The following is a 71,882-nucleotide window of genomic DNA, read 5'->3' as shown; positions in this document are numbered from 1 at the left end:
AAACAATGGTTTATAGAGTTTTGAAACTCTGACATAGACAGTCCATGACAAAGGGTTTCAATTTTTAGAGATTAATAGATTTTGTGTATCTCTTTTCCCATTAGCAATAAAAGCTGCCATTCATTACTAACTTGTAACACATATTCATTGAATCAAATCTCAGCAACAGCAAATGTCCAGTCACTTAAAGGATTCCCAAGTAAATCACAAAGGTGATCAGGAAGTATCACACCCTTGAATAGGTTCCTAGAAATTCATAAGTCATGAGCCCTTTTGATACACAAGAAACATAAACACAAGCAAGGTAGCATTTTTACAGCCTCCTAACAATGTGCAAAATCAATTGAGTTCAAGCCCTGCATGTGTTCACATTTTTGTCACATTTGCGCAACCACCAATACAGGGTGAAGTGTTTGTTAGGGCCAGAGTAATAAGCCAGGCAAATAAGGCAACATGCGCCCACATGCGCGTGCACCCACACACACACACACGACTCACTGTTGCAAGAGGCATGCCATTTTAGATTGCAAAGAAAACATCACGGTCAGCGGCTAATGTTGCCTGCTTCAAAAGAAGCCATTGTAAGTTGGATCGCGGTGACTACTGGAGGTGAGATATGGCGGGCGTAATCTGGCTCCTTACATTTGCAGCTGGCTTCCTTACAAAGCTTCCATGCTTGGGTCTAATCAGCAGATTATCTCCGTGTCTAGACAGTGAGTTAGGCCTGGCAAGAGGTTGGCTTTGCTCATGCAGATAGAGGGGGCTGGCAAAGTCTATCAAAGGTCTTTGAGTACAGAGCCCTTCCCACACATGAACTGGCTTTTTGAATTCCAATGGATGTGTTGGCTCTATCCAATGAAAAACCTCCCACACATTATTTACCTAAAAACGTTGCTTGTTGAGATCATTTTTGGCAAGAGCCATGGAGTATGATTAATCATTATTCCCTGGTCTTCATATTGGTGGTCATTTTTGTTTGCATGTGGTATTCTATCATTCCCTGGGGGACGCTTTCACATGCTAATGGTTTACCCTTTTCTGCACACAAATCTATCTAAAACTATCTCATGGCTTCAGCATCTTGTTCGTAGGTAGCATGTCTGGAATAGTAAGGCATAAAAGAAAGCTACTTGTCTGGTTGATAAAACAAAACAAAACAAAAAAAATGAAGAGAAACATGGCCATGAACTGACTCCTCCATTGTAAAGAAGGAAAGTGCTATAAAACCATCACGATAATATTGGTTGAATGTTATCTGTGCGCTAAGTCCTGTGCTAATTGCTTCACAGACATTATCTTCCTGAAACTAGTGAGTCAGGGCTATTGGGATTATTCAAGTGGGAGCTGGAGTCTGAACTCAGGGTTTGGCTTCAGCCTCTGAGTTCTTAACCACTAGTCTATACAACAGAGCATTTCAGGGCTCAGCATAATTATTATATGTGGGTTTTTTTTTTCTTTTCACATCAGGATCTTGGAGTTCTTTCAAAGTATAAATAAATGGGGAATTTTTTTTTTGTGAAACAGAAACTTTTTGCTAGAAAAAAAAATTTTTTTTTTTGCTTTTTCTATTTAATCTTTCTCCAAGCAGAAGATTATAACTGAGGGGAAAATGGTGAACCCGTTCAAGCAGAAATAGCTGATTATGCGTAAGAAGATACGAAACACCCTTGTGACTTTGTTCCAACACAAACTGGGAGCGGGGCTGTCGGAGAAACCAGTTCTCAGCCACCAGTTGGGCCCCTCGACTTGGAATCGATGACTTCTGTCGAGGTATTTTTCATTGGTGGTTTCTACAAGGTGCCAACGGCTTTTTCTCAATGTGAAGTTTCTCAACCAGAGACTCTGCATATCTGTTTCCCACGTGCTCCTGAAGGCCTCAGAGCTGTGAAAAAGAAAATCATTTGTTTCTGGAAGTGCAGAATTGGGGACAGCCCTGTGACTTCCCCATTTTGTTCAGTTGCAAAGGGACAATGCGGGTTGAAGCTCCCAGACTTCTGTTTTTCCCTCTGTACCCCTGGCCATTTTATGTTCCCATCACACCGCGTGGTGACAAATTTGTCGTCTCTTGCTGATGGGCTCGAGAGGAAGGAGTGATCACAGTGTGTGGTTGTTACTGGTTGGGCTTCAGGTCGGGTTGGTTCCAGTGGTTCTTCAAGAAATTACTTTTATAGAAAGAAAAAGACACATATTTAGAACTAATAAGAGCGTCTTTCAGATAAAGTGGAGTGGGTGTGTCAGGAAAGGCAGACGGCTGGTAGGACATCCACCTGGCGAACAATGAGACTTTCTAAGGGTATTTCTTGAATAGACTGGAGCCCAGTGGAGTCCTGGCTGAATGCCTCTATTTCAACCATCGGTCTCTTCTCTTCTTCCTCCTGTTCCCTATTACCTCCTGCCTCGCCATGACATCGCCTCCTCCTACGGGCTCAAAAAATGGCGTCTTCCCTTTGGACAGGCAAAGTCATCACCAACGGACCGATGGAAAGAATATATTTGTGACTGAATTTCTTGCATTTGGAACTCTTCAGCCATGAGCAGTTGATTTTTTTCTCCATCACGCAAAGTTCGTCAGATCACCGATACTGGCCAGAATCTGGGTGATGCATATGCACATTACAGATTTATTTAAAAAGCCTGCTCTAGAAGGATTTCTCACATCCTTATATTATGGTTCTTATCATTGCAAAGCAACACACATGATACCCTATATACTGAAATTAGAAAGCACCCATTTTATATTCAAAAGCTCTTACCAGAATTCCATGAAACACATTCACCCCAGGTTACTCCATATACCCCGATACTACATCTACACTTAAAATTTCTTTTTGGGTTTCTAGGGGCGCCTGGGTGGCTCGGTCGGTTGAGTGTCTGACCTTGGCTCAGGTTGCGATCTCACAGTTCGTGAGTTCGAGCCCCACGTCAGGCTCTGTGCTGACAGCTTCACATTCTGTCTCTCTCTCTCTGTCCCTCCCCAGCTTGTGCTCTCCCTTTCTCTTTCTCAAAAATAAGTAAACACTAAAAAATTTTTTTAAAAATTCTTTTTTTTTTTTAAACAGATTTGCTCTCACAATCCATTAACTCAATGCGGGTTAAGTTATGAGCCAAAGAGGAACCCTAGCCCTCTTTCAAAGTAAACAGTATTCAGAAAGACTCCCACAGTGGCTCATCGTTCCCCCCCTCAAAACCAAAGCTAAACCCCCAAAGGGCATGTGCTCCAATGCCAGGGCACCATGTGAAATCTTAGAAACAAATTATACGTTAACAATTTGCAACCACAAATTCCCAGATGACCAGTAACTGTAAGAGTTACTTACAAAGAAAAGAAAAAAGAAGAAACAAGAAACGAAAAAGAAAGGAGACATTCTTCCGGCGAAGGCTTTATTTTCTCATGTGGAAACTGGCTTCTTTATCACGTTTCTCTTCCAAGATGTGGATCAACTTAACGGCTGGCTACTTGCCACGTGCTTCATTCGCTTTGAAATGCCTCTGATCAACTTGTTTTTTGACCACTGCGTTCTCCTCCTTCTAACCTACCTGCTTAGCCACAGTTACCATGTGCATGTGGGGTAAGCGGCTGCACTTTTCAAGGTCTTTGCCAAAATTATGTAAGTAGATGCACTTGTCTTTCTTTATTAAGCTAATTTTTTTTTTTTTGCTTTCAGCTCTGATGTGCCATTGACCGCGGTTTATCCTCATTTCTACTAATCTCACTTCCACTTGTAACGGGTATTCGCCACGTGCATGATTCACCTAGAATGTGTTATATTTCCCATTTATAGTGTATCCTGTTATAGCAAAATCACGGCAGATTTTTTTTTTTCTGGGTTGTGGTCTCTGTAAGAACAGTTCAAATGAAAATTTCTAAAAATGCCAACTCTCCTTCCCCAGGCCCCTCCCCCCGTTTTGGATGTCGCTGGATTGAAGATCCAAAGGGTTTTGATATCATCAAAGGTTACTTCTGACTCCAGCACCAGGATGAAGAAGTTCGAGTCTTTTGAACTCACGTCAGTTGTATTTTCAAATGCTGGTCATATAATTGTTTGCAAATGTGTGGAACATACTTTAGAAACACCCAGAAGGCACGAGGCGGAGATGATCAAAGGAGACTAGGATTAATACTTGAGTATCACATATGGAGATGAATTTTCAAAAATACATTCAGTCTGCATTTCTATTTTCAAAGAAAAGCCTCCACTTCCTGTGGGTACGGGGGTTTATCTTTGTCCCTGAGCATCCGGACCTTGAGAAATGACCCAAGTGCTGAGGCACAGAACTCAGCAACCAGCTTTGACTTTGGACGGGTACCCCTATAGTCCCTCACAGAGTGTGATTTGAGGCAGACAGGGACATTCTCCCACCCAAAGCAACCAAAATAATCACAACAAGAAAATAAATAGTAAGAATAAGAAGAATGAATAATAATAATTCTGATGTTCGAGAGCCAGGTATTTGGTCTAAATCCAACCTCCTTACCTTTTACTTCTGAAAATGCAAATGGCCAGTGGTGGGCTTGCCAGATTCCGCAAATAAGAATCCAGAACGTCCAGTGAAAGGGTGGTTTTGGATTAACAACGGGTACAGGGGATTCTGTATCTTCGGTGCCCCTAAAAATAAGGGAGCACAAGGTTGGGTCTACCTGGGAGGAGAGTTGGGCAGCCGTCTGCAGACATAGAGCTCCAGGTAGGAGGTGGCACCTGAGGATGGGTCGCCACGAGGAAGGAGAAAGGCATCCTGGGAAACTCTGCCCTGTCCATCGCTCGGTCCTGAGCCAGCCTTGTTGCCGGGACCATCCCGACAGATCAGTGCTACCTGCTCCCTTCGCTGAAGATATGGGGGCCACAGAATGAACTCCTGAGATGTCTGCTGGGAGCTCCCAAGAACAAGTGCATATTGACAAGTTTATCCTTGCATGCCTGAAGTCCTTTGGTCCCCTAACCGCCCGTCCCCTAACTTGCACTTTAGGCCAGGTTATCCTTTCCTCTGTCATCCAGTCTTGCCCCGTGAGCTTCATGCTCTGGGTGATTTAGCAAAATAAAGTTTAAGGGGAAAAGCAAAACGTCTTCCATTCCTGCCAAGTCCTCTCTCTCTCTGTCTCATTTCATTTGGCTTCTCTTTGCCCTTCTGTGTCCTCTTCTGTTCTCTCACGAAGCTAATGCAATACTCATGACATGTGGGTCCTAGCTGGCTTTGAGTGGAGAGTTGGGCAATCAATGCAGGAGAATTTAATATGAAATTGAATTGCCTATGTAGAGAATCCCTGATTTACATGGATCCCAAAACTCCAGTGTACTTGGCTGGCACACAGTAATGTTTAATTTTGATATCTATCTATCTAGGTATGTATGTATGTATGTATCTATCTATCTACCCGTCTATTATCTAGCTATTACCTATCCATCCATGTATCCATCTGTTATCTATCATCCATTCATCTATCTAATCTATTATCTATGTATCTAGGTATCTATCTATCTATCATCTATCTATGTATCATCCATCCATCCAATGTATGTATCTATCTATGTATCTACCTGTGTATCTATCTATCCATCTATCTCTCCATCTATTATCTATCACCTATCAATCCATCTATCAATCCATCTACTATTTATCTATCTATCTATCTATCATCTGTCCAATCCATATACCTATCTATCCATCTATCTCTTCATCTATTATCTATCACCCATCCAGCCAGCCATCTATTATCTATCATCTATCTATCTATCTATCTATCTATCTATCTCCTGTCTATCCATCCATCCATCATCTACCTATTCATCCATATATTATCTATCTATCTATCTATCTATAGATATATGTATCTATTGCCCATCCATCCATCCATCTATCCATCTATCCATCCATTATCAATTATCTATCTATCTATCTATCTATCTATCATCTAGCCACCCAACCATCCACCCATCCATCCATCCATCCATCCATCCATCATCCTACCTACTTATCCATCTGTCTACCCACCTACCCCCATGGATTAACATGGTGAGGTTATCCCCTCACTTAGGTTCCAAGATCCTTATTACTTTCCCCTCACAAAACCACCACACCGTCCCAAACCACCTCCATAGTCTGACCTTAGATTATTACCCAATTTTATTTTTTCTTATAAGCCAGTCCAAGCCATCAATTGGGTTAAAGCAAGTGGGACCAATATTCCCACACCATGTCACATCTATTCTCGGTGACAAGTTTTCAGTTTTTATCCAGTCTTCTTTACTGCAGAAGTCATTACGTTTATTTTGTTCTCTTTTTTTTTTGAAGAGGTGGAGATTATGCTGCTCCAGAATGTGGGCGAGGTCATCACATCCTGGAAAAACAAAAGTAAACAAGCAGTGATGACATACCTATGGGACTCTTGTACTAAGAACAATAATCATTACGGTTGGCATTATTGTAATTTTCAATGCTATGGAAGAAGAGCCAATCTATCAGAAGCCAGTGGCTGTTGCTTCACTCACTTCTCAAGAATCTATCCTGGCTAGAGTCATGCAGCTGTCGTATGAATCTTTCCAGCTCATTCCAAAGGGACGGACCAATGGAGAGATATAGGCAGATGTATAAAGATGTATAAAGATCTTTCTCTGTCATCTCTCTAGCGCAGAGCCCTGAGATTATTTAAAATCCTCAGAAAGTCCGGTCCAGTTGCCAACACCGATGGCTAATTCACCACCGTGTCCTCAAATTGGCTTTCCCTCCTTCTCCGCATCACCCTCCCCCCACTTCCTGAAGTTTGTTCCTGGCTCTCTGTCCTCAAGTAAATGACTTGCACAGAAGCCTTGGCCTCCGGCTCTGCTCTCAGTGGTCCTCTGATGATTTTGTGCCTACAGACTAAACTCTGGGGGTAACAAACATCATCAAATGAATGCACTGACTTCTCTGAAAGGAAATCAGTTGTGTTTTTCTCACACTGACAAAATGAACCTCATTTTATTTTAAGACTATGAACTTTTTGGCAACCTGGGCTTTTAAAAAAAAAGTTTAATGTTTATTTTTAAAAGAGAGACAGAATGTGAGTGGGGAAGGGGCAGAGTGAGAGTGAGACACAGAATCCGAAGCAGGCTCCAGGCTCTGAGCTGTCAGCACACAGCCCGACGTGGGGCTCAAACCCACAAACTGTGACATCCTGACATGAGCCAAAGTCAGACACTTAACTGAATGAGCCACCCAGGCACCTGGCAATCTGGTTTTTAATGACTCCCACATGTATGTCATTGAAAGAAAAGTGTGCCTCAATGTATCCCCCTGAAGCATTTGAAATCTGAGAAAAAAAGGAACATATAAACTAGACAGAAAGGTACACCCCTCCACCCCCTATCCACGGGGTTAATATCTAGAATATGCAAAGGATGTCTATTAAAACAAAGAAGAAATCTAACAGAAGATGGGGCAATGTATGCAGATAAATGGTTCTTACTTTTTTTTTTATTTATTTGTTTTGGTGGGGGAGGGGCAGAGAGAGAATCCCAAGCTCCAACCCACAAACTGTGAGACCATGAGCTGAGCCAAAATCAACAGTTGGATGCGTAACCAACGGAGCCACCCAGGCACCCCCAAAAAATGGTTCTTAGAAGAGAAACTCAAACAATTTGAAGGGAAGGAATACGTTCCCTTTCATGGCACTGGAGAATGAAGGCAGCAGATGAAATTCAGGTTGCCAGGCAGGTGATATTATAATAAGGAGATGGGGGGGGGGGCACATGGGTGGCTCAGTCAGGAGTTCCACTTCGGCTCAGGTCATGATCTCATGGTGTATGGGTTTGAACCCTGCGTTAGGCTCTGTGCTGATGGCTCGGAGCCTGGGGCTTGCTTCAGGTTCTGTGTCTTTCTTTGCCCCTCCCCTGCTCGTGCAGTGTCTCTATGTCTCAAGAATAAACAAACATTAAAAAAAATTTAACAAAATAAGGAGATGGTCCTGGCTTATCCAGGTGGGCCCAATGCAACCGAAAGAGGTCACAGGTTTGACCCAACATTGGCGGAGAAGGAGCCATGAGCCAAGATGTGCAGGCAGCCCATGGGGTCACTCTACACTTCTTCTCGCACTTTCCAGGCACTCTTATTTCTTCCACATTCTCCTTATTTCTTGTATTTTCTTATTTCTTGGATGGTAACACAGCTGCGTGTCCCTGACACAGGAGACGGGCAAAACCTGTTCTGGTCTATCCCGTGGGTGACAGGAGTTATGGCGCAATCCCGGTTGGCTTAAAACAGCAATCCTCAAACTGGGCACCGAACCCGTTTCAGTTAGAAAGGTGTCCGTTGATTCCCATCAAACGTTCGCAGACAAACCTACATGCTATTTATCCGTGGCCTTGGCACATTGAGAGATGGTGTGTAAATAGTTTGCAGACTTCTGCCCATACGGAGGCAACATAAACTTTGCCTGCTCTTCTCCCCGTGATATTTCTTTGTGGAATTATTCCAGGGCCTTGTGCCAGTTGCAAAATGCTCACTTGGCAAATGCACCCTCTCTCTCTCACGTGGTTCTACAGAAAAGGCACAGAGTGGTTCTTACATATTCCTCAGCTGCTCCCGAGTCTTATAATGGTGTAGGACCCTGGGCGGAGACACTGGAGACCCGCGTTTAGCCCCAGTCTTTCGTTTCGATGGCCTGACCGTCGTGGTGGGGGGTCCCATGATTTTCTAAGTGGCTTCTGGAAAATGGAACAGCATGCATTGCTGAGGCCGGCATTGCACAGAAAACTAGTCCCTGTTCCCCTTCAGAGTGAACCAGCAAATACGACGTACCCACTAACTTTTCCTTCATTACGTTCCATTTCCATTACGAGTCTCTTGGACGACTTAGACTCTGCCAGGGCCCTTCATGCCTGAACGCACAGCCAGAAAACTGGCTTGGCTTTGAATAAAAGAATATTACATTATTTTGTTGTTGTTCCCGTAAAGCACGGTGTATATGCTTTATTTCAGACACGTGAATGGATGGTCTCTATCCGCCGATGGGGAGACCCAACCGTCTTCCCTACTGGGTCCCCCTGGATGCATACCCATGAGCCCCGAATGCTTCATTGTAAAAGGCTGTAGACGAGCAAAGCCTGTCATGAGGTGTCTCCACCACAACATGCACGTACACGTATTTATTCTAAAGAAAAATACACAGGAAGCACAGGGATGCCCAGCGATATCTGTTAACTCAGTTGTTCCTGAGTTAAGCCCCCGAGCTGTGATTTCTGTCACATGGGAGTTTTTAACAACCAGAGCTAGACAAAGGCTCAGGTCACTTGGCTTCTGGAGTCGCACACGCTTTCCCCGCATCAAGGTCACGCTGCCATTATACCAACAGCGTCCTCATCTGCAATTAATTTCGCCGCGTAGATGATATATACAGGTTATTGTTTCCGTATGTGGGGAGCACGTGTATCGTATCTGTGTTCCTTCAAAAAAGAAAAAAAAAAAAAGAAGGTCCCATTTTCCAGGTGTTGAATAGGTGGTTTGGCCCCAGGGTTGAGGTTTATGTAGGAACATGTTACTTGCTTTTTACTCGCTTCACGGTCCTGAAATGTTTAGTCTTCTCTGGAAACTTACACAACCTCACGTCTTGGCGCGTGTCATGTAAGGATCCAGGATCAATGTGGCTCAGTAAACAAAAGCAGCCCCTCCTTCCTGCTCCCTCGGGCCGTGTGGGGAGGTGGGAGGTGGCTCATCAGAACACGGGTCTCATCTGTTAAGACCCTCGTTCGTGTGCACTCAGCCCTTTCGTGTCAGGCTGATGGTCCCAGGGGCTCAGATTGTGCTGTTCGGTGCGTGTGTTTCTCTGGGCACCCGGGTGGCTCAGTCGGTTAAGCCTTTGGCTCAGGTCATGATCTCATGGTTCGTGGGTTCGAGCCCCGCGTCTGGCTGTGTGCTGACAGCTCAGAGCCTGGAGCCTGCTTTGGATTTTGTGTCTCCCTCTCTCTCTGACCCTCCCCCACTCATGCGCTCTCTCTCTCTCTCTCTCTCTCTCTGTCTCCAAAATAAATATTCAAAAAAAGAAAGCTTTTTTTTTAAATTTTATTTTAGAGACAGAGAGGCAGATGAAGAGAGAGAGAGAGAGAAAGAGAGAGAGAGAATCCCAAGGAGGCTGGAAAGACCCTGTCCCACGTGCCATGTTTGCTTTCCCACGGTCGCCAAAAGAGGTCACAGGTTTGACCCAACATTGGTGGCTCGGAAGACAGGACTAGGAGCCATGAGCCAAGATAGGCAGGCAGCCCCAGGGGGTCACTCTGTATAGTCGGAAGGGATGGACCGTCTCTGTGCCAGCCAACCACAGCCAGCCATCGAAGGATTGCAGGAGCCTGGCCGATCCCGCGTGAAGGCCCTTTTTCCAAGGAGGAAAAGAAAGAAGGGAGCCAGGCCAACGAAGAAAAACGCATCCAGCCACATCAGTTTACAGTAAATCAGGAGCCGACATGTTCAACCAGAAAACACGACATGGTTCTATTCCCTAAATTGCAATATTTCTATTATTAGTTAAAAAACATGGCATTTTAAGGTTGCTATAAGGTTGCTTATTACCTCTATTGTCATTGTAATGCAACATACTTAACCCTCGGATAGAGCGGACGGCTACTGGACAGGGGTGAATGGTGTCCCCTCAAAATGGAACACAGAATGTTCCTTATTTGGAAATAGGGTCACTGCAGATGTAATGAGTCAATATGAGTTCATCCGGGATCAGGGTGACCCTAAATCCAATGACAGGTGCCATTGTAACACACAGAAGAGGGACACACACGCAGAGGAGAAGCCACGTGAAGGCAGAGGCAGAGACGGGAGGGACGCAGCCAAGAGCCCAGGGATGCCTGGAGCCCCAGAAGCTGGAAGAGGCAGGAAGGAGCCTCCCCCAGAGCCTCTGGAGGGAGCACAGCCCTGCCTGGATTTCAGTGGCCCTGCTCTGCCTGGATCTCAGTGGCCCTGCCCCTCCAGAATCTCAGCAGCCCTCCCCTGCCTGGATCTCAGCAGCCCTGCCCCTCCCGGATCTCAGGGGCCCTTCCCTGCCTGGATCTCAGTGGTCCTGCCCTGCCTGGATCTCAGGAGCCCTGCCCTGCCTGGATCTCAGTGGTCCTTCCCTGCCTGGATCTCAGTGGCCCTGCCCTGCCTGGATCTCAGCGGCCCTGCCCCTCCCGGATCTCAGGGGCCCTTCCCTGCCTGGATCTCAGTGGTCCTGCCCTGCCTGGATCTCAGGAGCCCTGCCCTGCCTGGATCTCAGTGGTCCTTCCCTGCCTGGATCTCAGCGGCCCTGCCCTGCCTGGATCTCAGCGGCCCTGCCCCTCCCGGATCTCAGGGGCCCTTCCCTGCCTGGATCTCAGTGGTCCTGCCCTGCCTGGATCTCAGGAGCCCTGCCCTGCCTGGATCTCAGTGGTCCTTCCCTGCCTGGATCTCAGCGGCCCTGCCCTGCCTCGATCTCAGTGGCCATGCCCTGCCTTGATCTCAGTGGCCCTGCCCTGCCTGGATCTCAGCGGCCCTGCCCTGCCTGGATCTCAGCGGCCCTGCCCCTCCCGGTTCTCAGGGGCCCTTCCCTGCCTGGATCTCAGTGGTCCTGCCCTGCCTGGATCTCAGGAGCCCTGCCCTGCCTGGATCTCAGGGGCCCTGCCCTGCCTCGATCTCAGTGGCCCTGCCCTGGCTGGATCTCAGCAGCCCTGCCCTGCCTGGATCTCAGTGGCCATGCCCTGCCTTGATCTCAGTGGCCCTGCCCTGCCTGGATCTCAGCGGCCCTGCCCTGCCTGGATCTCAGCGGCCCTGCCCCTCCCGGATCTCAGGGGCCCTTCCCTGCCTGGATCTCAGTGGTCCTGCCCTGCCTGGATCTCAGGGGCCCTGCCCTGCCTGGATCTCAGGGGCCCTGCCCTGCCTCGATCTCAGTGGCCTGCCCTGGCTGGATCTCAGCAGCCCTGCCCTGCCTGGATCTCAGCGGCCCTGCCCTGCCTGGATCTCAGCGGCCCTGCCCCTCCCGGATCTCAGGGGCCCTTCCCTGCCTGGATCTCAGTGGTCCTGCCCTGCCTGGATCTCAGTGGCCCTGCCCTGCCTGGGTCTCAGTGGCCCTGCCCCTCTTGGATCTCAGTGGTCCCGCCCCTCCTGGATCTCAGGGGTCCTGTCCTTCCTGGATCTCAGTGGTCCTTCCCTGCCTGGATCTCAGCGGCCCTGCCCTGCCTGGATCTCAGGGGCCCTGCCTTGTCTGGATCTCAGGGGCCCTGCCCTGCCTGGATCTCAGTGGCCCTGCCCTGCCTGGATCTCAGGGGCCCTGCCCTGCCTCGATCTCAGCGGCCCTGCCCTCCTGGATCTCAGGGGTCCTTCCCTGCCTGGATCTCAGGGGCCCTGCCCTGCCTGGATCTCAGGGGTCCTTCCCTGCCTGGATCTCAGGGGCCCTGCCCTGCCTGGATCTCAGGGGTCCTTCCCTGCCTTGATCTCAGTGGCCCTGCCCCTCCTGGATCTCAGTGGCCCTGCCCTGCCTGGATCTCAGTGGCCCTGCCCCTCTTGGATCTCAGTGGTCCCGCCCCTCCTGGATCTCAGGGGTCCTGTCCTTCCTGGATCTCAGCGGCCCTGCCCTGCCTGGATCTCAGCGGCCCTGCCCTGCCTGGATCTCAGCGGCCCTGCCCTGCCTGGATCTCAGGGGCCCTGCCTTGTCTGGATCTCAGGAGCCCTGCCCTGCCTGGATCTCAGTGGTCCTTCCCTGCCTGGATCTCAGGGGCCCTGCCCTGCCTCGATCTCAGCGGCCCTGCCCTCCTGGATCTCAGGGGTCCTTCCCTGCCTGGATCTCAGGGGCCCTGCCCTGCCTGGATCTCAGGGGTCCTTCCCTGCCTGGATCTCAGGGGCCCTGCCCTGCCTAGATCTTAGGGGCCCTGCCCTGCCCTGCCTGGATCTCAGTGGCCTTGCCCTGTCCTGATCTCAGTGGCCCGGCCCTGCCTGGATCTCAGTGGTCCTGCCCTCCTGGATCTCAGCGGCCCTTCCCTGCCTGGATCTCAGGGGCCCTGCCCTGCCTGGATCTCAGGGGTCCTTCCCTGCCTGGATCTCAGGGGCCCTGCCCTGCCTAGATCTTAGGGGCCCTGCCCTGCCCTGCCTGGATCTCAGCGGCCCTGCCCTGCCTGGATCTTAGGGGCCCTGCCCTGCCCTGCCTGGATCTCAGTGGCCTTGCCCTGTCCTGATCTCAGTGGCCCGGCCCTGCCTGGATCTCAGTGGTCCTGCCCTCCTGGATCTCAGAGGCCCGGCCCTGCCTGGATCTAAGTGGTGCTGCCCTGCCTGGATCTCAGCGGCCCTGACCCTCTTGGATCTCAGTGGCCTGCCCTGCCTGGATCTCAGAGACCCTGCCCTGCTGGATCTCAGCGGCCCTGCCCTGCCTGGGTCTCAGCGGCCCTGCCCTGCCTGGATCTCAGTGGCCCTGCCCTGCTGGATCTCAGTGGCCCTGCCCTGCCTGGATCTCAGTGGTCCCGCCCTGCCTGGATCTCAGTGGCCCTGCCCCTCGTGGATCTCAGCAGCCCTGCCTGGGTCTCAGCGGCCCTGCCTTGCCTGGATCTCAGTGGCCCTGCCCTGCCTGGATCTCAGTGGCCCTGCCCTGCCTGGATCTCAGTGGTCCCGCCCTGCCTGGATCTCAGTGGCCCTGCCCCTCGTGGATCTCAGCAGCCCTGCCTGGATCTCAGGGGTCCTGCTCTGCCTGGATCTCAGGGGCCCTGCCCTTCCTGGATCTCAGTGGCCCTGCCCCTCCTGAATCTCAGTGGCCCTGCCCCTCCTGGATCTCAGCAGCCCTGCCTGGATCTCAGGGGTCCTGCTCTGCCTGGATCTCAGCGGCCCTGCCCTGCCTGGACCTCAGCGGCCCTGCCCTGCCTGGATCTCAGTGGCCCTGCCCCTCCTGGATCTCAGTGGCCCTGCCCCTCCTGGATCTCAGCAGCCCTGCCTGGATCTCAGACTTGTGGTGTTCAGAGCTGGGAGACGACCCATTCCTGTAGTTTTAAGACCCCTTGTTTTTGGTACTAATTTGTTAAGGCAGCCCCAGGAAACTCTTGCAGGAGGTATCCAAGTTTGAAGCCTCATTAGAAATGGTTACCACACGGCACAGTTTGTTTCAGTTAAATCTTTTCTTAGCCTTTTTTTCCCCTTTGTAAGAATTCAGTGTCTTGTGTGGGCGTGTCATTTTCTCCTCCAGAGATTTATATAATCATTTGAGTCATGTATTTCCCCCAGTTTATTCATAAATGACTTGTATTTACATCGTTTGACACCACATTCCAAGGCATGTGGATAATTTCTTTGGATTTCATTTGGGTGTTTTGTTTTGCTTGGGTTTTGCTTTGTTTTGTTTCGTTTCGTTTTGTTTCCGGATGTTTAAGACCAACACACACGTGCCCTTATACCAATGGGGGAAATCAGCACATTTCTATTCCCTGACGTGCAGGGTAGGGCCACTGTGCACAAGGATTCGGAATGGCCTAAACCGTGTCCAGAAGGCATCTTCTGTCCATCAGTGAGGTTACGCAACCTACTTCGCAAAAGGAATCCCAAGGCAAATGTCCTTAGGGGACCTGCTGAAGGGCTGGGTCTCAGCAGCCTTCAGCCTCAGAAGGAGCTTTTTAATGACATTCCTTCATTCTGGCGTCTGGGCCAGCTTCCCCCGGAAATACCCTAGAAGCTACTGGGTTTGCATTCCTAGAGACAGCTCGCATGGCCAAAATGGGTCGTCCAAAAAAAAAAAAATCTTTTTTAAAAAAGTCTTTACAACACTTTGTAGAACTTTGCATATTCACCGTTTGTAGGACCCCTTTCTCCAGTGAATATTTTCACGTTGAGGTCGAGACCTTGTGTGGTTTTTATTTTGCAAAGGGACAAAGGGCTTGGTGTTTACCAAAGTGCCATCCAGCATGGAAGCCTTGGAGGCCGTGCTCTGGAATGCGCGGACGCCCCCTCGCCTGCTCCCCCCCCCGCCCCCCCCCCCCCCCCCCCCCCCGTCTGCCTGTCGCTGGCCTGCGTGGTGGGGACCAAGCACAGACTGATAATTCCCTGACCTCATCCCCCCGTGGTGGTTTTCCACCCGGCAGCATTTGGGGACCCAGCGTGAAGGACCATGTGCCCGTGACCTTCCTTGTTCAAGGGGCTTCTGCTCACCTAACGGGCGGCCAGGGGTCAACACCCTTCCTGTTGCCCAGAATCCCTTCTAGACACGCGTCACAGGGAGCGGAGTCCCCACCACGGGCCCGACTGACTTCCCAGCTGCACACGATGCATTTTCTGCACGTTGCTGCCCTACTGGCTGAGCAAAATTTTCCCCAGCCTCGTGGGCAGAGACACTAACTCGACTGTGCTCGGGAGATCTGCCCTGAGCCTCTGATGTCTTTTCCCCTTTAAATTATGCTGCCGAGAAAATCTGGAAGCGTTTTCGTCCAGGCAATGGAGCAGGAGAGTTCCGAGCGCGCGGTGTGTGAACAAACAAAGGAAACAAGCCTCCTGGCTCCCAGCTACGCGAGGAGAAGTTTCCTGTGGAGGCTCTTTTCTCTGTCTCCTGGTCATGGGACGAGATTCAGGGTCAGTCCTTCCCGGGGTGATGGAGCCTGACAGCAGCCGGCCAGGGCAGTCACGTGACTCAGAAGTGAGGTTTAAAATCCCTGTCAAGCAAAGAGCCACGTCACTCTTTGCTCATGCACGGCCCCGCTTGGAATATCAAACTTTCCCATTCAAAAGCCACAGCCCGTCCGTCCCTGCAGCCAGAAACAGCCCCTGCAGGGATCCTGCCTTGATTAGGGGGAAGGGCTGGGGGAAGGGACACAAAAGACACAAGAACGCAGTAAAAATAAATGACGGTCGGTTCACCGGATCATCCGCGTTAAGGGCAGATACGTTACTGCCTCGCACAGCGTTGCAAGGGGGCATCACTGTCTGTATTTCACATGTGGAAAACCTGATGTTAGGAAGGCCGAATGGCATATTCCAGGCCACCCAGCCAGGAAACCAGGAGGAGGGAGTGGCTCCAGCCCCGCTGTGTGACTCAGTTACCGACCGCTGGGACGTCTGTACCCTTCTAACAAGACGGGTCCTAAGGTTCTCACAATAATTCAGATGACACACACTGATGGTGGGTCCCCCACAGCAGAGGACTGTAGGGAGCCTCTGAGCCATGAGCTTGTCTTATCCCCGTGTCCTTAAAAGAACAGTTAGGTCAAGGGCAGGAGTTGGAGGCTGGGGACTGAGCCGGCAAAGCCATTAGATCGAAGATCACGATGCTTGTGGCTCTGGCTTCCAGAACGAGGCCTCTCCGTGGCTCACAGATGGCTACCTTCTTGCTCAGACCTCCCGTGGTCGAGAGAGACATCGCGACGTCTGATCTCTACTCGCAAGGGCATGAGTCCCTTCCTCGTCGGGACCTCATGGAAACCTCATCACCTCCCAGAGGCCTCACCTCCTGATACAAACCCCATGGAGGGGACTGGCCTCTGCGTAGGGCATTCGAGGGGACACCACCCAGTCCACAGCATAGCTATTGTCAAAATTCTGGTTGAAATGGGGACAAGGAAAACACTAGCTGGCAAAATCACGAGGTACACCACGCATCCATCCGGACACATGTCGTTTGGTCAGTAGCACGAATCCCATGGACCCCCGGCAATATGGACGTCAATATCCCTCCTTTGCCCCAAGCGCATTCGAAGGAGCCAGCGTTCTCTTTCCTCCCCACCCTCCACGTGGTACAGCAGCGATCAAACACGTGACTGTAACTCAACCGACATGCGTTTCTACCTCTGGTGGATTCAAGGAACTCTGTGGGCACCGGTGGTGATTCCACAATGCCTAAAACACGGTCCCAACCCATGGACTCAACGCCCGACGAAGCAAACCAATGCTGCCAAAGTGAGTGTCCAAACAAAACGATTGAACACATCAAAGCACTGATTTCTTTCTTTCGTGGCACAGTCATTGAGAACCGTAATGCCATGTGCAAGGATTTGTTGTGTGAATTGCAGACTGACCTTTTCCATCTACACGTTCCTTGGCAGATTTGAACCTCGTTTGCTCAATCATTCAGTTCACCCATCACTGGGAAGAGAAGAAGGCACGATCTCTACCATTTCTTCAAAACAGCAGCTGCAAGGGGGTGGGGACAGTCTGGGAAGAGCTTGGCACGTCGAATGTCACCTACGGGCACCTTGGCAACCTTCCCAGCTTGGGTGACCCACTGGGCGTTGAGAAAACAAGGGACTGGTGCAGGAAGAGGCTGGCAGGAGGCCCAGAAGGCTGGAAATGCACGTCCCTCCCAAGGCAGCCGGAGAGGTGGGTATAAAGCCCCATCCACTGGGCCCAACCAATCTTAGGAGCCAGGATGCACCAGACTGGGCGACCGGGTGACTGTGAGGTCCCCCCAGACAGGCACACGGGCAGAATGATGTGAGTTTCCAGTTCAGCTCAGTAGACGATGGCAATGCCATTAACAAACATGAGAAGATGTTGTGGGGACAAGATTTTTATAAATTCATACGAGTCCCACCAAATAAGTCTGCACTTACTACTGAAAAGTAAAGCTATAGAGGAAGCGAATCAAGCCACTTAGGAACCAGCGTCTACTGATGACCTACCTTGTGGATGCCACCGTGGGCAAGGGACGCGGAGGAACCCTCGTGTGTTTCTTGGGAGAAACCGAGGCAGCCCGGACTCCAGGCATCAGAAGCAACGGAACGCCGGGCTCCTTTGCGGCCGCGTCCTACGACTCCCCGTCTCATGGCCGGCCTTGCAAAGGCTCTATCAGGACCTCTGGAATGTTCTTTTCCTGAATCTTGGCCTTTGGACACCTAGTTTTTTTCTCTCTTCACAGAAGCTCTGTCCTTTCTTCCGGGGGCTGGGGGCGTGGGGTGTCTCTGCGCGGAATGTCCTCACCTGATCCCTTCCTAACTTTCTCAGGCCCTCATTCCTTCTGGAAGCTGGGTGCCCTTCTCCTGCGACCCCATCTGGCTCCTGGACGCAGGGCGCTCTCCAGCCGTGCTGTCGCGCCCCCTCCCCAGGTGGCCCCCAGCTTCCCGCAGCCGGCACCGAGGCTCCCCGCGGCTCCCCGCCCCCGCCCTGCCCCCCGCAGGCCGCTCGTGGGGGCGGGAGGAGCGCGCTCCCACCTTCCGGGCAGGCCGAGTCTGGCGGTCGGGAGAGGCGGGCGTCCAGGAGCCACCGGAGAGGCGGGAGGGCGTGGCTGCGGGTCTCACGTTGCAGCCGGGCCTGCCGGAGGGGGCTCCCGCCCGCACACGGGTTCGGGGGAAGCCGCCAGAGCAAACTCCGGCCCGCGCGGAGGGGTGCAAAGCGCGCGCCTTGTCCCTTCCCCGGAAGGAAAGGCGGCCGTTTGGCAGCCCCGCTCGGCGCCCCGGCGCGCCCCCGGCCCCTAGTCCCCGGCCTGGCTCCGGGACCGGCGGGACTCGGTCCCAAAGCCGCTGCGCGCTGGGCCCCGGCCGCTCCCGCAGCCGCAGCGGGCGAGGCGCGATGAAGAGGCGCGAGGAGGGCTGAGCGCAGCGCGCGCGGCCAGGGTCCCTGGGCTCGGGCCCGCGCCCCGTCTCCCCGGGGTGGGGCAGGGCAGGGTGGGGGTGGGCCGAGGCGTGGACTCGGGGAAGCCTCTCGGCGACGCGAATAAAAGGGCGCCGGCTCGCCGCGCCGAGCTGGGAAGCCTCGCCGCCTCGCCCCCGGCCCGGGAAGGGCATGGCCCCGGCGGACCCCCGGCGGTGAGTCAGGGCGCCCCGCTCCCGTGTGTCGCGGCTTCCGGAGGACAGGTGAGGACCGAGGGCGGCCTGGGCGCCCGCGGGGAAGGGGGCGCGGGGTCTGCTGCGCGGGGGCAGTTGGGGGTCGGCCAAGGGTGGGGGCGAGGACGAGGGCGCACAGGCCACTGGGCCAGGGGCTTGCGGGGCCTTTTGGGAAGGACAGACAGGCTGAATCTGGCGGGAGGATCCCCGTCGCCTTAACCTCTCCGCTCCCTTCCCGGGCCACCTCGCGCCTACCCATCCCTGCTCTCCAGGGAGGCGCCCGTGGGACCCCCGAGGGAACCCGAGCCCTCCTGGCGTGGGAGGGGACTGCAGAGCCGCGGGGCCTCCCCGGAGGGCGCTAGAGTCCCCCCGCCTCCTGCTCCAACTCTGGAATGTGGGTGACCCTCGGCCTGCTGGCGGCTGAGCTGCACGGAAGCCAGACAAGTCTTCGCCCGGGAGGGACGGCGCCTGTTGCGCGGGTCCCCGCAAGGCCACCCGAGCCGCGTTCCGGGAAACCCCGTATTTTCCTTAGAGCGGCGCTGGAAGCTGGCCAGCTGGTACGGCGGGGGCCAGCCTCCCCTCCCCCCACTCCCCGGGGCGGCCCCGGCGGCCCCGGCGGCTCCGGCCCAGGGCGCCTCTCCGCGCGCGGCGCCAGGTCCGGGCTTCCCTGGGGCGCGCGCTCTCGGTCTCCGGGGACCACCCGGCCAGAGCCGAGGCTTTACAGAAGGCGTCGGCGCGCGGGGGCCCGGGTGGCCCGCGGGCACAGCGCGCTTTCCGGGCGCGGTCGGCGGGGGAGGCTGCAGGAGGCTGAGCCCCTCCTCTGGAAAGGCTGCAAGAGAGGACGCGCTCGGGCCGAAGAAGGTGTCTATCTCGAGGTTGTTTAAAGGACCAACAGCGCCGGATTCCTAGCCTGAGCGAGCGGATCAGAGCGTGTTGCCCGCGGTTATCACCTTCCCAGAGCACGCGCGTGTCTTTTGCGCACTTTACACGTGTATTATTATTTTTAAATAAAGTCGTTGCAAGAAGTGAGAAACACATAACATGATTAACGGATGCGCAAAGCATGGACAAAACAATAATAATAATAATAATAATAAATAACCACGCATATTCTAAACTGTTGCTTGAAATATCTGCGCATTTCCATGTTTGCGCGCATGGCCTCACTGATCGTGTTTCTTGACTGCACATGTTTTATGGGTCAATTCCTTTCCTCTCTATCTGATGTCGGATTTCACCAACTTCTTCCCCTATAGCGCATACACCCACATGTAGTGGAATACATTTTGCTTCAGTGAGCGCGCACCCTTTAAACACTGTAAGAGGACATATGGAACACCTCAAGGAATGTCATTCAAAGAAGGGTATACTCTTAATAACGACCTTGTTGAGAAGTTTATTTTCAGTCAAATATGTACAATATATAATGACTCGGAATGAACATTGGAGGCGGAGACTTTAATCAGTTACTTTATTATTATAGAAACATTATAGTAATATATATTATATTGTTATATATATAAAGTATATATTATAGTTTTTAATAAGTAACTTTATTATTATAGAAACATAATATATATATTGCTGTATATATAACTATATATTATAGTTACTTTAATCAGATACTTTATTATTATAGGAATATTATGGTATATATTACTATATATATAAAAGTATATATTATAGTTACTTTAATCAGTTACTTTATTATTATAGAAACATAATATATATATTACTATATATAACTATATATTATAGTTACTTTAATCAGATACTTTATTATTATAAGAATATTATAATATATATTATGTTACTATATACACAAAACTATATATTATAGTTACTTTAGTCAGTTACTTTATTATTATAGAAACACCAGTATATCTCTCCTCTGTCTATATGGATAAGCAAATATATACACGAATATCTGTACATTTGTATATATGAACACACATGTACGTATATTTTTGTGTGTCTGGTCTCCATCCATTCCATACCGTCGCTCGTCACAGCGTCAGATTTCCAAATGGGAGCGTCAAAGTCAGGAATTGAGATGACCTTCGAAATAATGGTTCCAGATCGCGGGGAAAGATCAGGAAAATAAGTTTCGAGTCTCTTGGCCCGAATATCTTGTGTCAGTGAAGGACACCATGCGGTGATGTCTTGGGAAGCCCCAAACCATCTTGCACAATTCGAAGAACGTTCGCTGCACATGCGCGCGCTACCTGACAATAAACGGCTCTCCTTCTGTGGTCCCACGACAGGTGTCCAGGGATAACGAATCAGGACAAGATGCCATCATCCCGGGCGCGGTGGCCAGCCCTGTCCGTGGTGCTGATTCTGCTCTGGGGTCATCCACCAGCCGCGCTCGCCTGCCCTCACCCGTGCGCCTGCTACGTCCCCAGCGAGGTCCACTGCACATTTCGGTCCCTGGCTTCTGTGCCCGCCGGCATCTCTAAACATGTGGAAAGAATCAATCTGGGGTTTGTACCACATTCTTACTGAACAATTTCAGCCTCTTTCGTTGCGTGTTTGTTTTTGTTTTTGTTTTTTCACACATGTACGTGCATTTACGAAACTGTCAATGCGTACGACTTTCTGTAAATGCAATCCTTTGGGGGCGATTATATGAATTTATCCGTCAACTGGAACGCTATCATATGATTTAATAACCAGGCATCCTGGATAACTTCAATGTATCGACAGATTTCCCTTGATAACAATTGCCTACCGTAGAGTAGATACAAATGTGTCTGATACACACATAAATATATAAACATTACTTCAATAGACTTCAGAAACTGCTAAAAATAACTTAAAAATCAGTTGGACTTCTCCGACATTCTGTAAGTTATCTGGATGATGCACTTGTGCTCTTGGGGGAATAAAAAGTCCTTGTAGTTTTTACCTATTTAAAATATGAATATTTTTATGAGAGGTTTTATGCAGCATTTCAGGTAGCTTTACATTCGTATACATTTATATTTATATAGATTTATGTGGAGACATATATTTTTGTATTTTAAAATATCGTTTCATGTGCATAAATGCTTTGTATACATAAATATTAGTTGCCTTAAATTGCAGGTACTCATGTGCAAATTAAATAATAAACAATTATTTGGACTTACTCAACAAAAAATGTAAGCTATTTTCTACCACCTACAAAACAACAAAAATAGCTTAGGCTTTGGTGACTAGCCACAGACGGGATGTTTTAAGTGAAACGCAATGGCCAATGAACAAATAATTGTAAATGCGCTTGGCATCTTATAGCAGAAGCTTAAAAAAAAATCTTGTATTTGTAAAGTCCTGTAGCAGGAAAAGAGAATGAAAAGTTAAGACAGTAAGATAGAAAGTTCCCTAATCGAAGGCAGTAGACCATTGAGTAATGTTCTCAGTAAGATCTTGAGAGACCTTATGATTTGACTATCTGAAAATCCAACCAGAATCATGATAACTCAGTAGGGGAAATAGTTTGACTTTGCCAGAAGAGGCGGTTAAGTTTTTTTTTTTAATTTTGTTTTAAAATTTATTCTTGAGAGAGAGAGCACGAGTCGGGGAGAAGGGCAGGGAGAGAAGGAGACACAGATTCCAAAGTAGGTTCCAGGCTCTGAGCCGTCAGCACAGAGCCCCCACGCGGGGCTTGATCCCATGAACCGTGAGATCATGACCTGAGCCCAAGTCAGATGCTTAACTGACTGAGCCACCCAGGCCCCGCCCCCCCACCCCCCGCACTTAGAAGAGGGGATTTCAATAGCTAAACCAGTCCCCCCCCCTTACAGCCTTACCATTTGGCAAGTGGGAGACAGAAAGGGAACAGCAGGTAGGATGAGCCGTGCTTTGTAGAAAGGAAAACCGTCTTTATCTGTGACTTCTCTCCTCTCTCGCGTGTCCTGATGTGCAGGATGGTCCTGTCTCCGCACCGTTGCTGTCTTTCTCAGCCTATGGTCCCACCGGCTGTGATTAGCCCCCCGGTTCCTCCAGCCCGACCCCCTGGCAGTGCACACAGTAGGACGTGGCGTCCCACAGGGCGTCGTGCAGCCCCCTAGAAAGCGTGACAGTGACCAGCAGGACGACAGGTTTCTGCTGTGCTCCTGCCTAGAAGGCATGCATGTGCCGCCTGCTGTATACTGGGGCTCTGGGCTGTGGGGTGGGAAAACAGGGCAGGGAAGATGCCGCAGGCCTCCTCCCACACGGCGAGCTACACGGTGGCTTTGTACAGACAACAGCACTGGGCTACGACCTGTCAGGCTGTGTTTATCTCAGTTACGATTTCCGCGGCTTTTGTCCCCTACTCGTCTTGACAGTGAAGTATTTTGTACATGTGAAACCTGGCTTCTCAACTGGAACATAGTTTCTGGTGGCTTCATTTAAAAAAATTTTTTTTTCAACGTTTATTTATTTTTGGGACAGAGAGAGACAGAGCATGAACGGGGCAGGGGCAGAGAGAGAGGGAGACACAGAATCGGAAACAGGCTCCAGGCTCCGAGCCATCAGCCCAGAGCCTGACGCGGGGCTCGAACTCACGGACCGCGAGATCGTGACCTGGCTGAAGTCGGACGCTTAACCGACTGCGCCACCCAGGCGTCTGGTGGCTTCATTTTAACCAACTTTATTTATTTAACTTTATTCTGAAAGAGAGAGAGAGAGAGAGAGAGACAGAATCCCAAGCAGGCTCCACACTGTCAGCACAGAATCTGACATGGGGCTCGAACTCATGAACCGTGAGATCACCACCTGAGCCCAGAATCAAGACCCAGATGCTTAATGGACTGAGCCACCCAGGTGCCCCATTTTAAGCTGACTTTGTATGGTAAACACTATAAATGACTGGGTCCCAAAAGCTTTGCCACTGGAGCAGTACATAGATACTGAGATCCTTCCTTCCCCTGTTGATGGCAATAATATTTTCGGGTGTTTTCTGTAATATTAAAGAAAAAAACAAAACAGCTAAAATATGGCTTCACTGCACGCAAGTGTATAAGTTCCGCCCAACTAACTTGGTCATAGGAATCTACATGCCACCTTTTCAAATCACTCTTTTTCAAAAATGTTTATGTATTTCTTTTGAGAGCGTGCACACATGATCAGGGAGGGGCAGAGAGAGAGAGAATTCCAAGCAGGCTCCATGGTGTCAGCGTGGAGCTCAGTAGCAGGGCTCGAACCCATGAAATAGGAGATCATGAACCTGAGCCAAAATCAAGAATGTGACACTTAACCGCCTGAGCCAGCCCGGTGCCCACTAAATCAGTCTTATATCCCAGCACTGTCTCGGGAAATCAGTCTGCAAGGAGATGATGTTAGTGTCATTGTGCGTTTTGTTGACGGGGGGAAGGAAGAACCAAGGGCGATGTCTAATACAGACGGGACTCAGGGTCTGATTTGTGTTTTCGCCATCTAGAAGGAGCAGCATGCTCTCAAGGAATGAGGGATTGTTGGCAAAACGCTACTGAACTCTCCCATTCCCGCACAGATGTTTTTTCAGGGTGTTGAGTCGGCATTGAAACAGAGATCTGCTGTTTCCTGTTTGGACACAGCCCCAGAAATTTTTCAAAAATTACTTTCCAAGTATATTTTAAATGTTTGTATTTATTTATTTATTTTAGACAGACAGAGAGATAGAGAGAGAGACAGAGCATGAGCAGGGGAAGGGCAGAGAGAGAGAGGGAGACCCAGAATCCAAAGCAGGCTCCAGGCTCTTGAGCAGTCAGCACAGAGCCCGACGTGGGGCTTGAACAACTACCATAGGTAGATAGATTATATATATATATATATAGATGGATAGATAGATAGATAGATGATACATGGATGGATGAATGGATAGATGGATAGGTATATAGATATATATGATAATAGATAGAAAATAGATACATGATACATGGATCAATAGATGGATGGATTGCCGGATCAGTAGATAGGTATATAGATAAATGATGCATGGATAGATGGATAGATAGATAATGAATGGATCTGTGGATTGATGGATTGGTAGATAGAAGATGAATGGATGGATGGATGGATGGATAGATGGATCAATAATCAATGGATAGGTGGATGATGGATGGACAGATGGATGGATGGACGGATGGATAAATAGATGATGGGTGGATAGATCAATGGATAGGTAGATGATGGATGGACAGATGGATGGATGGATAGATAGATGATGGGTGGATGGATCAATGGATAGGTAGATGATGGATGAACAGGTGAATGGGTTAATGGATGGATGAATAGATAGATAGATGATGGATGGATAGGTAGAAGATGGATGGATTGATGGATGGATGGATGAATAGGTAGGTAGATAGATAGATACATAGATACATAGATAGATAATGGGTGGATGGATAGATAGACCAACAGGCAGTGTCTCTTCCGCGTGGGCAGTTTCCAAATCTCAACACTCTTGATATTAAGGGCTGAGCCATTCTTTGTGGGCGGCCATCCTATGCATTGTGGGATGTTCATCAGCACCCGTGGTCTCTACCCACTGGATGCCACTAACACATCCCCACTCAGCTGTGATGCCCAAACGGTTCTCTGGACACTGTCCAATATCCATGCTGTCTAATCCAGAAGGGGGAGCCTTTCTATGAAATTGTCCGTTGACTCTGTGAGTTAAATGCAAACAGCAGCCATGATTACTTTTTACTATATTTTACCCGTGCATCACTTCAAAGCCCTATTGCGTTTTCCTAACGAGACAGGATACATTTCATTGCATCGAGTGTTTCCTTTGCCTAAGTTGGTCTTATAAAACAATGCAGTGTTTAAAGTCGTTCTTTGTAGACGTCCAAGTGATCAAGCTGAGTGGTTTTGCTGTTGGAGGTTATTTTTCCTGGAGTTTATAGCTGAAAAGTGATGCTTCCTCAGGCTGGCTCTTAGAGGAGTCATTAGCCAGATCTTGACTTTGAAATCGGGGTTTGGGCACATATGTGTTTATAAGAATGGGGCACCTGGGTGGCTCAGTCAGTTAAACGTCTGACTCTTGATTTCGACTCCGGTCATGATCTGACCGTGAGTCAGAACCGTGAGTTCAAGCCCCAAGTCGGGCCCTGTGTTGGCTGTGCGGAGCCTGCTTGGGGATTCTTTCTCTCTCGCTCGCTCTCTCTGCCCCCTGCCCCGCTTGCATGCTCTCTCTCTCTCCCAAATTAAATAATCATTAAAAACTTACTTTTAAAAAGGAAAGAAATTGGTGTTGTCTGTTGTATTTAGCTATGAGCATTTCACCTTCACTGTCTTACACATCTATTTCCTTTTATTTAGGTGCTATGGGGAAGTCATAAATAATGTCAGGCTACATGTGTTGTATTTCAGCAGAAGCAGTGGCACAAAGCAACTGCCCTCCAATACAGAATTCTTCACTCATTTTAGAATGCCTTCTCTAGGCATTGACTCTGGGGATTCCCTTGTGCCATCAGTAAGGTAGCAATGAGGAATTTTCTTTTTTAAAAAAAATTTGTCACGTTTATTTACTGTTGAGAGAGAGACAGGCAAAGCGCGAGCAGGGGAGGGACAGAGAGAGAGGAAGACACAGAATCTGAAGCAGACTCCAGGCTCTGAGCTCGAACCCACACGTTGCGAGATCATGACCTGAGCCGAAGTCGGATGCTCAACCGACTGAGTCACCCAGGCGTCCCGGAGATGAAGAATTTTCAAACTGGCCAAGAAAACATCTTTGCCAATGTTGACGTGACACGAAAACCAAAAGAGACCAAAATGTTTACAACTAATTTGGAGAATCCATCAGAAATGGCCACTGGTCCTGGTGAAACCAGTGCTGGTGTTAGTCTTCGTTCTTTAATTTGGTCCTTCCTAGCCTGGAGTACCTCCTCCTGTCATTACATGATGCAAAGCTCCTTCCCAAGCTGCCTGTTCCTTGGCATCGATGCTCATTCTTTGCATTCAATGACCCATGTGTCATCCATCATTATGGACACTTTCCATTGGACGTTTCCAACAAGGGGCCATTGGACCAGCTTCCTTTAGACTCTAAATCCTACTTGTGTCCCTGAAATCACCTCTAGCTGCATTAGCACATTCTTAGTCAAAATATCCAGCGAATATTCCTGAACCGAGTGAAGGCCAGTAAGAGTAGGTCATTTTCCTTTTGACCCTAGAAACGGACAAGGATACAAAGCAGGAAATGGCACCAGTACACCTCAGACTCAACATTGGGTAAATGGTTCCCGGGCAGACTGCTGAATCTTTCCCAGATGGGGCTTCAGTATTCACTGTTTCTTATTCCAACTCTTCTTCTTCTTCTTTTTTTTTTTTTTTTTAGATTTAATAGTATACAGGCTTTGTCAGAAACCTCATTTGCGGGACTGAGCAAGTTGGAGCTGCTTATGATTCATGGCAACGACATCCCCAGCATCCCCGACGGGGCTTTAAGAGACCTCAGCTCTCTCCAGGTAAACCCGGGCTTTTACGAGCATCAGGAATTGCAGCTTCTACGACCGTTAATGAGTAAGGGGAAACGACATACTGCTCCCCAACGATTAATAAAATTGCCGATTTTTTCTTTCCGTTAAAAACCAGCTTAATGTCATTACCTCTCTGCCCTTTGTTCTGGTTTCTGTCCCTGCTTGTGGCTTTGTCTATTATAAACAGGCTTTTCCACTCCGCCCCTGCCTTTGTAGGTTTTCAAGTTCAGCTACAATAAGCTGCGAGTGATCACGGCTCAGACCCTGCAGGGGCTGTGGAGCTTGACGAGGGTGCACATTGACCACAACAAGATCGAATTCATCCACCCACAAGCTTTCAATGGCCTAACCTCCCTAAGGCTGCTCCACTTAGAAGGAAACAAGTTGCAGCAGCTACACCCTGGCACGTTCTCCACGTTCACGTTTCTGGATTATTTCAGACTCTCCACCATCAGACACCTCTACCTAGCGGACAACATGATTACGACTCTCCCCACGGGGATGCTTCAGAACATGCCTCTGCTGGAGAATCTTTACCTGCATGGGAATCCGTGGTCGTGTGATTGCAAGATGAAGGGGTTTCTGGAATGGGACGCCAGATCCAAAGGTAAGAGGAGAGCACGTCGAACGTGGCTCCCACCTGCACGGTGCCCACCCTTCTGGAGAGGTTATGTCGTCCAGCGTTGTGCCATGGCTTGGTCTTGTGAAGAGAACATCACCGAATCAGCATGGCAGGAAGCTTCCCGTGTAAAGGGTTACAGCGTAGATGCTGAAGCACCTCGGTTCCATAATTCTCACGGCTGTCTCCTTCAGGGAATTGTGAGGCAATGATCATTCAGGTTTTTTTTTCAACGTTTATTTATTTTTGGGACAGAGAGAGACAGAGCATGAACAGGGGAGGGGCAGAGAGAGAGGGAGACACAGAATTGGAAACAGGCTCCAGGCTCCGAGCCATCAGCCCAGAGCCCGGCGCGGGGCTCGAACTCACGGACCGCGAGACTGTGACCTGGCTGAAGTCGGACGCTTAACCGACTGTGCCACCCAGGCGCCCCGATCATTCAGTTTTATATGGTTGACTATGGTTGTCCTAAACTGAATATCTGGAGTGTTCCATGCAGCCCTGGGTTACGGCGACCTGTGGGACTTTCTCTGCATCCCTGTTATATGAGGAGGTGTTCGAAGATGCTTGGAAAAGGGAAGGCTGGCAGTGGCTGTGACACGTCTCTCTTGAGAATGGGTGACAGGGATGTTCTGCACTGATCCAGAGAACAAAAAACAGGAGGGCTGTGCAGAAGTTGCAAGAAAGTAGATTTTTTTAAGTTTATTTATTTTGATGGGGGGGGAGGGGGAGGAAGAAAGAGAGGATGAGCGGGGGAGGGGCAGAGAGAGAAGGAGACACAGAACTGAAAGCAGGCTCCAGGCTCCGAGCCGTCAGCACAGACCCCGGCGCGAGGCTCAAACCCACGAACCGCGTGATCATGACCTGGGCCGAAGTCGGACGCTCAACAAATGGAGCCACCCAGGTGCCCCTTGCTTCTTAATACTCTTAACTAGAAAAGACACACGTCACCTCCATTCATATTTCATTGCTGGGAGATAGTCCCCAAACCCCACTGGGTATGGGGCGGGGTGTTGAAAATCAGTTTGGGTAGACCTTTACCAGCAAAACACTGGATCAGGGAAGTGAAAATATGATATTTTCCTGCACAGACGGCCATCTTGGCCATTCTGGAGATACATGTGTGTGTGTGTTATGTGTGCATGCACATACACGTATGTCTGGATATTTGGTGTGTGCATGTGTTTACATGTGTGTCTGTGTATCTTTTGTGTGTGCATATGTGTCTCTATGTGTCTGCATGCACTGTATCTATATATTTGTATCTGTGCGTGTTGGGTGATGGAGTGACACAATTATATCTGCATGTTGAGGTGTTTACTCTGAAAGTTACATGGAAAACTGCATTCAGAGAGGCAGAACCAGATCTCGTGAAACCAGTTAGGAGGTTTATCGTGCTCTGAGTCATACGATAGCCCTTTGACTGGTTTATTCCCAGCGGGGATGGAAAGAAGTGCGCAGATATCAAGACAGTTCGGTCTCATAAATGTCACCTGGGCGAGACTCTGGGACTTGGAAATAGGCACGTCAACTAGAAAACCGGTGTGGAGTTTGTACGATGTGTGTTGACTGGAGAAGCACGTATGGCAGCCGTCATTGGAAAATGGATGGTAACGAAAACCATACATGTAGGTGAGGCCACCTAGGCCAAGTCCTGGAACACTCATCATGAATGAGTCCATGGGCAGAGAAGGGTGAAGGCAGTGAAAGAGGCAGATACAGACAACATTCTGGAACACTTGGTATCCAGGAACACAAGAGTAGAATGTGAATCCAAAACATAAACATGGCCTGAAATGCAAAATTACCAGGGCCCCTGGATGACTCAGTTGGTTAAGTGTCTGACTCTTGATTTCAGCTCAAGTCATGATCTCGTGGCTTGCGATATTGAGCCCCGAGTCAGGCTCTGCACTGACAGCATGGAGCCTGCTTCGGATTCTCTCTCTCTCTCTCTCTCTCTGTGTGTGTCTCTCTGCCCTTCTCCCACTCACTCTCTCTCAAAATAAATTAACATTAAAAAAGAAGAAAAATTATGGCAACAAAAAAATCATGAAAGACAGATACGATGTGATTCATGGCAAAAGTGGGGTCTTTCACCTCGAACTCTTTTCATGGGTTGGTTGCATTTGTTTATGTAGATTCCCCTGGACCTTCAGAGAAGGTAAGTTGTATCGGGTGTGTGAACGGAGTCACTTTTTTAAACAAATAACTTGGAAATACTTTTGGAAAAAAAGCATTCATTACTCCTTGTCAGGGAGTTCGAACACCGTGGTTCCGTACCACATTCTGTGCTAAATGGATTTCAAGTCATTGGTGAAGTCACAGAAGTGGGTGAGTGTTGAATCATTATGCACATGCACTGAGGAGATAAAGGTACACCGAAAGCCTTCATCCTCTGCCATGTGCAAGGCATGCTGCTCTTGGGTTCCCTGACTTACCGCACGCTTGTTGATTCCTTTTAGGGACTCTGAAGTGCAAAAAGGACAAAGCCTATGAAGGGGGTCAGCTATGTGCCACGTGCTCCAGTCCCCGAAGATTGTACAAGCAAGAGATTCACAAGTTGAAGGACATTACTTGTCTCAAGCCTTCCATAGAGTCCCCTCTGAGACAGAACATGACCAGGAACAGCGAGGAAGACCAGGAACAAGAAGAAGACGGTGACGGCCAGCTGTCCTTGGAGAGGTTCCAATTCCCCCCATGGAACATCTCTTTGAATATGACCGACGAGCACGGGAACACAGTGAACTTGGTCTGTGACATCAAGAAGCCAACGGACGTGTACAAAATCCACCTGAACCAGACAGATCCCCAAGAGATTGATATAAATGCAACGGTTGCTTTGGACTTTGAGTGTCCCATGACTCGGGAAAACTATGAGAAGCTGTGGAAACTGATCGCGTATTACAGTGAGGTCCCTGTGAGGCTAAACCGAGAGCTCATGCTCGGCAAAGACCCCAAGGTCAGCTACCAGTACAGGCAAGACGCCGATGACGATGCCCTTTACTACACGGGTGTCAGAGCCCACGTTCTTGCAGAACCAGAATGGGTCATGCAGCCGTCCATAGATATCCAACTCAACCGACGTCAGAGTACGGCCAAAAAGGTGCTGCTCTCCTATCATTCCCACTATTCATTAACAATGCCCGCCAAAGAGGCCAGGCAGTCTCGGAGCAGAAGCTGGGTCATGATCGAACCCAGCCAAGCAGTGCACACAGCCCAGATTGTCTTGGAAGGGGATCCGTGCCAGCTAAGCTGTAACGTGAAGGCTTCTGAGAGTCCATCCATCTCCTGGGTGCTCCCGGATGGCTCCGTGCTGAAAGCACCCATGGAGGACCAGCATGGCAAGTTCTCCATCGTCACCAGCGGCTGGCTGAGGATCAGATCAACAGAGCAGTCAGACTCGGGTTTGTACCAGTGCATCGCCCAGGTGAGGGATGAAATGGACCAGATGGTATACAGGGTCTTTGTGCAACCACCTGCCACTCAGCCTCCCGACGGACATACACTGACAATTCCAAAGAACGTAGGGGAGCCTGTGATGCTGCCTTGCAGTGCGCTGGCCGTACCCGAAGCCCAGCTCAGTTGGATCCTTCCAAACAAAAGGATAATAAACAATCTGGCTAACACGTCACATGCATCCGTGTTGGCAAATGGAACTCTTTCCATCCCAAAGGTCCAAGTCAGTGATGGCGGTTACTACAGATGTGTGGCTGTCAACCGGCAAGGGGCAGATCATTTTACTGTGGGGGTCACCGTGAGTAGGAAAGGATCTGGCCGGTCATCCAAAAAAGGCAGACACCCAGCTGGGAAGACTCTTTCCAGAGTGCCAGGAGATGTCGTAGAGGACGAAGGTGGTTCAGGCGTAGGAGATGGAGAGAGCACTTCAAGGAGATTCCTACATGCAAAGGACCAAGAGGAGCTCCTCAAAACAAAGGACGATGCCGTCGCTGGAGGTAAGAAAACCAAGAAAGGGCGAAGAAAACTCAAACCCTGGAAGAATTCTGAAAAAGAACCAGAGACGAACATCGCAGAAGGTCGCAGAGTGTTTGAGTCCAGACGAAGGATAAATATGGCAAACAAACAGATTAATCCAGAGCACTGGGCAGACATTTTAGCCAGAGTACGTGGGAAAAATCTCCCTAAGGGAACCGAAATACCCCGAGTCACTAAAACCACCACTCCCCCATCCGTGGGTCCGGAGGTGACGCCCCTTCTGCCTGCCGTCCCTCCCCCCTCGGTAGGGGAGGAGGGTCCTGCACGGACCACAACCAGTGCTGAAGAAACCTCGGCAGACGCATCTCCATTTGGTGAGGACGATCAGGTTTCCAGCACTGTGTCCTCAACCAGGATGGGACCGGACAGTGGACACGATGGAGTGATTCTCGCTGAACCCAAAATGACAAGCACGCATCTGGAAGAATTTATTGACCATGACTTTTCTAAGACTGAGGATACAACTCCCACTCAAGTTGACCCAAAGTGGGCTACCGCCAATGTACTGATATCCATCCCTTATGAATCTTCTCCTACTCTCCAGACCCTGCACACGGTCTACGAAGAGCCCACCAATGAAAACACAGGCACAGAGAGCTGGCCTGCAGGAGATGTTGGGTCTGTGCCAGAGCCTACGTCAAATGGGTATGAGTCTCCACTGGGTGCCATCGCCTTGGCTGAGTCTGAGACTGTGTCCTACGTTTACCCAGATGTGGAGGCTGACTCACAGCCAGATGAAGAGAACAGGAAAGAATTGACTTTCGATCACTTTACGCCAACCCCCATCGTGTGGGTTGATGACTCCAGGACATCTGAGCCATTAGATAGTGTCCCATTAGGGGAGTCAGCTGTCCAACGACAAGGACATCCACGGAGACAAACAGACAACAGCCAGCTTGTGAAAGGTCCTTCAAGCACTCAGGGTAACCCGCTGATTGAAAAGGGCACAGAGGAGAATTCTCAGACACCGCAGGAAGGAGATATTCCCGAGAGAGACCCCACAAACTCCAGAGATCCTAAGAGTATGGGAAAGCAAGTCAAATCTACCCCTCTGCTGGACTCTGCCCCCGGAGTGATGAATGGCATCACTCCCTCAGAACATCCCAGCGACACCACACTGGGTGCTCTCTTTGACAAGGACCCCACCACGGTAACAGCAGCGATGCCAACCAAAAAGGCCACTTCGGCCTGGGGGCCGGCCACTCACCCTTCTCGAAAGAGACCCAACGGGAGGAAAAGATTACGCGCCCACAGATTCCGACACAGGCATAAACAAACCCCGCCCACGACTTTTGCCCCGACGGAGACTTTTTCTACTTCACCTACTCAAGTACCTGAGGCGAAGGTTCCAGAGCACGTGGAGAGTTCACCGGTGCCGACATCTTGGATTGGCCGCACAGTTGGGGTCCCCAAGCAGGTGCAAATGGAGAAGCAGGCAGAACCAGTACCCAAAGGAACCCCAAGAAGGAAACACGGGAAGAGGCCAAATAAACATTGGCATTCCATTTCTACAGCGAGCTTTCCCACGTCTGCCTCGGCACCCAGCCCTTCCCCAGAAAACAAGCATAAAAATGTCATTGTCCCCAGTCCAGAAACTCCACTCTTATCTACCACCATTTCTCTGACAACTGGGGACCCACGTGAGAGGACTACCATGGAAGATTCTATGACAACCACCGCAAAAAGACACTTGTCATCCAATAAACTCCAGGAGACCATTCCAGTCACCTATACACCTATATCGGATGGAAAGGAAATGACGAATTATGGTGTCACAAACATCAGTGAGCATAAAACGGACAGCCCAGTCCCTGATGACCCCTCGAGTAATGCTGCGTCACCTTCTGGCTCTGAGGTCTCCACTGTGGGAGACTTTCAGGAGGAATCTGCTCCGTCTAGCTTTCCTGGAACCTCACACTGGAATCTCCCAGGGACAGCCCGGCCTGGGAAGCCACAGACAGACATACCTGTTACCAGCTCTGTGGAAACCCTTACAAACTCACCCTTTCTTAAACGGTCGGAGGATATGGGTTTTCCTTCCGAGTTCCCTCCATCAGTCGCAGCATCTACACTGTTTCAACCAGAAGAAGCAGTTGTCTCAACCCCTCTCTTGAGCACAAAAGTAGAGCCATCTTCAACTGAGGCAGAAACCACCACTGGTGCTCATGATCATCATGAAACCACTCCAGCTGCAATCACACCTTGGAATCCTGCCTCGACTCCTGCCCCAGCGGAGGGGACTGCATCCCCATTCCTGGCCACCACTCTTGTGTCCTTGGCACAGACCTTCACGGAGCCCACCTCTCTTTCTTCAAGCACACCACCGTTAACAGATTCCAAGGAAAACGTTTTCTTGAATTACGTGGGGATCCCAGAAACCAAAGCAGCCCCGGTGAATAACGGGGGAACTCAGCATGTATTGAGGCCACATGATTTATCCACCCCTTCTTCCAACCAGAATAAATTTAACTTAACTCCAAAGCAAGAGTTGGGAAAGGAAGCATTTGATGGCAAGACCCAAAACAGTCTTCCACGTGGCCCCGACGGTAAGGCTGGGAGAGTGCAACTTTTCCACCAGCCAGCCAGAGTTCCTGCCAAACCGATCCCACCGAGGGGAACGGTGAGGCCACCACATGTGGCCACAGAAGGCTCCTTTAGGTACTTTGTAACTCTCCAGCCCCCTCGTCACTTGACCAACAAACCAGAAATAACGGCGTACCCTTCAAGGGCTTTGCCAGAAAATAAGCACTTTACGACTCCAAGATTACCAAGTACGACAAGTCCCATGGTTTCAGCGCAGAAGCCCAAACCTCGCCTTCCTAGTAAGTTCACTGACCAAGGAATGGACCGGTTCAGTGTCAACCCCAAAGTGTTTGGGAATAACAACATCCCGGATCTAAGAGAACCTGGTGGCAAGCTTCCAAGCTCAAGCGTACCCCATTATCCCAATGGAAGATTCCCTTTCTTTTTCAACAGGACTCTCTCTTTCCCACAGTTGGGAGTTACTCTCAAGCCCCAGACGCCTACATCCCCTGCCCCCAGCGTAAGAGAGAAAAAAGTCAACCCAGGTCCCTACAATAGGATACATTCCCAGAGCATCATCCACATGGACTTTGGTCCCCCCGCACCTCCATTATTGCACCCTCCCCGGGCCACGGGGCCGCCCTCAACAAATGCACAGAACATCCCTGTGGTCTACTCCACCCGGAGCTCTGTCCCCAACGTGGTATCTTCTGGCCAGCCTTCCAGAAGCTTCCATCAGACCAGCTCCAAGCTGTTCTCTGCTGGAGGACCACCCGCATCCAAATTCTGGACGCATGGGGAAAAGCCCCAAATTATCACCAAATCCCCTCAGACTGTGTCTGTCACCGCGGAGACAGATGCTATGTTCCCATGTGAGGCAACGGGGAAACCCACACCTTTCATTACCTGGACAAAGGTTTCCACAGGTAAGGCGTTCAAGTGTCTGCGTTTTAACTGGGGCTTGTGTAGGAAGGGGTTACTTGGGCATGTGACCCTCGTCGAAACTGCAGACTCTGGGCAAACGGCAGATGGTTGGGACAGGAGGGGACCTCTGAGAACCTAGATACAAGGATACTCCTTTAGAGGGAACGGAAGTAAGGAACCAGAACCCCTACTCGGGCTCTAACGTATATGAGATTTTAGTGGGGCCATGGAAACATGTAGTAGGTTCTTTGGATAAGGGATGACCGAGGCTCAGGGACATTTCGGAAAGGAGCCACTTGCCGTTTCCCTGAGAGACTCAGCACACAAGTCCTCCACCACTTGTGGGGTGCCGTGAGGGTGAGGATAGGAGTGAGCAGACTCCCCTGCCCTTCCATTGGCCGGCAGGTGTAAGCACTGCCTGTCTGGGATGCATGAGGCATTCCTTTGACTGGTACCTACACATTGGGTTCTATTCATTTGTTTGGGTTGCCATTAACAGCGGACCACATGCAGGATGCCTTAGAGACAGACATTTATTCTCTCCACGTCCGGGAGGCTGGGAGACTGAGATCCAGGCAAGGCTGAGGCTGGGGATCTGAGATCCAGGCAGGGCTGAGGCAGGGGCTCTGAGATACAGGCAGGGATGAGCCTGGGAGTTTCAAATCCTGGCAAGGCTGAAGCTGAGGATCTGAGATCAAGGCAGGGCTGAGGCTGGGGGTCTGAGGTCCAGGCAGGGCTGAGGCTGTGAGTCTGAGATCCAGGCAGGGCTGAAGCTAGGGGTCTGAAATCCAGGCAGGGCTGAGGCTGAGGGTCTGAGGTTCAGACAGGACTGAGGCTGGGGGTCTGAGATCCAGGCAGGGCTGAGGCTGGGGGTCTGAGGTTCAGACAGGACTGAGGCTGGGGGTCTGAGATCCAAGCAGGGCTGAGGCTGGGGGTCTGAGATCCAGGCAGGGCTGAGGCTTGGAGGCTGAGATCCATGTGGGGCTGAGGCTGGAAGTCTGAGATCCACGCAGTGCTGAGGCTGAGAGTCTAAGATCCAGGCAGGGTGGAGGCTGGGAGTTTGAGGTCCAGGCAGGGCTGAGGCTGGGGGTCTGAGGCCCAAGCAGGGCTGAGGCTGGGAGTCTGAGGTCCAGGCAGGGCCGAGGCTGGGAGTCTGAGACCTAGGCAGCCTGAGGCTGGGAGGCTGAGGTCCAGGCAGGGCTAGAGGCTGGGACTCTGACGTCCAGGCAGGGCTGAGGCTGGGGGTCTGAGATCCAGGCGGCACCGAGGCTGCGAGCCTGTGGTCCAGGCAGGGCTGAGGTTGGGGGGTCTGATTTCCAGGCAGGGCTGAGGCTGGAGGTCTGAAATCCAGGCAGGGCTGAGGCTGGGAGGCTGAAGTCCAGGCAGGGCCGAGGCTGGGGGTCTGAGATCCAGGCAGGGCCAAGGCTGGGACTCTGTGATCCAGGCAGGGCCGAGGATGGGAGTCTGGGGTCCAGGGAGGGCTGAGGCTGGGAGTCTGAGGTCTAGGCAGGGCTGAGGCTGGGAGTCTGAGATCCAAGCAGAGCTGAGGCTGGGGGTCTGAGATCCAGGCAGGGTTGAGGATGGGTGTCTGAAATCCAGGCAGGCTGAGGCTGGGATTCTGAGATCCAGGCAGGGCTGAGGCTGGGAGGCTGAGTTCCAGGCAGGCTGAGGCTGGGAGTCTGAGATCCAGGCAGGGCTGAGGCTGGGGCTCTGAGATCCAGGCAGAGCCGAGGCTTGGAGGCTGAGTTCCAGGCAGGGCTAGAGGCTGGGGGTCTGAGGTCCAGGAGGAGCTGAGCTTGGGGGTCTGAGGTCTGGGTAGGGCTGAGGGTGGGGGTCTAGGTCCAAGCAGGGCTGAGGCTGGGAGTCTGAGGTCCAGGCAGGGCTGAGGCTGGGGGTCTGAGATCCAGGCAGGGTTGAGGCTGGGAGTCTGAAATCCAGGCAGGCTGAAGCTGGGGTCTGAGACCCAGGCAGGGCTGAGGCTGAGGGTCTGAGATCCAAGCTGAGCTGAGGCTGGGGGTCTGAGATCCAGGCAGAACTGAGGCTGGGCATCTGAGATCCAGGTAGGGCTGAGGCTGGGGGTCTGAGATCCATGCCGGGCTGAGGCTGGGGGTCTGAGATCCAGGCCGGGCTGAGGCTGGGGGCCTGAGATCCAGGCCGGGCTGAGGCTGGGGGTCTGAGACCCAGGCAGGGCTGAGGCCGGGGGTCTGATATCCAGGCTGGGCTGAGGCTGGGAGTCTGCGATCCAGGCTGGGCTGAGGCCAAGAGTCTGAGATCCACGCAGGGTGGAGTCCAGGAGGCTGATATCCAGGCAGGGCTGAGGCTGGGGATCTGTGATGCAGGCAGAGCTGAGGCTGGGGCTCTGAGATCCAGGCAAGGCTGAGGCTAGGGGTCTGAGACCCAGGCAGGGCTGAGGCTGGGGGCTTGAGGTCCACACAGGGCTGAGGCTGGGAGGCTGAAGTCCAGGCAGGGCTGAGGCTGGGGCTCTGAGATCCAGGCAGGGGCGAGGCTGGGCGGTCTGAGATCCAGGCAGGGCTGAGGCTGGGAGTCTGAGATCCAAGCTGGGCTGCGTCCAAGAGTCTGAGATCCAGGCAGGGTGGAGTCCAGGAGGCTGACATCCAGGCAGGGCCGAGGCTGGGGGTCTGAGATCCAGTCGGGGCTGAGGCTGGTTCCTCCTCTGTCCTGTCTGCTTGGCTTGAAGACCCCGTCTTCTCCCTGTGTCCTCACGTGGTCGTCCCTCTTTGTGGGCCTGTGTCCTCATCATCCTCTCTCCCTGTTCGGACACACGCCCTCCCCGAGTACAGTGCACCCCAACGACCTCATGTTGCCATAATTATCGCTTGAGAGACCCCATCGCCAGACAGTCCTGTCCTGAGATCCTAGGGATTTTTCTTCAACGTACAAGTTGGGGAGGGACACAATTCAGCCCACCACAAGGGTGCACACTGGGAATGCTGGGATGCCCAAAGAGCTCTCGGCCTTGTAAGGATGAGCATCCACTTCATCTGGACGGCAAAACAGTTTCCAGGTGACGGAGGAAAGGAACACCTGACGAGACACCACGAACGGCCCATCACTTCCCCTTCCCTGTCTCTCTCTCTCAACGCGGCTGTGTCCTTCAGGCCTGGATGCTGATCAGAGGGGTTGTTTTCTTCCTCTCTCCATTTTGATGATACAAGAATGATTTATGCTGATGGCAATGGCACTGGAGGGAGCTATTCATTCCTCGCTTAGGTTTATCTCACCAGCGTTTTGGAAACCTTCTGAAGTTCAGCAGAGGCTCCGCGCACAGGGGAATTAAGGACCTCTTTGATCCGCTCAACATTGATGTCATATGTTTGCATAATGATCTAAGGAGGGATGTTGCTCGAAGTAGAGGGCTTTTCATCCCGAAAGCATCGTGCCTGTGTTTCTCTCCCGGCAAAACGTATTTGTATTAACCCGTAGAATCTTCGTGCCTCACGTGAGAGCAGATCACCCCCTGGACCGGGCCCCCCTCACTAGACATACATGCACACAGGGAGCCGTGGGTGCAGGTGGGATCCAGGAGCCCAGCTGTGTGGGAGACGAGGAGAATGCCAGAACTCAGGGCTCGCCAGGACTTTTCGTTTTGTATCCATGGGATTTGGTATTCTTCAGAAATCGTGAGGCCACGACCTCCGGGAAGGACAGCCGTTGAAGACAGTGTGTTTTGCAATAAGAGGGGACCACGCAGGGAGGGGCCAGGGTCCGTCAGCAGGCAGAAGGGGCCAGGGAAACATGGACGGGAGCCTTTACTGTAGTCTGTGCAAGGAGGCTTAGGGTTGGCTGGCTTGAATCTCACCATTGGGCTCTGGGGTCTAGGGGCTTCCCAAATGTGTGGTCCCGCCCTGGGAAGCTTCCAGCAGGTGATCGGTGGCCTGGGAACGGGAGAGCCCCATACACAAGGGGGTCGGGGTATGGGCTCTGGATTGGGTGGTTTATTTTTATTTGTAATTTTTTAATGTTTATTTTTGAGACAGAGAGAGAGAGAGAGGGAGAAAGCAAGCGAGGGAGGGGCAGAGAGAGAGAGGGAGACACTGAATCCGAAGCAGGCTCCAGGCTCTGAGCTGTCAGCACAGAGCCAGACGCGGGGCTCAAACCCATGAACCGTGAGATCATGACCTGAGCCAAAGTCGGACGTTTAACCGACTGAGCCACCCAGGCATCCCTGCATTTATTTATTTACTGTTTATTTATTTATTTTTGAGAGTGGTGATCTACTTGTAATGCATACTTCTTTTTTTTAAATATTTATTTTATTTTTCAGACAGGCAGAGAGAGAGAGCGCGCGCGCGCGTGTGAGCGGGGGAGGGGCAGAGAGAGAGGGAGACACGGAATCCAAAGCGGGCTCCAGGCACAGAGCCTGAGGCTGGGCTCAAACTGATGAACCCTGAGGTCGTGACCTGAGCTGAAATCAACATTCCGTCACTTGAGGGACTCAGTCACCCAAGCGCCCCTATTAGTTTGCATTTAAAAGGTGAATTGCTTGCTAACTCTGGGACCGGCTAGTTCTGGGAGGGGCCTGGGGTCCCTCCAGGGTCAGCAAAACCCAGATGTGAAAGCATCAGAAAAGCCTAGTTGCTAACACATCCTGAGCGTGGTGACAGCTCAGAGCCCGGAGCCTGCTTCACGTTCTGTGTCTCCCTCTCTCTGCCCCTCCCCTGCTTGTGCTCTGTCACTCTGTGTCAAAAATAAATAAATGTTAAAGAGAAGAAAGAAAGAAAGAGAGGAAGGAAAGAAGGAAGGAAGGAAAAGAAAGAAAGAAAGAAAGAAAGAAAGAAAGAGGAAGGAAGGAAGGAAAAAAGAAAGAAAGAGAAAGAGGGAGGAAGGAAGGAAGGAAGGAAGGAAGGAAGGGAAAGAAAGAAAGAAAGAAAGAAAGAGAGGAAGGAAGGAAAGGAAGGAAGGAAGGAAGGAAAGGAAAGAGAAAGAAAGAAAAAGAAAGCAAAATTTAAAGTTTACAAACATCCTCGTAGAGATTTTACCATTTGGTTGGGGCACCTGGGTAGGTAGTTCGGGCAGTTAAGCGTCTGTCCGACTCCTGATTTCAGCTCAGGTCATGATCTCACGGTTCGTGGGTTCGAGCCCCGCGTCGGGCTCTGTGCTGACACCTCGGAGTCTGGACCCCGCTTCGGATTCTGTGTCTCCCTCTCTCTCTGCCCCTCCCCCGCTCGCACTCTGTCTCTCTCTCAAAAAATAAATCAACATTAAAAAATATTTTTAAAAACCATGGGGAGGAGAGGGTGAGGAGAGAGAGAAGCACGCCCCCAGACTGCAGTGCGGGGAGGGCTCTCGACTCCGTGTGGAAGCAGGAGTTAGCGGCCAAGTCCGTCAGACATGGCACAGAGGGACCAGCTCAGTGTCGCTCACGTTGGACTCGGGACCCTCACCACACACGGGGGGGGGGGGGGGGGGGGGGGTCAGCCTCCGCACCTGTGTCTCTATTAGCAGAAGTGACAAGGAAATCCCCCCATGCCAGGGGTGGGGTGTGGGGGGGTGGATCTCATAGAAGCTTCCAGAAAGCCCTCCAAACCCATGCTGGCTGCGCTTCGCCGGAAGGTGGCATATCCCTCGATTCTGGGGTCGGTATACGAGCCAGAAATGGTGACCCTGAACGTTCTGTCGTCTCCGTGGTGGAGCTGGGGGCTGGTCTTCGCTCCTGCGGTTCTGGACCTGAAGAGAAGGCTTGATTCAGCTCCTTTACGAGGAATCGTCCTCCCTGGCTTGTGCGGACAGGGTGTGTTTGCCTGGAACCTGATTGTACCTGTTTTGACTCCCAGGTGCCCTGATGACCCCCAACACCAGGCTCCAGCGTTTCGAGGTCTTGCAGAACGGCACCTTTGTCATCCGGAAGGTACAGGTGCAGGACCGTGGCCAGTACATGTGCACGGCCAAGAACCTACACGGGGCGGACAGGATGGTGGTCCTGCTGTCTGTCACCGTGCAGCAGCCCCAAATCCTAGCCTCCCACTACCAGGACGTCACCGTGTACCTGGGAGACACCATTGCCATGGAGTGTCTGGCCAAGGGAACCCCGGTGCCCCAAATCTCCTGGATTTTCCCGGACAGGAGGGTGTGGCAGACCGTGTCCCCCGTGGAGGGCAGGGTCACGCTGCACGAAAACAGGACCCTGTCCATCAAAGAGGCCTCTTTCTCGGACAGAGGCGTCTACAAGTGCGTGGCCAGCAACGCGGCGGGCGCGGACAGCCTGGCCATCCGGCTGCACGTGGCGGCCCTGCCACCCGTCATCCACCAGGAGAAGCTGGAGAACATCTCGCTGCCCCCGGGGCTCAGCATCCACATCCACTGCACGGCCAAGGCCGCGCCCCTGCCCAGCGTGCGCTGGGTGCTGTGGGACGGGACCCAGATCCGGCCCTCGCAGTTCATCAACGGGAACCTGTTCGTCTTCCCCAACGGCACGCTCTACATCCGCAACCTGGCGCCCAAGGACAGCGGCCGCTACGAGTGCGTGGCCGCCAACGTGGTGGGCTCTGCGCGCAGGGTCGTGCAGCTGACGGTGCAGCGCGCGGCGGCCAACGCGCGCATCACCGGGACTTCCCCGCAGAGCACCGACGTGCGCTACGGCGCGACCCTCCGCCTGGACTGCAGCGCGTCCGGGGACCCCTGGCCTCGCATCCTCTGGCGCCTGCCGTCCAAGCGCATGATGGACTCGCTGTTCAGGTACGTGCTCGCTCCTGCCTCCCGCTGCGCTCCGCTCCGGGGCCTGCCTCCCCTCTGGGCGCTGGGGTCCCCTCCTGCATCCGCCCTGGAGCCATCGCGGGAGCCCTCTCCTTGGGGTCAGATGGGGAGGGGAGTGACTCCGTGTCGGGACAAAGATGCTCGCACCCGGCTCCCTGCGTGTGCTCCGCGCAGGGAGCGGGCATTTCTTTCTTTGCACGGTGAGTTTTTGTCTTTGGAAAGTGGGATGTGGAAGAAACATCTGCCTTTCTCCTTCTCCTTTCCTGTTCCTCCCTCCCAAGGGAAAAAAAACCGAACTAATAACTTCTGTTTTAATGATTATATATGGACTGTATTTACAGGGATAATATTGCCTGTAGTCCCCCAGGTTGTACGATTTCGACCCAACACACACACGAGAAGCTTCAGGTCTTACGAGAAAGTGGCCTTAGCGGAAGAGAAAGGCCATGAACACAGAAGAAGTTAAAGACATGAATAGGGCACCATGTTGGAGTATTCCAAACATTTCTTTTGGCCGCAAAGAGAGTCACGGTCTCATCCAGTGCCTTAAGTTCCCAGATGTACCTAGACCACTGGTTCTCCCCGGTATGCGGCTTTGGCCCCAGAGAACATTTGGCAATATTGACAGACTTTTTGATTGACAGGAATCAGGAAGTGACGACGCCGCTGGTAATCACCCTACACTGCCCAGGACACCCCATTCCAGGCAGTCATCCAGCCACGGGTCTCAGTAGTGCCCAGGCTGAGACACTAACCTAGCATGAAAGACCATTCTTCTATCATCTATGTGTCTATCTATCTATCTATCATCTATCAATGATGTATCCATCCATTCATCCATCTATTCATCACTTATATATGTATCTATCTATCATCTATATCCATGTATCTATCTGTCTATCCATCCATCCATCTGTCCACTTATCTATCTATTATTGGTCTATCTATCCATCTATCCATCCATCTATCCATCAGCTATGTATGTATTTATCTATCTATCTATCTGTCTGTCTATCATTGATCTATCCATCCATCCATCCATCCATCCATCTATCCATCACTTATGTATGTATGTATTTATCTATCTATCATTGATCTATCTATCCATCCATCCATCCATCCATCTATCCATCAGCTATGTATGTATGTATGTATGTATGTATCTATTTATCTATCTATCATCTATATCTATCTGTCTATCATCTATGTATCTATCTATCTATCTATCTATCCATCCATCCATCCATCCACGAGCTATCTGTTGTGGTTTTCAGCTAGACAGATTATTCCCCCAGGGAACACCCATAAATGCCTGGGGACATATTTGGTTGTCACACTAGAGGGGAGGCTGCTAGTGGCCTCGGGTGGGTGGAGACCAGGGACACGGCTCAACACCCTACAGTGCTCAGGACACCCCACCCCAGAAAGCCACCCCTCCCAGATGTCAGCCGTGCTGAGTCTGAGAAACCGTGGGCTACATCCAGAAGAGCCAATGTCTCTTCAGGAAGCATCTCAAGATACAGAGCAAAGAGACAATGGTTGCCAAAATGAAATCAAGGAAACATCAGTGGTGCCGTGGTGTAGAAACCCTGGCTCACGGCGCATCCTCAGCATCCACAGCCCAGCAGCTCAGGCAGGAATGCATGCGGACGTGGGTCCCACCGCAGCACGTGAGGAGGGAAGCCAGCACCCAGGGCCTCGGCGCAGCTGTGCCTGGCCTCTCCAGTTTCTTTCCAATGCAGGGAAAGGGCGAACACGCTTTCTCGAAGCCTGAATGTGAACTTTAGATGGCGGGGTGGTGCCTGGTGAACCTTGCACTCTCCTTCCAGAATACCATGCGCCCAGTTTTCCCTGGACTATCTCCCAGCTGAGCAGATGTACTGAATGAACGTGCAGTTAAAGAATGTGGTCCCAGGACGAATATGAGCCACTCTGCTAGTATGCCCCTATAAATCACAAATCGCTGTCTTGGCATCTTCATTATTATGAAACTCTGACTAATTACATTCTTAGTAGAGTGTAATTAAACAACCCATGTGAGTTTTATCAAAGAGCAGGCTCTTTGGCTGGCATACACATTGGGACTATTTAAAAATACAGATATCACAGCTTTTCTTGACTCCCGATCCCCTGTGATGCAGAGGCATGTATATGTTTCTGGGTTGCCCAGATGATTGTGGTTATGACCGAGGCTAGGAATCACCCCTCCGAAGTTTCAAAAAGCTGGCAGACATGAGGTACTACACAGAGTTTTGGATTCTAAACTCTTTTTTTTTTAATTTTTTTTTCAATGTTTATTTATTTTTGGGACAGAGAGAGACAGAGCATGAACGGGCGAGGGGCAGAGAGAGAGAGGGAGACACAGAATCGGAAACAGGCTCCAGGCTCCGAGCCATCAGCCCAGAGCCTGACGCGGGGCTCGAACTCACAGACCGCGAGATCGTGACCTGGCTGAAGTCAGCCGCTTAACCGACTGAGCCACCCAGGCGCCCCTGGATTCTAAACTCTTAAGGCACTGTTTGTCTCCTCCTCTCTACTGACTCACATTGGCCTGATTCACACTTGCGGCCAACCGAACGGTGTATTTGGCTGTTGTTAGTTGTTGTTTGTACTTTATTAACAATAGTCAGGTTGAGTCAACCGTAGGCAGACTCTGTTTGGTTTTGTGTTTTCTCTTCTTTTCTTTTCTTTTCTCTTCTTTTCTTTTCTCTTCTTTTCTTCTCTTTTGCTTTTTCTTCTTTCCCATTCTTCTCTTTTCTTGGTAACTGTACAACACAGTTCCAGACACACTGTCCGAATAATGCAAAATTTAGGATACATTTATGGGTTCAAACTCAACCCCTCCTCTCCTGATACCACCATGGTAAATTATGTGTAATTGCAAATTTTCAATCTGGACACTTTTTGAGGAAGAATCTCCCAGATCTTTCCACTTGTTATTGTGGGAATACCTCCAATTACGCAATGCCTAGACTGGCCACTTTGCAGCTCCTTGCCTCATAATGGGACATAGTATAATATAGAATTGTCAAGAGTAGAAATTACATCCGAAGCATTTTATTCGGGAAGAACCCTGCCTCTTTATTTGGGTCAACAGATTCATTCTCTCCATGGCTGTAGCCTCTTTTATCATTACCATTAGCTCTGCCCTGACCTCCCTGCAAATACGCAGTGAATACCCACCCAGCCTAACTGGGCACAAGTCCTTGACTGCATTGCACATCCTGGGATCAGCAGCCGGGCCAGCCAAAGGTCAGGCTCTACCGAGTCAGAGGTCTTATTTGTGGCAAATCAATCATTTCCGCCTGTGAACGCAGTCCCCTGCCGGCTGCAAAAACCACGTGACATTTTGTAGCCGCGGCCGTGTGCCCAGAAAGTTCCCCAGACCACATGTTTTCCTTTCATTCTGGTGACCTAAAGCCAGGATAGAGCATATGGGAGACTGACATCCCTGTCCTTTTTGTCCCCCTCGGCCAGCTTTGACACCAGAATCAAGGTGTTTGCCAACGGGACCCTGGTGGTGAAGTCTGTCACGGACAAGGATGCGGGGGATTACCTGTGTGTTGCCCGGAATAAGGTTGGCGACGACTTTGTCGTGCTCAAGGTGAATGTGGTCATGAGACCGGCCAAGATCGAGCACAAGGAGGAGAATGACCACAAGGTCTTCTACGGGGGTGACCTGAAAGTGGACTGTGTGGCTACCGGGCTTCCCAACCCCGAGATCTCCTGGAGCCTCCCGGATGGCAGCCTGGTCAACTCCTTCATGCAGTCTGACGACGGCGGTGGCCGCACCAAGCGCTACGTGGTTTTCAACAACGGGACCCTCTACTTCAACGAAGTCGGCATGCGGGAGGAAGGGGATTACACCTGCTTTGCCGAAAACCAGGTTGGGAAGGATGAGATGACGGTGCGAGTGAAGGTGGTGACCGAGCCCGCCGCCATCCGGAACAAGACGTACGCCGTGGTTCAGGTGCCCTATGGCGACGTGGTCACCGTGGCGTGCGAGGCCAAAGGGGAGCCCACGCCCAGGGTGACGTGGCTCTCTCCAGCCAACAGGCTGATCCCCGCCTCCTCCGATAAGTACCACATATACCAGGATGGCACTCTTCTCATCCAGAAAGCCCAGCGCTCAGACAGCGGCAATTACACCTGCGTGGTCAGGAACAGCGCCGGGGAGGACCGGAAAACGGTCTGGATCCACGTCAACGTCCGGTCGCCCACCATCAACGGGAACCCCAACGCCATCACCACGGTGCGGGAGATCGCGGCCGGGGGGAGTCGCAAACTAATTGACTGCCAGGCAGAAGGCATCCCCACTCCGAGGGTCTTGTGGGCCTTTCCCGAGGGCGTGGTTCTGCCGGCCCCTTACTATGGGAACCGGATCACCATCCATCGCAACGGCACGCTGGACATCAGGAGTCTCAGGAAGAGCGACTCCGTGCAGCTGGCGTGCATCGGCCGCAACGAGGGAGGGGAAGCCAGGTTGATTGTCCAGCTCACGGTCTTGGACCCCGTGGAGAAGCCCATCTTCCACGACCCGGTCAGCGAGAAGATCACAGCCATGGCTGGCCACACCATCAGTCTCAACTGCTCGGCCGCAGGGACCCCGACGCCCACCCTGCTGTGGGTCCTTCCCAACGGGACAGAGCTCCCGAGTGGCCAACAGCTGCACAGATTCTACCATAAGGGTGACGGCATGTTGCACATCAGTGGCCTCTCCTCCGTGGACGCGGGGGCCTACCGCTGCGTGGCCCGCAACTCGGCCGGCTACACGGAGAGGCTAGTCTCTCTGAAGGTGGGACTGAAACCCGAGGTCAGCAACCAGTACCACAATCTGGTGAGCATCATCAATGGGGAGACCTTGCAGCTGCACTGCACCCCTCCGGGGGGCCGGTCAGCTCGCCTCTCTTGGACGCTCCCCAACACCATGCTGTTGGAGGGCCCCCAAACACGGGGGCGCTTTTCCCTCTGGGAAAATGGCACCCTCACGGTGCGCGACGCCTCCGTCTTCGACAGGGGAACCTACGTGTGCAAGGTGGATACGGAGTATGGCCCCTCCGTCATGAACTTTCCAGTTATCGTGATCGCTTACCCGCCCCGCATCACCAGTGAGCCAACCCCCGTCATCTACACGAGGCCCGGGAACACCATCAAGATAAACTGTATGGCCATGGGGATTCCCAAGGCCGAGATCACCTGGGACCTGCCGGACAAGTCGCACCTGACCGCCGGGGCGCAGGCCCGTCTCTATGGGAACAGATTCCTTCACCCCCAGGGCTCACTGACCATCCAGCAGGCCACACACAGAGACGCGGGTTTCTACAAGTGCACTGCAAAAAACATCCTAGGCACTGACTCGAAAACTACTTATATCCACGTCTACTGAAATGCCTCCCCCAGAATGTGGACTCCACACAGCCACTGCTTGGCAAGTTAGAACAAAGCCTCATTTGTAAGGAAAGCCGCCTCAGTCAGATGGTCAGGACTCTTAACGGATCTGTCACGGTGCATGGGAGCCCCCGTCTGGGTTTCAGGTTCATGTTGACTTTGACCTACGCTTGTCGGCAAAAGGAAGCAGGGCAAACCCAAGAAGGATGGTTTGGCTTCTCCAGGGACTTTCATTCATGTTTATGGGATGTCGTGTGCTCGCAGGAGCTGACTTGCACACACCACGCCAATGCCTTACTGGGCGTCTGTAGCAGACGTAAGGAGAACTCCCTGAAAATAAACCATAAAGATTGCCAGTGCCTTGCTACCCTGTTGAAGATGCATCCCCTAGTTAACCTGCTGCAGTCTTAACATGATAGAATGTTCTACGATGACTCCCCATCTTTCACTTATGTCCTGTCACTTTAGAACTCCAGCTTGCCCAAGAAGGGCTTAGAAGCACAGTGACTGATGTCTTTGTAATGTACAAGTTTCATACAATATGGCTACCATTTTATATGGGAGTCACTTTTTATATAATGGACTCACTTTCTCCCTGGAACTCACTTTTTATATAAGGTCTTACCTAAAGACTTTTTTTTATATTTTCTTTCCAATCAGACGATGAGGCTAGAAAGAAAGGAACACTTTCTGTCTCATTAAAAATAATAAATTATTGGTCTTTACAAGACTTGGATACATGAGAGCAGGCATGGAAATACAATTGAAAAAAAAAAATAGCCTCCAAACCTCCTTGAGCAAATTCAGTAACCGTGATTGTATTACCTTCCCCAGCAACCCTACAGTGTGGGAGGCTGGGAGATTGGATTTCCTTGTTTGTGGATTTATCTTAAGAGCTGAAGTCGGGGAGGTGGAAGGAGAGGGTAGGAGAGAGCTAAGCCGTGTCCCTGAACAATGAATCCAGAGCCTCCTGGAAAAGCCCGGAAAGGTGTCTCCCTCATGCAACGCCCCGTCGGTGTGTGCTCATGGAAAATAGGAGACATGTTATCCCCATGACTGCTTTACTGTATTTTTAAGGTCAATATAATGTACATTTGATAATAAAATAATATTTTCCAAATAACCAGGCAATGATAATAGTCCTATTTTCCAGGGCAAGAGCATTTCACGTGAATTTGGGTATAAAGCAGTGTTTAAAGAGCTGCCTTTATCCAGCACATTGGAATTATTTTATTATCTGCAAGGGTTTAACAGGCAAGGAAACTGAGTGGCTCTAAGCATGTATTTTACAGGAAGGTATGGTGGGACCCTTCCATCCCAGGGGGTGCTGGTTCAGTAAAAAGCAAGACAATCAGGGGCACCTGGTTGGTTCAGTCTGTTGACCATCTATCTGACTTTGGCTGAGGTCATGATCTCTTGGTTCATGAGTTTGAGCTCCAAATCTGGCTCTGTGCTGACAGCTCAGGGCCTGGAGCCTGCTTCAGATTCTGTGTCTCCCTCTGTCTCTCTGCCCCTCCCCTGCTCACACTCCCTCTCTCTCTGTCTCTCAGAAATGAATAAAGGTTAAAGAAATTAAAAAAAAAAAAAAAGAAGCAAGACAATGGGGGGGTGGGGACGTGGTGCCTTTGCAATCGCTCAGGAAATTCTCTTTGGGAAAGACACATCTGGGGCACATGTCCCAGCCTTCCTCGAATATGCCAAACTGTCATTCTTCTGTTTCCCCTAAGAGGAAAAACAAAACTCGAGATAAGTATTTGGGAAGAACATGACTCTCAGCGTTGACACCAAGTGAAATGCTGCCAATCTTTAATGAATGGCAGTCACTGATGCAAAACAGTGCTTGGCTCTCCATGACCTGTGGGATGCACAGAGGGTTTCTCGTCTGTCCCTCATTAATCCATTTATTTGCTTACACATATTCGCAGTGCCCTTACCATGTGCGGGATACGAGGGCAGGCCCTGAGAGAACCACGTGTGCAGGAAACACGTCTTGCCTCAAGAGTTCATGCTCCGTAGACAAGTCTTCAGCCAAAGGAGGGCTTCTCGACCTCTGTACCCATTTGGGTTAATGAGGGACAGACGAGAGACCCTCTGTGCACCACTCTCTGGCGTGGGGTGTCCTGTGCACTGTAGGGTGTTGAGCAGCGTCCCTGTTCTCCACCCACCAGATGCCGGTAGCACGTGCCAATCCAGGTGTGACAACCAAAGATGGCTCCAGATATTGGCAAACGTGCCCGCTAAGATTGCCCCTGCTTGAGAACCACTGCCATGGATGCCAGATATATGGTGGAGGACAAAGATGAAAACAATACATAGGTAAATAGATGGACAGATGATGAAAAGGAAGATGATGATGATGATGATGATGGTGGTGATAAATAAATAGATTGGTGACACACGGGTGGGCTCCACACACATCCGTAAGGACTTGCCCTGTCCTGCCGGAGGCAAGATAGCACGGCACAAAGACGCCTTTGGTGGTCTCCACGCACAGTCTTCTCAAAGGATGGAAAACAGTTGCCCAGATCAGCTGGACACAAGCCTGAAACATTCAGAACCATTACAGGTGGTTCAAAGAGCTTTCAGAGCCCAGGAGACTCAAAGGCCACATCAGACGGAAGGGTGAGTGACATTTTTATGATGGGAAGTCATAACAGGGATGGCTGGAGCTAGTCAGATGGACTTATTCCCCAGGAGTAAACACATTTAAGTCCGTTTGCCCACAATACGGATGTGTGTGATTTCAGATTGTTAATTGGCATCACATATGGCTCTCTCATGACTTGTAAATACTATATTAACGACATAATACATTAACTAAAAGAAGGTCTCCCCCACCCGCCCTCCACGAACTTCTAACATTGGGTACATGTGCTTGTAAATCCGGGCGCATGAGCAAAACTCTTAGCTAGCAGACAGTTGTCCCTCTTTGTTCCCAGGGTTTCACTGGAAAAGAGAACCCAAACCGGACAGTTTGGTTTCCAATTGCAAATAGAGCTCTCGTTCCAATGAAGCTGGACAGGACTCTAGATCTGGTGAGGCCAGCCTCTCTCCTGCTACTAAATGGAAAGTGTAGGATGCTACATCCTGCAGAGGACTTTTCTGCACTTTTTATCCCGTGAGACCAAACTCCAGATGGGCAGTGTGGTGCGTTTCTGGGTTCCGGGAGGACCTGATATTTTGGGAAAGGAAACTGCATCCCACGTGTCTGGATACTCAGCCTTCCTAACAGACTTAAACTTGTTACGTCATGAGAAGTCAGTGGCTCTCCTTCTTGGCTTTGTGGTGTGATCACCTGGGGAGATTAAAAATTCCTCATGTCCTGGTGTGTTCATTTCCTGGGGCTGCAATAACAAATTACCACAAATTGGGAGGGGGATGGGTAGGGCTTAAGAGAATTGAAATTTATGCTCTCCCAGTTCTGGGGAGCAGATTTCTGAGATCCAGGAGGGGCAGGACCATGGAGATCCAGGAGGGGCAGGGCCACGGAGACCCAGGAGGGGCAGGACCACGGAGATCCAGGCAGGGCAGGGCTGTGCTCCCTCCAGAGGCTCCAGGAGAAGATTCCTTCCCATCTTTTCCAGCTTCTGGGGCTCCAGGCATCCCTGGACTTTTGGCCACGTCCCTCCCACATCTGCCTCCGTTCTCTGTGTCTGTGTCTCCCCTTTTTTGTCCCTTATAAGGACACCTCCCATTAGATTTAGGGTCTACTTGGATAATCTAGGATGATTATCTTCATCTAGAGATGTTTTACCTAATTTTGTCTTCAAAACTTGTTTTCCTAAATAAGGTCCATTCATAGGTTTCAGGGTTTAGGACATGGACATATCTTTTGGGGGCCATCATTCAACCTAATACACCAACCCATATGTCTAGCTAATTAAGTCAGAATCTTAGAAGGAGAAGGCCCTGTAATTATAATCTGTGTCAAGGTAGAGGTGAACAAGTGGCTGTTGTAGTGCTGAGATCCATCAGGGGGTTTGGCAAATCTATACCATGGTCCATTCTGCATTTCCTTATGGGTTAACACTCTGTGGGGCAATCTAATGTGCTCTTTTCTGCCATATTGCAGGGCCCCTGCCTGTGTAGACATCAGAGCCTTGGCTCGTGCTATTTAACCTCCTGTGCTCTGTTTGCAGACTTGGGAGAGAGAGGAAGCTCCCTGAACACCCACCTTAGAGGGTCATTGTTCAGATAGAAAATAATGTGCTTAGAACAGAGACTTTCCCATTGCATGTGTTTCCTATGCTTTGCGATTTCCATACTTAGTGCTTTTATTTCCCAAACTTTTAAAATAGCTCTGGCTTCCAATGCACGTTCACACACTGTGTTCCATTCAGTCTTCACAAAGGCACATGGAAGGCTTGAATTCTGAGGATGCGTCTTCATGATGATATAGTCTGCTCCTACGCCATGAGTCTTTGGCTGTGACCAGCCCCTCCGAAGCCACGTAACAGGACCAGAACCAGAAGCAGAAGCAACCTGTGTACTGGGCTGGGCTCTGCTCAACTATGAGGCTTATTAGAATATGGCAGAAAAAAAACAAAGCTTTGAAATCAATGAGATGCGGTCTTGAATTTAGGTTCTGCCCCTTATCAGCTATGAGAACCTAAGTATGATCTATGCTAGCTTCCATTTCCTTGTATGTCAGAGGACGTTAACACTCCTCACTTTATAGGCTTACTAGGAAATCCACTGAGATAACATACAGATGGTGAGACAATGGTTAAAAGTCCAATTAAAAAAAAAATCCTACAGCTGTACCTATCACATATTAGAGTAACATAAATCATCTGAAAGAGAAATACACATATTTTTGTTGTTTTAGAAACTCTACAACACCTTTTGATTATGTAAAAAGAAAGTCCAGCCCCAGTTTGGACTCTCAGAAACATGCTGAGGTGTGAGAGCAAAGAAGTGAGGGGGCGCAAACAGAAAAATAGAGGAAAGAGAGAGGGGTAGATAGATAGATAGATAAGTGATAGATAGATAGATAGATAGATATGATATATAGATAGATGATAGATAGATAGATAGATAGATAGATATGGGTAGATAGATAGATAGATAGATATGATGGATAGATAGATGATAGATAGATGATAGAGAGATAGATAGATAGATAGATGATAGATAGATAGATAGATAGATAGATGATAGATAGATAGATAGATAGATGATAGGTAGATAGATAGATGATAGATGGATAGATAATAGATGATAGATAGACAGGTATGGTACACAATATATAAAATATTTATAAATCAATATAAAATTACGTATGTATGAATATTGGGATTCAAGATTCAAGAAACCATAGTGGAGCCGACTATTAAATCAACGTTTACATTTCCTGCTGAATCCTTCAGTATCCAAAATGTCTACATAAACCTCACATTGTGCACACTCTGTCCTGGCTGCCCGTTTCACACACTGTAAAACGAACATCCCTAGCACCTTGCAGAATCCGTTTGCCCCAGTGACTGTACATCATGTGAGAAGATAACTCTCATCGGTCAATGAAACGTCTTCCATTCGTAAAGCAAAATGCCACAATCCTGAATAGTATCCAGACCTTCCCACACATCTTAACACAAGTCTTCTTAATAATTATTTCTTATTTTAAAAGTTAGGTAAGAAGAGACAGAAAAATGAACAGGTGGGATTCCAAGGGTAAAGGTGGATAATTGCAGAAGTCACACATAGCAGGGAAAATATAACTTGGGAAGGACTTTCAACCCTAAAAAATGAAATTTAAAAAATCTTCCTACTATTTTCTTTGGTACTTATTCCCATTTTACTACATAGAAAACACTTTTATTTTTATTTTTATTGAAGTTTATTTATTTTGAAAGAGAAAGAGAGTGGGGGAGGGGTAGAGAGAGGGAGAGACAGAATCCCCGGTAGGCTCCATGACATCAGGGGTGCCATCGACGCATGGCAGGGCTCGAACTCATCAACTGTGAGACCATGACCTGAGCCAAAATCAAGAGTCAGAGGGTTGACCGACTGAGCCACCCAGGTGCCCCTAGAAAACATTTTTAAAAGGCAACCCTACCACATACTGTAGCCTGGATGTAGACCTGGTGTCCAGTTACTAAGTCTCGGAGTTTTTTCCCCTTCTAGAATGTCGACAGCAATGCCATTTCCCTAACACCAAGGTGATTAGCTACCCTTGAAGCTTGAAGCATCTCCTGACACATTGCAGAATATTGGTGAGGTACATCTTCCCAGGCAGGCTGAGACTACATTTCCCAGGCTCCCTTGCTTCTAGATGGAGTCACGTGACTACTTCTCACCAATGATGTGTCTCCTTTCAAGGTAAAGACGGTGAAGAAGCAGGGACGCATGGTATTTGCCAGGATCCCTTTCCTCCCGATGCAGTCATGTGATCAAGTCTCACCAAACAGGTGACTTCCTTCCAGGCTAAAATGATGGATATAGAAATTATAAGGTGCTAGAGGATGGAGGGGCTGCAGATAGGAAGAGCCTGAGTTTCTGAATAGCTCTGGGGCTTTTCAGAAAGCATGGCCTGCCATGTGGACTCTCTGTTATGCTACAGTGCTCTGAAACCCTTCCTCTTATGGCCGCCATAACTCTTGGGAACCACTCTCCCCCTGGCAAGTAGACACGCATGCTTATTGGGTTATGACTTTGCAAGTCTGAGGTTTATTCTACCCATAGGATGGTCCCGTATAAGACCATGAGCCATAACAACACTGTGATGTTTAAATAATACTTGGGAAGAGCTTTCTTTGGAAATGGGGGAAACCAGTGGTTACTTCTTCCATCATTATTACAATGATCTTTATGGATAGATCGTATAACTCAAATTTGTACACGAGTTGTGATTTTCTAAATCTCTCATATGCTGCGATTTAAAATGCATGATAGGACTTTTGGTATTAATTATTTATTCTAGAGCAAGGAACTAGGGCCCATGAGATCCCAAATTTCTCCCATCTGTGAGCCGTAGAGAACCACTGCCTGCAGTCCAGGCCAATGTTTCAGCTGAATTTGTAAACATGGCATACATTAAAATTTCCTACAACGTTTTTGTCAAAACATCCAGACTCTGAGGTTTCCCCTCCTGATTGTTTAAGAAATAGAAAGAGAAAAGTATATTTTCATTTAAAAAAATACATAAAGTGGCTTGAGAGCAGGAATGCGTTGTTAGCGAAACTGAATTCAACTTTTCTGTTATGAAAAAGAAAATGTAGACACCGTGCTTTGGGAAGGAAGAAACCAGGCTCTTTTCCATTAATGTCTGGCAATGTGAATTTTAAAACAATGATAAAAAGTAAATAAGCAAAATCTTTAACGGATTTCACATATAACATGAAGAGTCACAAAGTCCCTTTTATTATTTTAGGTTGTATAGGCTTTTGTACAATATGTCAAAATAATTCAATGAGATGGTGGGTTTTATGCCATTCCTTACGATTTGGCTCTCAATGATTATAAAAATAGATGATGCGTAAAAGCTTTTTTTTTTTTTCTATTTTTCTTTCTGGATGATGGGAGGAGGTCAAGGTCTATTTTAAATAAATAGTTAAAGAAAGATTAAAAACACAAGTTTCAGAGGACAGGATTAGTACCCACTACAGTTTCGTTTTCTTCTTGTTGATCCTGGAAAATAAGACTTTTGTCAAGCCAGGGTTTAAACTAATAAAAAAAAAAGTAACCGCAGAGATTTTTTTTTCCTACAGAAAATACTGGGTTTAGTACATTTCAAACGGGGAAAGTAATCTTTCTTGACAGCTTTCCAGCAGAAACCAGAAAAGTGCACCAAAGGCCACCCACCATGTGGCCAGGTTTCTGGAGGGCCAAAAGGAATTGGCCAGAAGGAAGGCAGATCCGGGGCCATCTGGGGGACAAAGACCAAGCTCCTAGTTTCCACACATAAAGCTTATACTACAGTGAGTTTCTGTAAAGCCTTTATTTCATATTATAAATGTTATAGGTAAGATATCGCAATATAGAAGAAAAGGAATAAATAAACATTACTCACAATCGCATTACTCAACATACACTGAGCATACTCGGACTTGGCTAAGTGTATACGCAAACAAAAATCAGTTATATATGTAATTTCAGTTCTGTTTGTATGACAAACCATGTGGTTTAAGGTTCATTTATTTCCCATAACAATCTATGATTTTAATACTCCAACGCCATCAGTGGGACTAATATCCCATTATTTGGATGCACCATTAAGTGTTCAACCATTTCTTGGTGGACGTCTGGATTGTTTCATACTTTGCACAGTCTCCCGTTAAACTCCGAAATCCCATGGCACAGGATTGCTCCAGTAAAGAATGTGAATGTATGTGAGGTTGTTGCCAGACATTTGGAAGTACCCTCTAAAACGGGTTTCCAGGGGCGCTTGGGTGGCTCAGTCGGTGAAGCGCCCGACGTCGGCTCAGCTCATGATCTCGCGGTCCGTGGGTTCGAGCCCCGCGTCAGGCTCTGTGCTGACAGCTCAGAACCTGGAGCCTGTTTCAGATTCTGTGTCTTCCTCTTTCTCTGACCCTCCCCTGTTCATGCTCTGTCTCTCTCTGTCTCAAAAATAAATAAACGTTGAAAAAATGTTTTAAAACGGGTTTCCAATTTCTACAGCTCCCATCTAGCATATGACAGTACTATTTCCCCACACTTTATGCCCAAGATTTCCTCTCATGTTAATAACTCCTAATTTGGTACTTAGAGAGAAGTGTGTGTTTTCTATCTTTCATGCATATTAACTAACAAACTGCATAACTTGGCAATTTCATAAAGGCAGCATTTATCAGCCTGTCCCCACATTTCTGTTGAGCTGTTTAAACTTGCTTTTTCAGTAACAATAATTTACATCACAAGGCATGAACACATCCTAAATATAGCAAATGCTCTATGAGGCATTAAGGTCCTAAATAGAGCAAGTGTTTCGTTACATTTTGGTAGTCATTCTTTTCCCCTCAAATTTGTTTACAGAACTGCATTTTTTCGAAGACAAGTTTTAAAATTTGTTAGTAGCTGTATTTCCCATGTTCTCCTGTTTTCACCCTTGCTTAGAAAGCCTTTCTTCATTCTGAGATTAGATATTGCCCTACCTTCTTTTATACTTTTTAGATTTTTAAAAATTATTTTAAGTTTATTCATTTATTTTGAGAGAGAGAGAGAGAGAGAGAGAGAGAGAGAGAGAGAGAAGCAGAGACAGAATTGAAAGCAGGCTCCATACTATCAATGCAGAGCCCAGTGTGGGGCTCAAACTCATGAACCATGAGATCACAACATGATCTGAGATCAGGAGTCAAATGCTCAACCAACTGCACCACCAAGGTGCCCTTACTTTCCATTTCTAAACATTAAGATCGTAAACATGTGGGACCTATTGTAGAGTGTTTTAGAACACGTTTTCATATGACAGTGCAACTTTCTTAAACCTTTTTCTGACTGTCATGTGCATTCTTACCCACTTTTGCCTCGAGATACATTTCGTTAAAATTTTTCATTAAAAAAAGGTCATTAGATTTCAACTGGAATGTCTTAAACAGATGAACGTTTGCAGTATGTTACAGATTTTTTTAGGTGTTATTATATACTGTATATTAATATAAGATTGTGTCTTCCCATGCAAGGTCATGAGTTGTGCCCCTTTTAATAAGCATCTTTCTGATCATCAGATCAGAAATGGTCTGATCTTAGGGGCACCTGACTGGCTCAATTGGTTAAGCGTCCAACTCATGGCTTTGGCTCAGGTCATGATCTCACAGTTCTTGGGACTGAGCCCCGCACGGGGCTCTGCACTGACAGTGTAGAGCCTGTTTGGGATTCTCTCTCTCCCTCTCTCCCTCTCTCCCTGCCCCTTCCCCATTTGTGCTCTCTCTCTCTGTCTCTTTTAAAACAAATAAATAAATAAGCATTAAAGAAAAAAGGAAGTGGTGTAATCTTGTCTGCATAGACATCTTGAACCCTTTTGCTACATATCTTGTGGAGGTATTTTGTTATCTGCCTAATTTTAAGCTATTTAACAGATTGTATTGTCTGTGCACACTTAGAAGGTATTCCCCTCTCCACAGTGGTGCCTCTTATTTTTCTTGTTATGGTGCACTGGCTACAGGTTCTGTCGCAACGGTTGGCAACGCTCCTGGCTCTTGCAGAAGGAAAAGGTCTAAGGAACAGCTTTTCCCAGGTCACCCTCAGAACTCTGCTTTGAAGTCAGGTTCTGGTTCTGCCAGATGCTCTCCAGACAAACGGGGGCTGTTCTACTCAAGCAAATGTGCACCAGGCAGCCTGAAGCAAAAGTTCACAACATCTAAGAATAATCTTTTGGACTCTGAATTACAAAGTGTGTTCTTTGGTTGAGAAGGGGTGTTGAATGAACCAAAGACCTTTCTCGCATAGCTGTGCATGAGCTGCGTGCTGGAGGAGCTCGCCGTGGCTCTGAGGAGCCAGGGGTAGACCATCCAGGAATCCTGCGAGACATGTGTTCAACCACAGGTAGCTTGGAATCAACTGCACTGGAGTGTTTACACCACAGAAATGGGCAAATGCTACAAATCGGAGGGTGTGTGTTGGAGAGTTGGTTTGCTTAGCCTGCCACTTACTATCAAGGATATCTCATTCATGCATTCATTCAGTAAGTATTTTTTGAGCATATTCTATGTGCCCAACAAGTTGAAAAAGAAAAGATCAAAATTTTAATAATGGGGGCAAAGATTCAGCAGTAGTCAGTTGATGCACACAGTTGCCATAGGGATTATGCAGAGGAAGACACTCTCAGAATTTGTAACACACGTAAATCGCCAGACCAGGAGCTCCCAGGTTTCCCTGAAGAAATGATGTGTTGGCTTGGACCTCGTCACTTCCCAAGACTTTCTATCCACCCCACAAATATATAAGCAACTCTTTCCTGACCGGAGTATCTACATCAAAGACAGAAAGGCTCCTCCCTCTGTTTTAAAAAGCTTCAAGCACAATAAACAGAACCCCCTCCAGTAAGCATATCCAAGCCACAGAATCGAGTAATAAAGGTTTACTACTCTGAGCGAGATCTGGGATCAAAGGGACAAGGTCGAACATTTATAGCGGAATTCACAGGCGATCGTCAGTGCCCATCATCTCACCCTGAAGCCTCTTCTGGTTGAAGCTCCACACATTCACCTCCTCAGAAGACCACTTACCTCCAACTCTGGCCCTTTTGCTTTCCAGATAAATCATTCTGTTTTCGGACCAGAGTGCTCTATGGAAAAGACAATGAAGGCGTTCCAAACGGTTTGAAAAAGGAACAAAATAAAATTGTGCCTTGGAATAATTCATATTCTTTCACTTCCCACTCAAATTCTGCACGTGTGTGTGTATTTAACTTCTTGAAAACACAGGTTTCTTTCCTTTCCCGGACTCTGTCTTGTGTTTGTAAGCAACTCAAGGCAGCAACCAGTTTTTCTGTATCAAGCGTTTATGTGACAAAGGTGCCGTTTTTATTCTTTTTGGTATTGTAATAGCTTATGAAATATCAGGCTCACATGCTTACAGAGTGAGTTTCCTTTTGAGATCAAACCTTTATTCTCAGTACAGGGTTCCAAGGTTGGTCCACCTTGCGCGGAGCTCTTAAGCTAGAGAGGCAGGCCAGTTCAGTGATATATATGTGTTTTGTTCATTCACATATTCCCATATTTAGTGAACACCTGCTATTGAGAAGTCACTATTTGGTGGAGACAATAAGTCAGATATCCCAGTGACCCCAAGGACAGTGTAGGCCACCTACTAAATGCTCATTGCCAGGATTAGGTGAGTTATAAATGGGGAATAATCTTGGATGAGAAAAGGGGACTCAGGAAGACGATCACTCAAGGGTGCTTAAGATTCAGTCAAACACAGATGGAAGGGAAGGATGTGGGGTCCTGGTGCCTTGGGAATCAGGGAGAGTTTCAGTTTAGCTTGCACATGGATTTCATCGAGTGTGGGTACCAAAGAATGCCAGAGACCTCCCCTTGTGCTGTGTTGCGATGTCTGCTCCATATTGGGACGAACTGCATAGTCAACAAGGAATGGTTGTAAGGTTTTTTGCTTTGCCTGTTTTAAACCACCCACCATGGACAATTTGACCACTAGGAATTAAAAAAAAAATGGAGACTTCAACGAATTCCCATTGGGGAAAATTAACTGGGCTGCCAGTACAATTAGTTAGGAAGCAATTGCCATAATTTAGATTAGGATTAATGAAGGTTTGGTTTAATGCCATCTGAGCAAAAATAGAACAGACTGAAGATAATTGAGACGTATCAGAGAGAAAGATTCGCAAGGATTTGGTGATTGTATGCATGGAAAGGAAGAAAAACCAATATCAAAGAAAAAAATCTTTGGATCTGAGGGACTAACAGTAATGTATCTCCTTCAATGAGAGTAAGAGAGTTGAAAGTTTCCTACTTGGACGCTGCTCCATTGGAAGCTTTCTTCCAGATGGTGAATTGGAGGTATTGAGCAAATATTTAGAAATGACACGATATCCATTTAAGATCAACAGACTCAGAAAAAAATTACGTTACAATTTTTTTTTTTACCGATACTTCTATTTTAAAGTAACTTTTTTGGGTAGTTAGATATTCATTAATATGCTCTGAGCCAAAGATACAAAGAGAAAGAAGGTGTGAGTATGGGGCAAGTATCTTGGGATATTGTGTATCCACAAATACAATGTGGAGTCTGGACACCAAGAGGTAAAACTGGGGGGTTTTGATTTTGATTTCAAGATCTCATCATCACAACCCCAAGCATGTGCTGATTACAGATTTCTGAACGTTTATTAGCCTCCTGTAAAACCTACATTTGTTGGCCCACATTAAGGCAATAAAGCACCAACCAAGAAAACCTGGCTATTGATACAAAGGCCCGTAAAGTCCACTTGGACTACCGTGGGCCAGAGGCAGAGGTCCAGCTGGCTTGCAAAGCTGTGTGCTGGAAAACCAAGCACCCAGGGTGATTTGTTGCACTTGTGGTCGCCTGGAGGGCCCTGGGGCATCAAGAGGATGCCCGGAAACCGAGCCTTCCCCGCCCAGGTGTCTGCAAGAAAGAACTGCAGAGGTTCGAAGGCAACAGTGGGACCCAGACTTGCCTCTCGGCCCAGAACAGTGATTCAGACTCTCCACGGCTACTGCTTGCAACCACAGAAACCAGCAAGAGAAAAATGGTGGGGCGGGGAAGAATCACATGTCTCCTCTGCAAAACCCGGCTGCCAACAAGGGAGGGAAGATCCAGCAGGTACAGGTTTCATGATCACACAGGGTTGATGGTCAACGAGGTGAGCCCCGTTCGCATTAGTCTAAAAGTTTCATCGCTCTTCCTACGGTCCTAGCCCTGGCAAGACAACCGCGAGCTGCCATCCGACTTGCCAGGATAAATAAAGCAAGCTGGGCTCGTCCGGGCTTGGGGAGCGGCTTTAGTGCTAAGGGTGGAGCCCACGAAAGCTTGCACTTGTACCAAAAGCCCACAAAAGCTCTTTTCGCATGCCTATAGAATGAGTCACGCTAGAGCCGAAATCACAATAAACGCACCGGCAAAGCTAAGGACGGGGTGAATTATGCTCGTGTGCCATGGCAGCCTCCCGGAGTTGTATTTTATTTTTTGGTGGCCATGGTAGCACAGAGGAAGGGTCAGGCAGAACCAGAAGTGCTGCCACGAGTTTCGGAAAACCCTCCATTATAATTTTCTTATTTCATTATGGGGGTAAAACGATGCCACACACACCACGGTTACTGAAACATCCAAACAAAAGTCATACGACAAAGTGCGCACAGCCTGACCCAGGATCCAGGAGACGTTTAGAGAGACGGAAGGAAATTTTGTGATTAAAAGGGTAGACCAACAAAATAAAGACCGCATAAAGGCCATTAAGACTGTAAAGAAAAATAAAAAAAAAATAATACATATACATATTTGCATATATGTGTCTTCCTGAGATAAAGATTACAGCGTGAGTTGTTGACTTGAAGGGAATGATTGACACCCAGCTCAGGGCTACGGTAGCTTTTATAACACATCCAATGATAGGTCTATTTTTGCATAATGCAGACGTGGCTTTGGTTCTTTTGCAAGTTGCAAAAAACACTGTGCCACAAAATACATTGCTTTTGGTCAGCGGTCATTAAAAACTACGAAAATAATTAGGAAGAAGAGGGGGTCATTGACTGAAGAAAATGGAAAGGTAGCTGGAGCGTTCTGAAGCGTTGACGCTGGCTGACCACCAGGCTAGAGCTTTGTCTAGATTCCCAGGAATGCTGGGACTTGCAGAAGCCAGATTATCCTGCGTGTCTGGAGTCAGAACTCTGTTCATTCCTGTCCAGGCTGCATAGCCACGAGCTGCACGTCCCGAATCGGAATTGCAGGCACTGCTTTCTCCTCTGCTCCGTGATGTCCCTTGAGGGTCTGAAATGGAAGCGGGACAATGGAGGTAAGTACGGCAGCCTCTTACTGCCATCCAGCATCGGCTTGTCACCATCCAGCATCGGCTTGTCACCATCCAGCATCGGCTTGTCACCATCCAGCATCGGCTTGTCACCATCCAGCATCGGCTTGTCACCATCCAGCATCGGTTTCCTCATCATCATTGCATGCAGCAGGCTTCTGAACGTGTCATGTATCCTCCAGATCAAATAGAATGGGCGCATTCTGGAATTTTCCTTCATACTACTAACAACGCTAACTACTCTTTACTGAGGATCTTGAGCCAAGCGCTGGGCTAGAACAATTTACACTAGAGTCTGTAATTCTCCAGATAACCCTGGAGACCCTCATTAACCACCTGACCCCTGACCCCAGTTGAGAGGGAGAGGAAGGAACCGACTTTAGGTCAAACACCTAGGAAGAAACATCTGGGCTTAGAACCCAAGTATGTAGGCAACCGATCTCTACTATACTTTACACGGCAATGTGCTATGCCTGTTCTGTAGTGAATGATGACTCTTATTGCCCTAAGAACTTCTGTGGTTATCAGCATGTGGGGCATAAGGAAGACAGCAGCAACAACATGGATGGTCCTCTAGGTGATACGCTCTGAAGGCACGATTTCTCCTGGCTAGAAAAGATGGGAACCACTGCCATCCATGACAGAGAAAATTGAGGTGTATCAATCAACAGATAGTCATGGGAAACTTTCTAAACCTGAATTCTATATCTATCTGTCTCTCTCTATACCTATCCATCCATCCATCCATCCATCCATCCATCCTTTCTTACCTATCCATCCCTCTCTCCATCTATTAGCTATCATCTATCCATTCTACCATCCATCCACCCATCCATCCACCCACCCACTTACCCATCCATCCATCAACGTACCCATCCATCCATCCACCTACCTACCCATCTAGCCATCCACCTACCCATCCACCTATCCATCCATCCATCCATCCATCCAACCATCCACCCATCCACACACCATCCATCTATCCACCCACCTTTTCATTCATCCATCCTTCACCCATCAATCTTTCCATCCATCCTTCCATCCATCTACCTACCTACCTACCTACCCATCCATCCATCCACCCACCCACATACCCATCCATCCATCAACCTACCCATCCATCCATCCACCTACCTATCCATCCATCCGTCCATCCATCCATCCATCCATCCATCCATTCTAATCTGTCAGTCTAGTGATCTGCCAACACCACAAAACTATAAAATAAAACCGAATTTTGTTAAGTTTAGAATATCCCATTTTATTTAAAAATAGAATTTCATCTCCTTGTATCTAAACAGGAAGGATTAATCCTTTTCCAAAGAGTAAAATAAGACTCACCTGCCCTCTCTCCAGGTCTTTGAAGCTTCTTTGTTCATTTGTTCTCACCCTTCTGCATAGGCAGAGCTCTGGGTGCCTGGCTTCTCCTATCCAAGGTCCACATGGCCATATACCCACTATCAGTTCTTTGGAGCCATGGTGGACGGAAGAAAATTCTGGAGAGCAGATAGGTGCAGTGTTGAATGTAATATTCCTATCTGTTCATGAATGTCCTGGGGAAGCACCCTGTGTTGCCACAGACCCTAGACTCATATTATGAAGAAGGTATACTTCATGCTCATAAATTGCCAACATTGCTCCTCATGGGGATAAACACAACAGAGGAAAAAACTTGAGCGATTTAATACATTCATCGTCAGAGCAAAACCAAGCTATCATCTTAAAAAGCTTAAACTTTCTGTTTCAAAACAGAGAAAAAGTAAATGAAATTTTTTAAAAACTATCCTCAGATTCCTTCTCGTTTTGTTTTGAAGTGTTCGTTTACTCATCTGCCTTAGGTCTGATTTCTTAGAGGCAGCCCACAAGAGAAAGTGCTCCCAACAAACCTATTGCGTGAGCCATATTTTGGGGCGGCGGAGGGGGGGAAATAAAGCAAGCAAGGTGGGATCTCAGGCCGAGTTGTACAAAAGGAAGCCTCCATATGAAACCACAGGGGACTCTGGAGAGTAAGTTTGCATCAGGGTTGGTCGGTTTGTACCACCTTGGTCTGAGCGCGGAAGTAAATTCACACCTCTCTGGAGATGAGGGAGGCAGCTCCGGGAAGCCAAGCTCACGTTTCTGCAGAGGGTCTTGGCTGGGGGAAGTAAAGCACATGTGTATCCAGGGAGGGTGCACAGCCCCAGCTAAAGAGACCTTTGCATACGGCCGGGGACCCCTGAACGTTTCCAATATATCACCCTGTCTGTCACCCCGAGCTTCTGTCTTCAGTGGAGGTGCCAGTGTGCTTCTGTCTACACCCAACCCTGAAATCTATGGAAATGCTCCTTTCTGAGACACAAGCCATTTCTTCTGGACTAAATTCCTCCTTCTACGTCTCTTCCTTTCTTCTGACCTTTCTACCTGCCCCAGTGCTACAAGTGTGGTCCAGGACCAGCAGCCTTCGTATCACCCGGCCAGAAATGGAGACACTCGCGCTCCAAGCCAGACCTGCCCCATCAAGGTCCGCATGTCCGCAAGTTCTGCAGGGATTCCTGGGCACCCCAACAGTTGAAACCCATGGTCCTGGGGCATCCACCTGTTCTGGGCACTTCCTCATGGCCAATCTTCAGAGTCTTTGGGGGGAAGGTCTATTCTGCATGAATCAGTTAAGGAGACTCCAGCACGTGACTTATTTTTATGCCTTCACACTAATTTTTATATATTTTTAACATTTATTTATTTTTGAGACAGAGAGAGACAGAGCATGAACGGGGGAGGGTCAGAGAGAGAGGGAGACACAGAATCTGAAGCAGGCTCCAGGCTCTGAGCTGTCAGCACAGAGCCCGACGTGGGGCTCGAACCCATGAACTGTGAGATCGTGACCTGAGCTGAAGTCGGACGCTCAGCCAACTGAGCCACCCAGGCGCCCCAAAGTTTTATGTATTTTAAACACAGGTTGACATTGTCTTCACTCAGCATTTTGGGTGTCATAAGCATAGCAATTTTCTCCTAATGAATGGACATGTTATCTTCATAAGCCCGCTCCCCAATAGTTAGATACATCTTGTCTCTACAGTGGAATCCATTTTTCCGGCGTGTTTTCAATGCAAGATAAAATTTCACGTTCTTTCCAATTTGTGAATTTACTCCTTCCTCCCTTCCATAAAGGTTTGGCTAATTGTCCTCAAGGTGAGTCCCTAGATTGGGGACTGTGAGTACATGAACAGGTACACCACATTGGTTACCTCCACAGTATATCACACGTGTGGGGTTTTTTGGACCCATGAGACTGCCTTCTGCTACTGACCACCTAGATTCATTCTTGAACAAAGTCAAATGAGGTTGGTACTCCAGGCCCAAGGCACCCCACTTTGAGAACCATCGCGGTAGAGACTAGAACCTGACCCGCTGGAAACTCAGCGGTCAACCGTCGGGCTGGAGAAGGCAGCAAACGGAAATGCCGACTCGTTCCTGAGATTGTAAGTAAGAAACCCAAGAGCTTGCATCGCCAGCAAGAGCTTAAAAATGCTGGTTATGCCATTTGCTTTCTCGGACCCTCGTTGAGGGTGAGGACGGGGCCATAGCTCCCCCTCGTCTGACTTGAGGAAGGATGAGAAATTCTGATGCCCGCCTATCTTGCTGGCATTTCTACTTGCCGGGTGTGGATTTTACATGCACTTTAAAGAGGCCCCAGAGCCACAGACGGGAAGCTTGAAGAGACAGCTCGACAGCCCTTTGTGACTCTGTCTCTGATGCACAGCACAGGCCTGACGGGTCTTTAATGACAACCAGAGAAAAGAGGGGAATCTTCTGCACTCCAGATGGGCACAGGCTTCCTCCTTCATTTGTTTGCACGAAGGAACACCAGCAGTCCAGGGGACCCAGTGACCCGGTCTGCACACGCAGTGACACGCTGAACCAGTAGGAGCTCATCGACACCCAAGCATTCGACACCTGGCATCACCCAGGGGTGAAAATCTCCCCCATCTTTCAAATGCATGCAAATGGGAAGGGCAGAATTTGGCCATGTGCCAAGGACAGAAAACCCTGCCACCGTATCAATGGGACTGCGTTTTGGCACAAAACTGGGCTTTCTTTGGGTGTAGAAAGTCCTCCTTCTTGGGATGGCAATTTCAGATCCTCGGTCAGTTCTCAGCTTTACTCCGTCCTTACATGGCTCTTGTTTCTAGGTTCCGCGTCCGCGGTGGCTCAGGGGGTCACAATGCAACAGCATCGACCTGCCATGAGCAGGGAAGGAACTGTTGTTTGAGAAACAGAGTCTCTATGGAAGAATTCACTCGGGACACAGGAGGATGAGGGAAAAGGCACAAATCCTTCTGTTCTGGTTTCTTCAACTATTCAGGACTCTTTTCTGAGAAGGTAACACCTTAGCTCCTTCCCTTTCTGTCTCTCACCCCCCCCTCCCCCGCCGGCTCTCTCCACATTCATTAAAGATTTACAGTCTTAGAATGTTATTCCAACTTCTCATACCGACCCCACTTCCTGCCCACACATACAGCCATTAATTGTGGAAAATGTGTCTGTAACTGAAATATTTACTGGCAGCCCCAGAGAGCCACAGAGGCATTTCTTATAAACGCTCAAACTTCAGCTCTGTTTCTCTGGGTTGCCTTTTCTCCAAAGCAGCAGAGCGGGTGCCCGTAACTCCCTGACGGTGCAAGTCCTTGCACGCACAGCTGTTCCGTGATATTTATTTGCTGCATCCAATGGAACCTTTTCCACGCGAAACGTAAACACCAGCCGACTTCAGACAGATGGCGGAGATGACAGGCTTTGACACGCAGTGTGCTGTCCGGCCGGTTCAGAGCCTTTGGGTGGAACAGTGATCCTGAGAAGCTGCATAGATGCAGCTGGGAAGCAGAAGGCCACCTTAGAACGAAAGTCCCTTCAGGGATTCGCTGGGCGGTGAAGCCATGGGAAACAGTAAGCCAACAGTCAATCAAGTATTCACGTGGCACAGCTGTAACATTATGCCAACTGGCAGAACTCGGCGCTCCCCTAGCAATGCCAAAGGGAGAACACACTAAAGGCATTGCCACAAACGTCGCAGAGAGCCACGAGGAGAAACAAATCTATCCACAGGGGGGAGGTCTGGAGGCAGGACTGACGCTGTCAGCTTCCTACCCTCACCAACTAGACTTTGGCGTGAAGAGTCGTCTTCTTACTGGATCTGTCATCCATCTCAGGGTTTCGGCGTGTTATGGAAGGCGGCTCCAAGTGACAGAAGTAGTTTCCTTTTCAGCACCAACAGTCTGATCACAAAGTGATCGCACTGGGCTTCTGCCCTAAAGGCGTGGTTGAGTCTCGGATGAACGCTACTGGCATGGCCCAAAGAGCTTGTTGAATGACCGTTGCCAAACAGACCCATAAAGACAGAGAACAAAGTGGTGGTTGCCACTGGGGGATGAGCATAAAGGGTGAAGGGGAGTGAGATGTTTGGATTTCCAGTTATGGAATGCACAAATCACGGGATGGAAGGTGCAGCAGAGGGAACACAGTCATTGATACCCCAATAGCGTTGCCTGCCAACAGGCGGTGGCTATTTGTGGCGAGCATAGCACACACTTGCTGGATCGCTATGTTCTAGACCCGAAACTAATGTAACACTGTGTGTCAAGTATACTTCTATTAAAAGAAAAAAGTATCTCTTTGCTTACATCTCTTGCGATTCGGTAACGTAATATGACATGAAAATCTTTAGCTGGCTCCCTGTTGACTAAGGATACCTTCCCGAACCCTTACTGCTGGGAACCCCCACTTTTCTTGGCCCCCAGTTTATGCCTTCAAATTCACCCTGATGGGATGCCAGGGTGGCTCAGTTGGTTGAGTGTCCGACTTTGGCTCAGGTCATGATCTCATGGTTCGTGAGTTCGAGCCCCGCATCGGGCTCTGTGCCGACAGCTCAGAGCCTGGAGCCTGCTTCGGGTTCTGTGTCTCCCTGTCTCTCTCTGCCCCTCCCCTGCTCGTGCTCTGTCTCTCTTTGTCTCTCTCTCAAAAATAAATAAACATCAAATTCACCCTGAGCTGCCCATCTGCTCCCTCCCTTCGCTCCACACCCTGAAAGTCTCACTGTGTTCCAACAACACATGCATCCTCTCAACCGCAGAGTTCACGTATTTCTTTGCCTGGAAACTTCTTGTGTAATTTCTCCATCACGTAAGTTCCAATTTGTTCTCTGATGTCTGGTACAAGAGTCATCTCTTCTATTAACCCTCTGTGATACCCACCCTGCTGGGTTTCGCCTTATGAAATTTCCCTCTCTATCTGAGTGAACTGCTTAAAGGGTTTCTGTTTTCATTGACTTTCATGCTTCCAACACACAGCGGAGTTCCTTTGCACAGCACCGTACGTATTTCATGGCAACCTTGACTTCTCTCCTGGGTCAGGTATGAAGGACACATCACAGATGTGGCTGTCAAGGGTCTGACAGCCAAGAGAGTACCCAGAATATGGTACAGCCAGTGACAGACACATCTACATCCTGTTATGGGACCGCATCACTTTTTTTCACTAACATCAAAGGAGACAAGGTTTTTACAAAAAGTATAAAATGCTACACAGCAGGGTAAGGTGAAACCAGGAAAAAGTCGTGCATCATAAAATGTACCACATCAATTTAATGTGTAACATCTGGAGTCTAAGAGAGCCAGTATGTCAGGGAACTGTGGATGCATCAAGTTGATTTTACGTGAGCCTTTGGTCACACGCGATATGAATATCCCTTACCTGGGAAACGCATGACTAAGTCAGTCACAGGATTTATTTCTGTTAGAAATGCACACAAAGCAACAGAAGCTGGCACATTTTTGGTCTGTCATTTTCAGGCTCCAAAATGACCTTATCGATGGGATTTTTGCAGGCGGCCACTATAACCAAAAATGTCCCTGCTAACTAGCAAAGGCAGTGCGAACTAGCTAAGTAGCTCATGGCAGATCAGATTCCTTATTCACGGTTGTTTTATATCAAACACGAGCACACCATTTCAAAGGATCAAAATTTACAGCTTCCCGTGGTTCTCATGTGTAATCAGACCTCAGAGTGATTTTTCAGCTTCTATCCTGGGTTGTGTTTGCATTTGTCGAACATTGGTTTTCATACTAGCTCTCAAAAATTCAAGACAGACATTTAAAATCCTACCCAGTTCACCCATGTGAACTCAACACATTTAAAATTCCACCCAGTTCACCCAACTGAATTGGGCAGACACTGAAGCGGACAAAGGAAGCCTATTTATCGAATGTCATGACATAGACTAGAGACATGGCCGTGAATTATCACCCCCCCCATTGCTGCTTTCCTGGTCCCCAGGCAGTGCACAGTCAACCTCCTTGGCTTTACCCCTCACGATGAATGTGGCTTGGAATCCACCCAAGGTTATAATACAGCCGGGGCCCCATTTTCAATCACTTGGCTTGTTCTAATGTGGTTGACATGGGTCTCAAAACACAAAATAGCCAAGCAGGATGAGTTAGCAGGTCTCAAGGCAGTCAGTAGAATTCACCACGTGAACAGAACCAGGCACGAAAATAATTTGACAACAATCCAACATCTATTCATACTGAAAACTCTCAGTAAACTGAGAAAAGAAAAAACTTCCTCAACTTTATAAAAGGCACACACACACACACACACACACACACCCTAACAGCACACCGTCACCCTTTTTATGTGACAATATACTGAAGATCCTAGCTATTAAATAGGGTTTAAAAATTGGTAAATAGGTAAATAAAGGCCACTCTGTCCAGAGAAAAGAAGTAAAACTGTCTTCATTGACTGATGATATGATCACCCCTGTAGAAAATCCTAAGACAGCTACAAAAAGGTCCTAGAAGTAGTAACTTAGCTTAGCAAGGTTGCAGAATACTAGGTCAATATACAAAAATCTCTTGTAGATTGAATACAGGCCACTGGGATTTTTCAGTAATGCTGCTTCTCTCTCCCTAGATTATTTTAAATGTTTTGGTAAACACAGCAACTTAAAAATATTAACATTGGATGAAATGTGCATGCATTTTTCTCCTGCTGATTTGTCTTTTGTCAGTTTCATTTACAGGGTCCCAGGGACTGAACTTAAGAGGGTAGGGAGAGTTTAGTTCTCTTCCCCTAAACCACTAAATGGACGGCATTGCTACGTACCTGTGTGCACGTGTGCATTTGTGTGTGTTCATATACTCATAGCCCTAAAACACCTTTACCATTTCTACAATCTCATGTGTGTGTTTTGACGATTTTTCTATATTTGAGACCTAATAATCAAATTTTGGAGCAACCCGAGGACATTTCTCCAGGACACCGGAAACATGCTTTAATGATGTGGTGTGTTTCTTCAGTCCTATTTTACACAATTATATATTGTTTTCTTAAAACGCCTTCTTGACCTGTTATGTGCTTCCAAATTGAGAAACCTGTGCATCTTTTATAGATTATAAAAGATTATAGATTTCTTCCCCTTCTCTGAGAGCTTGCCATACACAATGGGGCATGAGAGCTAGAACAAACATTTAAAATTGTTTTCTCACCATGAGAGCTTGGTGGAGAGAATAGTCTGGGTAAATTTGGGAGGGGGGTAGGTCTATTCTCGGTAAATTTCAGGGGGAGGGCAGTTAGCTTCCTGAACTCCCGCCAAGTTAAGGGAAAAGGATACACCAAGGCTGTCAGTTGGGAGGCCAGGAGAATGTCAGTAAAGATTTTCACACTGAAGTGTATAGACCCAGCCTGACTGAGAAGATGTGATTTATTGCTATGACCCATCCTTATACTCCTCTGTCCCCTGCCCTACCTTTCTCCTGACCACATCCCATACTCTTCCTAGAGTTTAACGAGTAGCTATGTCTGCCTCTGAGTCTACTGGAACATACCCGCATCTCCCCGGAGAGGGGTGACCCTGCTGTCTTCAGCTTCTGCGCCCTTGTGGGACTCCACTGGTAGACCACCGCTGTGACACGGAACCATGTGGACGTGTGTGACTTTTAGACCATGGATTCATTACTGAAAAGAGCATGCTTACGTTCATAGCATGCATGAGTGGTTTACACTGGCTGTCTAAGCAGCAAACATTTCTTTCTGCAATTTATTTAAAATATTTTCACTTTTTGAGTATTGAGCCCTGAGTTGAGAGCCAATGGCCTGATAAAGAAGATGTGGTATGTATATAATGGACTATCACTCCGCCATAAAAAAAGAATGACTTCTTGCCATTTGGAATGACAAGGAGGCAGTTAGAGTGTATGATGTTCAGCAAAATAAGTCATTCAGAGAAAGACAAATACCATATGACTTCACTCACATGTGGAAAGTACGAAACAAAACAAAGAAGCAAAGGAAAGAGAGAGAGACAGAGTCAAACCAAAACACAGACTCGTAACGATCGAGAGCACACTGATGGTTACCAAAAGGGACATAGGTGGAGGGACGTGTGAAATAAGGGATGGGGAGTCGAGAGTACACTTATCATGATGAAAAAAGTAAAACGAAATAAAATGATTTTAAAAAGCAAATGACCTATACGAGCATGGAGTTTCAGTTTTGAAAGACGGAACGTGCTCAGGACACAACTTCCACAGCGACGTGAATATACCTGGCACTGAAGACCTAGTTTTGCTTAAAATTGGCTAAGATCATACATTTTAGATTGTAGTTTACCCCAGTTTTTAAACACACAGACCCAAAAATGTGCACATTGTTTTGCCTGTAGGATCACCAAATGCCTTCAAGTCTGCTCTCTCTGGTTCGGTGCAAAGCAGAGGAACAACCACGTGCACGTATCACAGCCAAGGCAACGCCGGTCACAGCAGATTCAGAGCACGGGGCAGACTGAACAGAAGGAGGCACCTGGGTCTCATTTACCTGTCCCCCTGGATGTTCTGTTTAGGAGGCTCCAATGGAAAGCCATCTTTTTAAACCATTTTTGTTTCCTTTAGCCCAGCCATTGAAATCAAAGCAGCTTCCTCTTTGATGAGGTGGCTTTAAAATACATGCCCCCAGGCCAGCAGCTGTTTTTAGTACGTTACTAATGGTTACTAATGGTTACCTAGGCCAATGTGGTTAGAGCGCTCCTGACCCTCAGCAGCAATGTGGGGGTGCGGTGCTTCCCTGCCCTTGGGTAATTCTAGCAACATCTGCGTACAAAT

General features: G+C 49.0%; 1 protein-coding gene across 2 annotated transcripts; it reads left to right on the top strand.

Annotated features, from left to right (window-relative positions):
* Window positions 1–18,629: 18,629 nt before the first annotated feature.
* Window positions 18,630–48,426, top strand: MXRA5 (matrix remodeling associated 5). Of its 2 annotated transcripts, XM_043570865.1 has the most exons (8): window positions 18,630–18,740; window positions 20,975–21,193; window positions 27,001–27,130; window positions 27,359–27,749; window positions 30,224–33,836; window positions 33,876–35,203; window positions 40,997–41,897; window positions 45,393–48,426. In XM_043570865.1, exons 2-8 carry the CDS (start codon window positions 21,003–21,005, stop codon window positions 47,299–47,301), a joined length of 8,463 nt encoding a protein of 2,820 aa, XP_043426800.1. In that variant the 5' UTR covers window positions 18,630–18,740; window positions 20,975–21,002; the 3' UTR covers window positions 47,302–48,426. The 2 variants fall into 2 exon arrangements, with proteins under 2 accessions (XP_043426800.1, XP_043426799.1); XM_043570864.1 differs by having other exon boundaries at window positions 30,224–35,203.
* Window positions 48,427–71,882: the final 23,456 nt, after the last annotated feature.

Source organism: Prionailurus bengalensis, chromosome X (assembly GCF_016509475.1).
Source record: "Prionailurus bengalensis isolate Pbe53 chromosome X, Fcat_Pben_1.1_paternal_pri, whole genome shotgun sequence".
Taxonomy (NCBI): Eukaryota; Metazoa; Chordata; class Mammalia; order Carnivora; family Felidae; genus Prionailurus; species Prionailurus bengalensis.
Note: the sequence above shows the minus strand (reverse complement) of the source record. Positions and strands in the feature narration are given on the sequence as shown.

Bases quoted from the DNA above. Each gene is read 5' to 3' on its own strand.
- MXRA5 (XM_043570864.1), top strand. From the start codon at position 21,003: ATGCCATCATCCCGGGCGCGGTGGCCAGCCCTGTCCGTGGTGCTGATT. The intron at 21,194-27,000 runs GTTTGTACCACA...TTTTTTTTTTAG, and splicing joins GTGGAAAGAATCAATCTGGG to ATTTAATAGTATACAGGCTT. The intron at 27,131-27,358 runs GTAAACCCGGGC...CTGCCTTTGTAG, and splicing joins GAGACCTCAGCTCTCTCCAG to GTTTTCAAGTTCAGCTACAA.